Source organism: Solanum lycopersicum, chromosome 10, assembly GCF_036512215.1.
Source record: "Solanum lycopersicum chromosome 10, SLM_r2.1".
NCBI lineage: Eukaryota > Viridiplantae > Streptophyta > Magnoliopsida > Solanales > Solanaceae > Solanum > Solanum lycopersicum.
The window spans coordinates 5,130,033-5,202,121 of record NC_090809.1 but is presented as its reverse complement, the minus strand read 5'-3'; the positions used below and the strand labels follow the sequence as shown (position 1 = coordinate 5,202,121).

The 72,089-nt window shown below is 34.8% G+C and overlaps 1 protein-coding gene, 2 long non-coding RNA genes and 1 other non-coding gene across 5 annotated transcripts; 2 read left to right on the top strand and 2 right to left on the bottom strand.

Annotated features, from left to right (window-relative positions):
- Positions 1 to 35,092: 35,092 nt before the first annotated feature.
- Positions 35,093 to 40,633, top strand: LOC104649448 (uncharacterized). Of its 2 annotated transcripts, XR_743365.4 has the most exons (4): positions 35,093 to 35,493; positions 39,021 to 39,099; positions 39,586 to 39,701; positions 39,885 to 40,633. It is a non-coding gene; the product is annotated as an uncharacterized lncRNA (long non-coding RNA). The 2 variants fall into 2 exon arrangements; XR_003243941.2 differs by having other exon boundaries at positions 35,094 to 35,493; positions 39,586 to 40,633.
- An 850-nt stretch (positions 40,634 to 41,483) lies between these two features.
- Positions 41,484 to 41,569, top strand: TRNAY-GUA (transfer RNA tyrosine (anticodon GUA)). The gene is given in 2 exon segments: positions 41,484 to 41,520; positions 41,534 to 41,569. It is a non-coding gene; the product is annotated as a tRNA-Tyr (tRNA).
- Positions 41,570 to 43,466: 1,897 nt separating this feature from the next.
- On the bottom strand, positions 43,467 to 43,974 carry LOC101266677 (uncharacterized). The gene is made up of 3 exons (XR_011212117.1): positions 43,837 to 43,974; positions 43,690 to 43,742; positions 43,467 to 43,590 (listed from the first exon to the last, which is right to left on the bottom strand). It is a non-coding gene; the product is annotated as an uncharacterized lncRNA (long non-coding RNA).
- A 24,208-nt stretch (positions 43,975 to 68,182) lies between these two features.
- LOC138339144 (uncharacterized) lies at positions 68,183 to 70,548 on the bottom strand. Its single transcript, XM_069290466.1, has 3 exons — positions 70,326 to 70,548; positions 69,230 to 69,698; positions 68,183 to 68,423 (listed from the first exon to the last, which is right to left on the bottom strand). The coding sequence occupies exons 1-3, from the start codon at positions 70,546 to 70,548 to the stop codon at positions 68,183 to 68,185; spliced, it is 933 nt and encodes a 310-aa protein (XP_069146567.1).
- Between the last annotated feature and the right edge of the window lie 1,541 nt (positions 70,549 to 72,089).

Here is a 72,089-nt window from a genome sequence, read left to right as displayed (position 1 = left end):
CAAAGAGGTACGGTAAGAGGAAACTACTCTCAAAGAAGAGGAAACAATAACTTCAATTCAAGAGAAAGATGCTTCAAGTCTGCTGGACAAGGAACATGTCCTTATAACACCAGAAACGGACCAGGTCCTCAAAACAGTCCTTCAGGTGAAAGTCATGAAAGAGACAATAATAATGCATGTCAAATTTGTGGTAGGAATAACCATACTACTCTTAAGTGTTTTTACAGGTGAGACTACTTTTACCAAGCCAACAGATGAGCTACCACAAGCATTGACTACTACAAATCTATAAAACACTACTGATGACACCTTGTATGTGGACTCAGGAGAAAGAAGCCAAATGACACATTACTCAGGTATCCTAACTGATCTTAAACAAAACACTGAATAAAATAAAATAATTATTGGGAATGGATCAAAGTTAAACATTATACATGTTGGAAACATATTTGGAACAGGTCCAAAGTTAAAGGAAGTTCTCCTAGTCCCTAAGATCAACAAAAATTTACTCTCAGTTAGTAAGCTTGCAAAGGATAATTGTTGTACTCTTTAATTTGGTGAAACTAACTTTATTGTAAAGGACAAGTGGACAAGGACATTTTTATTTGTCATTTGCTTTTAACACTGTATAAACCACCTATAAAAGATTTAATACTTAAAAAACTTGAATATATTTTTCCTTAACTATTTCTTTTTGGAATTTGTGGGTTCTAGGACTAAATAAGAATCACTTTGTTTGTTTTAGTTAGATTCCTAACATGATCTATTAAATCTATCAAAGTTGTAGTTTATTAAATGCTCATTCTGACACATTTTTGTTTCTTCAATCTTAATAGCGGTTGTCTAATATCTTAAGTCATAATAGAAAGTTAAAATCTATGTCTATAAAAAACAAAAAATGAACTTTAGAATTAAAGACTCCAGGTGCACCAGTAAACTTAAAAAGAAATAAGGGCTTTAGCTAGATTCAAACCCTAAGTAGGTGATTTCTCTAGCACTATAATAGCTCTATACTCATTAAGAGTACTCATTAACAGTGCGCTGTTAATTAATTTTTTTTGGTCAGATATAGATATACAAGTATATGCACCCATACATATGAATGTGAGTTTGCCTCTCATAACAAGATAAAGTTAGTTCAAGAGTGAAAAATCATTAGTTCAAGTTTCAGGCTCTGATACAACATGTAAAATCATAAACATTTATGCTAATATAGAAATTAGTGTATATACATACCAGGATTTTGAACGAGCGTATTTGAGGCAGAAGACAAAATCAATGTCCCTTTGCCTTATCTTACGCTACTGTAACTTTCGTGATTGATTCGAGTGGAGGTAGTAACCCTAATGAACACAAAAGGACCAATTTATAGGATTCTACGGAAAATGTTATTGTTTTTGTTGCGCAACATGTAATCTAATGAAAGGTGAATCTATTTAATTATTAAAATAAAATAAAACATATACGGTACAACTAGTTTATGATATGTAGTTATCATATTAGTAATGTTAGTAGTGAATGCTAAAAATAATTACTATTTATAGCTAATCTTTTAATTTCATAGAAAAATGGTAAATACACATGGCTATCTACAATTTGGTTGTAACATTAGATATTTCTAGGCTAATATTCATTTGTTTTATTAAATCGCGACTCATCCAAAAGAGGATAACTATTTGGTAGTTTTATAATTAGTTTTTCTTGTATAAGTGCATTCGTTTCATTGATTATTCTTCTATTTTAATCTTAGGCATTGTTAGGGACGGTACTTGAGCAAATTGGATCAATTTTAGGTCAATCATAATGGGTCAAGACAACAAACGGGTCAACATCTAATCCAAACTGAATTTGATTGGATCGATATTAATTGAGCCAAAACGTGATAGATAATGAGTCAAGACCCAACTCAACTCAATTTTCGCTAAGTTTACTTATTTTATTAGTTCGTTAAAATATTTTAGTACACAATAACGTTATTGATAAAAAATATATTATGAATATGTATAAAAATTTCATACCTCTACAAAACCTTTAAATTTTTCACGGTCTTCTAAAAAATGGTAATTAAATAAGTGAAATTTAAACACCTTATAATGTACAAAACCATTTATGTTGAGTAATTTAAAATTGGAAATACTACCGAAAATGTCAAACTAAATATCAATAATAAAATAATATGGCTGCACTATGATTTATTTATATTTTATAGGTATATTTAATTAATAAATAGCAAAATGTAATTCACACAAATAAAATTTACTTCTTCACACTTTTCACACTTTCTCTTCCCTATTTTCACTTTTGTCAGCATTCTTTCATTATCCCTAATTTAAATTCTTTATCCCCAAATAAATTCTATTACTCCTAAATCAACTCCATCTCCTAGTAGGATCCATAAAATTACGGACTCTTCGCTCATCAAATCCTCACAATCAACAAGTTTTCTTGTTCTTCAATGTTTAATTGTGTAACGACCTGTTTAGTCGTTTTGAGCAGCAGATTTTATTTCTGGAAAAACAGGATGAGGCGACAGACTCCACGACGGACCGTCATGGGCACAACGGACCATCGCAGGGTCTCGTTTCAAAACACTTGGAAAATCTGAAATTGGGTACTGAAAATCGACTCTTTGAACTTCATGACGGAATGGAAGGACGGACTGTCACAGGCGTGACGGACCGTCATAGATTGTTCAGTGGAAATTGACTCTCTGACCCTCGCGACTACCTGCAGGACGGACCGTCGTAGGCACGACGGCCCGTCACAGGTTGCGCAAATCCCAGGCAGAATCGGAATTCCTTACATGTTTTAAGGGACGTTTTTGACTATTCTTGCCTTAATTATAAAGTTCGTGGGTTTATATTAATAAGTCTAATTACTTAGGGGTTAAAAGAAGTAACCTTAAGTTAATTAGTGGGGTATTATTGCCATCTTTTATTCTTAATTATATACTAATTAGGGTAAAAGAAAGAGGGTTTGAATAAGAAAAATAGAAAGAACAAAGAGAGACAGAAAAAGAAAGAGAACGAGTAGAGAGAGAGAGAAACGAAGAGGATAGCAAGGATTTTGAGAAGATAGCTTGTTGATCGCAATTCTTCGGTGGAGGTAGGTTATGGTTTTCATGCTTTCATAGTAAACTCTTAATAGAGAATGATATGTATTGGTAGTATTGTAAACCCTACTATATGCTTAATTTTATGTTTGCATGAATATGATTATGTGATTGTGATAAGATAAGCATGATGAAAATATTGAATCCCGAATCTTGAAAAGAAACTTTAATATACATTATTAATGATGATGCCTTGGTATAGAGGAAGGCTTGATGAATTAAAGTAATGGGATTGGTGATGCCTTGGTATAGAAGAAGGCTTGATGAATTAAAGTAATGGGATTGATGATGCCTTGGAATAGAGAAGGCTTGATGATTTACAGAATGATATTAGTGGATCAGAGTGTCACGTTCCGACACATAGTATTAGTGGATCGGAGTGTCACGTTCCGACACATAGTATTAGTGGATCGGAGTGTCACGTTCCGACACATAGTATTAGTGGATCGGAGTGTCACGTTCCGACACATAGTAGTAGGGGATCGGAGTGTCGCGTACCGACACATGTAGGGGATCGGAGTGTCACGTTCCGACACATGTAGGGGATCGGAGTGTCACGTACCGACACATGTAGGGGATCGGAGTGTCACGTTCCGACACATGTAGGGGATCGGAGTGTCACGTACCGACACATGTAGGGGATCGTAGTGTCACGTTTCGGCACATGTAGGGGATCGGAGTGTCACGTTTTGACACACAGAATTAGGGGATCGGAGTGTCACGTTTTGACACACAGTAGTAGGGGATCGGAGTGTCACGTACAGACACAAGAGGAGGAAAGATAATGAATCTTGAAAGATGATAATATACTCAACTTCATAAACTTAATTCCCAAATGAGTATGGTGTTGAGGCTTGAGCCCTCATGGATGAACTTGATGGTACTTATTGTTGATTATAGTACTTGTTGTTGCTACATGTTGAGTTTTATAGTTGATTTACGATAATATTTGATATATACTGTTCCCTATTTTGAGTTGGCCTATGATATCTACTCAGTACCCGTGGTTTGTACTGACCCCTACTTTTATGTTTTTCTTCTTGTTATTTGTGGAGTGCAGCAAACGTGCCGTCATCTTCGACTCAACAGTAACTCAAGCCAGTCTTCGTCACACCGGATCTTCAGGGTGAGCTAACGCATCTAGCTTGGACTGGATCTTCTCCTTCATGTCTTGAATCCTTGAACCTCCGGCATGGACTAGCTTCTTATGTATTTTTAGCTTTTAGAAACTCTTAGAATTAGTAGTTTAAAGTAGATGTTCTTGTGATGATGACTTCCAGGTTTTGGGAATAATAGATGTTGAATATTGATAGTTATTGAATTTGTTTTTATTAATGAGTTTAAGTCTTCCGCATTACTTTCTGTTGCTATTACATTGAAATGTTAAGGTTTAGATTTGTTGGTTCGCTCACATAGGAAGGTAAGTGTGGGTGCCAGTCGCGGCCCGGATTTGGGTCGTGACAAACTTGGTCTCATCACACAAGAACAGGTCCAGTAGAGTCTAAGGAACGGTAGGGGGACGCCTTTACTTTTCTTTGAGAAGATATAAGACTTTAGGAAAATTTCACTCTTTCATTCTTTCTTTCGTGCTACTACTTGAGTCCAATTGGTATCTAGGCGATACGAATTGGTATCTGACCATCTTCACTCTCTTTCGCACATGGTTAGAACTAGAGCAACAACTACGCCAACACCAACACCGGCCAGACAAGAAACAACTGAGCCAGCCACTGGGGCTGTGGCTCGAGGAAGAACAGCGGCAAGGGGCCGTGGTAGAGGTCGTGGGAGGACCTCCTCTAGGGGAAGAGGATGAGCACCTAGCCCATCTGATACTAGGGCAGTGACTCCTCCACCGACTGAGGAGGTAATAAGAGAAGGGGAGGATGGGGAAACTGAACAAGTGCAAAATGTGGAAATGCCACCCCAACCTACCCCAGAGATGATCAATCAGGTTATGGCTTATCTTAGCGGGTTGTCTTATCAGGGCCAGACACCCCCAGTGTTTTCTGCACCAGCACCTCATGCTCCGGAGGTACAACATGTGGCTACTATGGCTCCCCGCATGGATGTTCCATTGGAAATAAGCACATTTCCTCGTCTGACTACAGGGCCTATAATGACAAGTGATCAGCATGAACTTTTCAGTAAGTTCTTGAAATTGAAACCTCCGTTCTTCAAGGGTGCTGAATCTGAGGATGCTTACGATATTCTGGTTGACTGTCATGAGCTACTACACAAGATGGGTATAGTAGAACGGTTTGGTGTTGAGTTTGTGAGTTATCAGTTTCAAGGGAACGCCAAAATGTGGTGGCGGTCAAATATCGAGTGTCAACCAATAGAGGCCCCACCTATGACTTGGGCCTCCTTCTCTACCTTGTTTATGGAGAAGTATATCCCCCGAACTTTGAGGGATAGGAAAAGGGATGAGTTCTTGAGCCTAGAGCAAGGTAGGATGTCGGTAAATGCTTACGAGGCTAGGTTTCGTGCACTATCCAAATATTCCACCCAACTGTGTTTCAGTCCACAAGAGTGAATTTGCCGGTTTGTGAAGGGGTTGAGGTCAGAATTGCGGATTTCGGCCTTACAGATAGCGGCAACGGCAAAATCCTTCCAAGAGGTGGTAGACTTTGTGATAGAAGTGGAAGGAGTGAAGCCCGATGACTTCACCCCGACATCGACATCAAAAAGGTTTCAAAAGGGAGGTGAGTTTAATGGTTCTTACACTAGAGGACAGGGTTCGGGAAGTTACTCAGTCCGACCAATTCAGTCTTCACTACAGACTGTAGTTGGGGGACCACCTCAAACCGGTCAACACTTCTCCGAGAGGCCTATGCTTGACTCCAGAGAGTGTTATGGATGTGGGGAGATTGGACATATTAGGAAAAATTGTCCCAGACAAAGTTATAGACCCCCAATAGCTAGAGGTAGAGGTGGTCATGGTAGAGGCCGTTATTCTGGAGGACGTGGTGGTCGAGGTAATGGTGGTCACCAAAACGGCCGAGGTGATGGGCAAACTGGGGCCACTACATCACACCATGGTAGGGGCAACAGACAGACGAACGATAGGGCCCATTGTTACGCTTTCCCTGGGCGGTCTGAAGCGGAGGCATCTGATGCTGTCATCACAGGTTATCTTCTGGTTTGTGATTGCATGGCTTCTTTATTGTTTGATCCTGGATCCACGTTTTCTTATGTATCTTCCTCATTTGCTAATGGTCTAAATTTACATTGTGAATTTCTTGATATGCCTATTCGTGTTTCTACTCCGGTGGGTGAGTCTGTGGTGGTTGAAAAGGTATATAGGTCTTGTTTGGTAAACTTTGTGGGGAGCAACACTTATGTAGATTTGGTTATCTTAGAAATGGATGATTTTGATGTGATTCTGGGTATGACTTGGCTTTCTCCGCAATTTGCGATCTTGGATTGTAATGCTAAAACGGTGACGTTAGCCAAGCCTGGGACAGACCCGTTAGTGTGGGAAGGTGACTACACTTCCAATCCGGTCCGCATCGTCTCCTTTCTTCGTGCTAAGAAAACGATTAGTAAAGGGTGTTTAGCTTTCTTGGCATATCTCAAGGATGACACTACCCAAGTACCTTCGATTGAGTCGGTTTTAGTAGTTCGTGAGTTTCTGGATGTGTTCCCTGCAGATCTTCCCGGTATTCCACCAGATAGGGATATTGATTTCTGTATTGACCTTGAACCGGGTACTCGCCCCATTTCTATACCCCCTTATAGAATGGCTCCCGCGGAGTTAAGAGAGTTAAAGGCACAACTTACAGAGTTATTGAACAAAGGCTTTATTAGACCAAGTGCATCTCCTTGGGGTGCTCCGGTTTTATTTGTAAAGAAGAAGGATGAGAGTTTTCGAATGTGTATAGACTACAGACAACTAAACAAGGTAACCATAAAGAACAAGTATCCTCTTCCCCGCATTGATGACTTGTTCGATAAGTTACAAGGTGCTTGTGTCTTCTTTAAGATTGATTTGAGATCCGGTTATCATCAATTGAAAATACGGGCAACGGATGTGCCAAAGACTGCTTTTCGAACGAGGTATGGGCATTACAAATTTGTAGTGATGTCTTTTGGTCTAACGAATGCCCCTGCTGCGTTCATGAGCTTGATGAACGGGATTTTTAAGCCATATTTGGACCTCTTCGTGATCGTATTTATTGATGATATATTAGTATACTCAAAGAGCAAGAAGGAACATGAAGAGCATTTGAGAATGGTATTGGAAATGTTGAGGGAGAAAAAGCTTTATGCCAAGTTCTCTAAGTGTGAGTTTTGGCTAGATGCAGTGTCCTTCTTGGGGCACGTGGTTTCTAAGGATGGAGTGATGGTAGATCCTTCTAAGATTGAGACAGTGAAGAATTGGGTAAGACCTACTAATGTATCGGAAATAAGGAGCCTTGTTGGGTTAGCAAGCTACTACCGCCGATTTGTCAAGGGATTCTCTTCTATTGCTTCCCAATTGACGAACTTGACTAAGCAGAATGTTCCATTTGTATGGTCGAATGAGTGTGAGGAAAGCTTTCAGAAGCTTAAGACTTTGTTGACTACCGCATCTATCCTTACCTTGCCAGTAGAGGGTAAGAACTTTATTGTTTATTGTGATGCATCTTATTCTGGTTTAGGTGTAGTGCTAATGTAAGAGAAGTGTGTGATTGCTTATGCTTCAAGGCAACTAAAGGTGCATGAACGTAATTATCCGACCCACGATTTGGAATTGGCTGCGGTGGTGTTTGCATTAAAGCAATGGAGACACTATTTATATGGGGTTAAGTGTGAGGTCTACACGGACCATCGTAGCCTTCAGTATGTCTTTACTCAGAAAGATTTGAACTTGAGACAGAGAAGATGGATGGAACTACTGAAGGACTACGACATCACCATTTTGTATCATCTGGGGAAGGCGAATGTTGTGGCGGATGTTTTAAGTAGAAAAGCGGGAAGCATGGGAAGTCTAGCTCACTTGCAAGCCTCTAGACGCCCATTAGCTAGAGAGGTTCAGACTCTAGCTAACGACTTGATGAGATTAGAAGTAAATGAGAAGGGAGGATTGTTGGCTTGTGTGGAGTCAAGATCTTCTTTTCTTGACAAAATTAAGGGAAAACAGTTTGATGATGAGAAACTAAGAAGAATTCAAGATAAAGTATTGCGAGGGGAGGTTAAGGAAGCACAAATCGATGAGGAAGGTGTTTTGAGAATCAAGGGAAGGGTATGTGTACCCCGCGTCGATGATTTGATCAACACTATCCTGACAGAGGCTCATAGTTCAAGGTATTCTATACATCCGGGTGCAACCAAGATGTATCGTGACCTAAAACAACACTTTTGGTGGAGTAGAATGAAGCGTGACATTGTGGATTTTATTGCCAAATGTCCAAACTGTGAACAAGTAAAGTATGAACACCAAAGGCCTGGAAGAACACTTCAGAGAATGCCCATTACGGAATGGAAGTGGGAAAGAATCGCAATGGACTTTGTGGTTGGTCTTTCAAAGACAATGGGTAAGTATGACTCCATTTGGGTGATTGTTGATAGGTTAACTAAATCTGCTCATTTCATTCCGGTCAAGGTGACTTACAATGCAGAAAAGTTAGCTAAACTTTACATCTCAGAAGTGGTGCGATTGCATGGGGTTCCACTATCCATCATATAAGATAGAGGCACGCAGTTTACTTCTAAGTTTTGGAAAACATTACATGCGGAATTGGGTACTAGGTTGGACCTTAGTACTGCGTTCCATCCTCAGACCGATGGTGAGTCTGAAAGGACGATTCATGTGTTGGAGGATATGCTTCGTGCGTGTGTGATAGAGTTTGGTGGTCATTGGGATAGCTTCCTACCCTTAGCGGAGTTTTCATACAATAATAGTTATCACTCAAGTATTGATATGGCTCCATTCGAAGCATTGTATGGTAGGAGATGTAGGTCTCCCATTGGTTGGTTTGATGCATTTGAGGTTAGGCCTTGGGGTACTGACCTTTTGAGGGATTCGATGGAAAAAGTGAAGTCTGTTCAAGAAAAGCTTCTAGCGGCGCAAAGTAGACAAAAAGAATATGCAGATCGAAAGGTTAGAGACTTACAGTTCATGGAAGGTGAACAAGTCTTGTTGAAAGTTTCGCCCATGAAAGGGGTGATGCGGTTTGGAAAAAGGGGTCAACTAAGTCCAAGGTACATTGGACCATTTGAAGTACTCAAGCGAGTAGGGGAGGTGGCTTATGAGTTAGGAGCCTGTTGCTATTTTAGTTGGGATTCAGTTTTGCTTGATGAGAACATGTCTTATGAGGAGGATCCTGTTGCTATTTTAGATAGAGAAGTTCACAAGTTGAGGTCAAGAGAGATTGCATCCATCAAGGTGCAATGGAAGAATCGACCGGTTGAAGAAGCCACTTTGGAGAAGGAGGCGGATATGCGAGAAAAATACCCACATCTGTTTACAGATTCAGGTACTCTTTTTCGCCCTTGTTTTCCTGCTTGTGATCATTCCGGGACGATCGATGGGTAAATTGTTATCTAATGTAACGACCTATTTAGTCGTTTTGAGCAGCACATTTTATTTCTGGAAAAACAGGCTGAGGTGACGGACTCCACGATGGACCGTCATGGGCACGACGGACCGTCGCAGGGTATCATTTCAAAACACATGGAAAATCTGAAATTGGGTACTGAAAATCGACTCTCTGAACTTCGTGACGGAATGGCAGGACGGACCGTCAGAGGCGTGACGGACCGTCATAGATTGTTCAGTGGAAATTGACTCTCTGACCCTCGCGACGACCTGCCGGACGGACCGTCGCAGGCACGACGGCCCGTCACAGGTTGCGCAAATCCCAGGCAGAATCGGAATTCCTTACATGTTTTAAGGGACGTTTTTGACCATTCTTGCCTTAATTATAAAGTTCGTGGGTTTATATTAATAAGTCTAATTACTTGGGGGTTAAAAGAAGTAACCTTAAGTTAATTAGTGGGGTATTATTGCCATCTTTTGTTCTTAATTATATACTAATTAGGGTAAAAGAAAGAGGGTTTGAATAAGAAAAATAGAAAGAACAAAGAGAGACAGAAAAAGAAAGAGAACGAGTAGAGAGAGAGAGAAACGAAGAGGATAGCAAGGATTTTGAGAAGATAGCTTGTTGATCGCAATTCTTCGGTGGAGGTAGGTTATGGTTTTCATGCTTTCATAGTAAACTCTTAATAGAGAATGATATGTATTGGTAGTATTGTAAACCCTACTATATGCTTAATTGTATGTTTGCATGAATATGATTATGTGATTGTGATAAGATAAGCATGATGAAAATATTGAATCCCAAATCTTGAAAAGAAACATTAATATACATTATTAATGATGATGCCTTGGTATAGAAGAAGGCTTGATGAATTAAAGTAATGGGATTGATGATGCCTTGGTATAGAAGAAGGCTTGATGAATTAAAGTAATGGGATTGATGATGCCTTGGAATAGAGAAGGCTTGATGATTTACAGAATGATATTAGTGGATCGGAGTGTCACGTTCCGACACATAGTATTAGTGGATCGGAGTGTCACGTTCCGACACATAGTATTAGTGGATCGGAGTGTCACGTTCCGACATATAGTATTAGTGGATCGGAGTGTCCCGTTCCGACACATAGTAGTAGGGGATCGGAGTGTCATGTACCGACACATGTAGGGGATCGGAGTGTCACGTTCCGACACATGTAGGGGATCGGAGTGTCACGTACCGACACATGTAGGGGATCGGAGTGTCACGTTCTGACACATGTAGGGGATCGGAGTGTCACGTACCGACACATGTAGGGGATCGGAGTGTCACGTTCTGACACATGTAGGGGATCGGAGTGTCACGTTTCGACACACAGAATTAGGGGATCGGAGTGTCACGTACCGACAGATAGTAGTAGGGGATCGGAGTGTCACGTACCGACACAAGAGGAGGAAAGATAATGAATCTTGAAAGATGATAATATACTCAACTTAATAAACTTAATTCCCAAATGAGTATGGTGTTGAGGCTTGAGCCCTCATGGATGAACTTGATGGTACTTATTGATGATTATAGTACTTGTTGTTGCTACATGTTGAGTTTTATAGTTGATTAACGATAATATTTGATATATACTGTTCCCTATTTTGAGTTGGCCGATGATATCTACTCAGTACCCGTGGTTTGTACTGACCCCTACTTTTACGTTTTTCTTCTTGTTATTTGTGGAGTGCAGCAAACGTGCCGTCATCTTCGACTCAACAGTAACTCAAGCCAGTCTTCGTCACACCAGATCTTTAGGGTGAGCTAACGCTTCTAGCTTGGACTGGATCTTCTCCTTCATGTCTTGATGCCTTGAACCTCCGGCATGGACTAGCTTCTTATGTATTTTTAGCTTTTAGAAACTCTTAGAATTAGTAGTTTAAAGTAGATGTTCTTGTGATGATGATTTCCAGGTTTTGGGAATAATAGATGTTGAATATTGATAGTTATTGAATTGGTTTTTATTAATGAGTTTAAGTCTTCCGCATTACTTTCTGTTGCTATTACATTGAAATGTTAAGGTTTAGATTTGTTGTTTCGCTCACATAGGAGGGTAAGTGTGGGTGCAAGTCGCGGCCCGGATTTGGGTCGTGACAAATTGTGACTGAGTTTCGACGATATCTTCTAATTCCCATTTTCCCTCTTTTTTCCTTTGAATGTTTTATATAATTTTAATGTCACGATCGAAATCTAGACCTTAGACGAGATCGGCATCGTTGACCTCTCAGAGGTCACAGACAAGCCTACATACATCATTCTTACTTGAAAATTGATGGCTCTGCTATTCAAGCATCTTAAGAAGGCAAGGCGTTTTTAGTGTAACACGGTTTCAATTTGGAGAGCATTGACATTCATTAGCAGCAGATAGCTTTGAGATATTGGTATTATTTAGAGATTAGATTAATGTTGAGAGAATAAATTTTGGTCGTGAACCACTACCGACCAAATTTCAAAATGATGCTGATGAAATAAAGAAAGATTATAGTGACGACGACATTGAAGCAATGGATGATTTATCTATTCAACCAATTCTCGATCATGTTCTAGAGAAATATTAAATGATTTAATAAATATAGTAGCACGAACTAGTAAATTTAAATGTGTAATTGTCTATTAGTATGAGTTAGATATTTTGATGTCTAATTCAAACAGAACCCTTCCTGGAAGGTCACTGGTAGATTAGATCTTTTAATACTCTACTAATATTTTTGTAGATCAAATTGTATTATCAAATTAATATTAATAAAAGTCTAGGCTATTTGCCTTAATTTTAATTTATTATTTTCTAAAATTTAATTTTCTTTATTGTGAAATTTAAACTTTTATAGTTTTTAAGTTTTAAAATTTAAATTTTATAACCTCAAAGTTTGAATTTAAAATTTTCAAACTTTTAAAATTAAAAATTTAAACTAGAAATATAAAATTTTGAATTAAAATTTAAACTAATATTTAAATTATATGTTTATAATTTGAAAGTTTGGATTTTACAAACTTTCAAACTTTTAAACTTTAAAGTCTGAAAGTTACTTTAAAATTTAAAAGTGTGAAAAATATAAATAGTTAACTTAAAAAGTTTGAAAGTATAAATTTTTAACATTAAAATAATAAAAGTTTTAATAATTGATTGATTTTAATATATTTTTTAAAAATAATGCAATAGTTCCGAAATCCGATCTGGTTCCTTACCGGTTCGCTAGCGGACGGGACAGGTAGTACCATACCTTTCAGAAACTACTAGTACCGGTCAGTCCCTATTCCAATACGGTTCTGTGTGGTGGTTCCCGGTTCTGTGTCGATTCCGGTTCTGTGTCGATTCCAGTTAATCCCGGTCCGATAGTCCTATTACTGGTTCCGCTGCCACCGTAAGGCAATGGTGATAATGAGGCAATAAAGTTTATCAATTTCAAAATGGGAGAATTTTGGGTTTATTCTTGGAGAGCTTTTATTTATGAATTTGTTCTTTAAATAAATGAATAATAAAAAAATTCCACATTTGTTGGATGAATAGGGACCAAAAGTGTATTATTAGAATATTGAGAGTATGTCTCTTATATTTTTAAAGAATGACTAACGTAGTTATTATTTGTCTAAAGGCTAAAATTTATCAAATTTGTGTCTAAATTTTCCAATAAGTTTTGAGACTTACTAGTTTTCCCACTCTCCCAAGAAATTAAATACCTAAATCAATCAATGGCGATGAAATTGAAGATGACCCTCTTATGTATTTTTGGTTAAAATACTTAAGCACTTACTTGTAATAAGCTTCAATATTATCTTCCTGCTGTTAATTTTCTTTTTTAAAAAAAAGATTGAACCTAATGGCATGTTGTCATATGTTAGATTTTATTCGAACATATTTTATTAAAAGCAATCCCAAAGGAGATATTAATATAACATTCTTCCTCCTCCCGCTTTCTAATCTTATCAAAAATTCATAAGGACATTTAGTGAGTGCTAGAATTAAAATATTATTGCAACTCTTACGAAAAATACATTATAACAAACATTTCAAAGAAGTGTTCAAAGCTTGAGCATGTCAATCTTTACAAAATATTGAACTTAATAATCTCCTTAGCTAAAGTTTTCCTAATTACACATCATAGCTATAGTTTCAATTTGTTTGAGTATTTACCGATTTTATAATTCGCTTGGCAATATAGAAATAGGGTAAGTATATAGAAACTGTGTATTTATGTATTAGAAATTTTTCCCAACTTATACGAATCAAATGTATCAACAGGATAATTATATACAAGCTATAATAGACATACATAAATATTGGAATCATACAGTTAGAAATAATTTATTTTTACAATCTGGAACCAAACTATACAAATTAAAAATTTATACCGTTTGGAGTCGAATTGTATAACTTTTTTATGCGGTCCACATGATTATCATTGTAAGTTAGTTGTGAATGGTAATTTAATTTAACTATCACTATGTTAACAAATTAACTAATATATATTTTCTTATTCACATAATTTTTCCAAAAATATTTCACCTAGGATAGATTTATCCTCCGAATTCAACAAAGACTTCTAGTATATAACTAAGAATTACAAACTGACAAAGATTCTTTTAAACTCAAACTCAACACAATAAAATGTATGGTAGTAGATTTCTCTAAGATATATATTCTTCTACTTCTCATGTTGCAAAATAAGACTAGATTTACAACGGATAAAACCTACAAGGCAATAAGAAAATCATTGACTATAATTAATGTAATTAATTGAATGGTCAAATCATTTGTCACTCTAAATGATGAGAAACAGAAAAAGGTCATTAATAGACATTCAATGGTTGAACATTTTCCTTCAACGTCTAGTTAAAAAAGTTTGTATTATTTATTTATTTTACTAAATGTTTTCAAAACATAAGTTGTCTATTTTATGGCGAATTGAATATATTATATTATTCAGTTTTTTTTTTGAGTTAAAGTTTTGTATTTCAGTTTCATGAATTTTATTCTATTTTAAGATTTTGCATGTTCAAGTTAGTTTTCCGCTTGTAGTCAGCCAGGATGAGGGTTAGCTTGGGCACCAGCAATATTTTTTGAGTGTAGACCACGTCGAGGGTGTTGACTTGGTTCGTGACATAAACAAAAGTTTTAGGCCAAATAGATTAATAAAGAAAAAGTTCAAGTTTAAAGGTTCATTGTGGAGGAATCCTACAAGTGATCTCTTTTCTCAGCTGACTTTGAACGAGCATATCTCCTAATATATAAGGAGTTAGAGGACCTAAAATATATAACATTAAAGTTATTTGAGTATAGTTTGTAGCCAAACAAAACACTCGTGAAACAATATTGGATTAAAAAGTTATGTTCATTCTACCACAAATGCTCTACCCAATCACTAACGGACATGTGGCATTTTAGAGTAAGTCGGCAAACTTGTTGGTTTTTTATATTACTCCTTCCATTTAAAAATATATGGCCTATTTTGACTTGAAATGGAGTTTAAGAAAAGAAAGAAAACTTTTTTAATTTTGTGGTTCCAAATTAAAGTTGTGACAAATGTACCAAAATGTCCTTTAAGCTTGTGGTATTAAACATGCCACGTGGAAAGTTAAAGTTAAAGTGTTGCAAAAAAAAAAGGGGTCATTCTTTTTTAAAAAAACTTAAAAGGACATAGGGACATTCTTTTTTAAACAGAGGGAGTAGAAGTTTGTGATATCCTTTCTAATATACTCAAAAACGTGTAAGGAATGTTCAAGTTATTTTTTGAAGTTTTTCTCATTTCCAATCATCCAAAGCTTAAACATAAGTTGGTTTCTTCAAGAATCAAGTGTCTTTCCATCCATATACCTATATATATACTAAGTTAAATGGTTTATTGAAGGAAAAAGTATGGTTATTGAAGAATAGAAAGGGAAGGGGCTTCGTTTCTTAGATATATAGGCATGACTCCTATTTTATATCCATAAATAGTATTCCAAGAATTTTTTAATTATAATTTGAGGGTATGACTCATAGGACAGTGATAGGATGTCGTGAGTCGATTTTTTACCCATGGTATTTGATGTTTTAGTGAGGAGGAATTTTGTAGGAGACTGTTTTTGTTGTTGTTTGACCAAATAAGGGATGAATACTATTTTATTGGGGCACTTATAGTTCTTGAAACATTGTCCCTCACCAAGTGTTGATGAAATGCCTAAATTGCTAAGAATATGTTGTACTTGGGTATATTAGATCCTATTATTTTAGTTTATGGAATTAGTTCTTTACCATCTTAAGGTATGAGATTTTATAGGAATTTGATGTCGTTAACAAGGAACACGCGGGATGGTGTTCAGAGGCCTTGAGTCTACTTGTTATGTTAATTGTGGGTGATTAAGGGGGTTGGTTCTTTTTGGTTGAAGGATTGGGGAGTAATACTGAACACGTAAATAAGTCATAAGCCTACTTGGAAAGTAGAGAAAGAGAAGGGTATGACTATTTGCCATTTATCTATATGAAGTGTTGAGACCGTCGCTTGTGAACTATTATTCTATTTTCGGCATTGTTGTGATCCTTGATAAGTTTCTGTAGTATTCTTTTATGGTGTTATGTTACCGATAAAGTTGTCATCAAAGAAGTTGGACGACGTAAGATAGTAAATCCCAAAGCAAGGTATGCAAAGCTAAAACCTCTTTCACCCTTAAGGCACGACTGAAAGTTTAATATTCTTCTGATAAATGTCACTAGAGATTCTATGATACTTGAAAGAAAGTTATCCTATTTTGTAAAGCCTCTCATGTTTGAGTACTAAACCAATAGAGTTATAGTACTCTTCAAGGAAGCAATATTTTTCAATAACTATATGTGTCTACAGTTGGAACTCTTAGAAGCTAGTGGGTGTTGCATAAATTTAAAGGAAGCAATTAGATATGGACTGGTCGTAAGTGTAAAGGTCACAAGATATATGATTCTAAGGATAAAGAAGTAATCACAAATCGTATCACTATCTATATGATTTATGAATGAAGTATTTTAAGTATTTACATGCAGATGAGATTATAGACTACTCTATAGCATGGGGTTGATATAATAAGGGCTAGTACGTGTGACGTTACTCTGTACACATAATTCAGATGGAGTCAACTAGAATTTCCCATTGTGGAAATACGGGCCTGCGAGTAGACCATAAAGGAGCCCTGGGGGTGTGACTTCATAGATATCGTTACCCACACTATGAGATTTTACTCATAGTCGTGACATTGGGCTACATATGCCATACAGGGTTCACTAATCATTGTCGGTACGCCATCACGTGATTCCTTAGCAGTTACTATTAAAAAAAGTAAAGAAGATATATAATGAAGTAAAGATCTCACTTAGGCAAAGTAGAGGTATTTTATATATATAAATGAAAAAGCAAAGAAATGTTGCGTAAAGACCCTTGAGCTTGGTCATAATTCAGGTTATGGACTATTTCTCCTGCATATATATGGTCAGATTTGCCTATCTTGATATTCGACTCATTTTAGCGCTCTTAGATGTCTACTTATTATTCAGTATACTCTACATACCAATACATGTTTTATATGTACTGACGTCTATTATATGGCGCGTCATTTCTATCTCTACCATCTCAGGTACTCAGGACAACAAACATTTACAATAGACTAGAGACTTCCAATTAGAAGTTGGTAAGCTCTATCTCTACTTGGAGCTATCAGATATTTAAGGCCTATATTTTGCTATGAACGTACATAATGGGTATGTCGGGGCCCTGTCCCGACTAGTTATTAGATTCTTAGATGCATACTCTTTAGAGGCTTCTTAGACTTTGTATTGTTTCTGTTGTAAAGTAACCCCGCGGGCCCTTTTGTTATATCTATCTTTTGGTATGTGTCTTCATATAAGTTAAGTTGCATATGAGTCTACAGTTTTGGCATAAGATTAGTACAGATAATTTACAGGTGCTTTAGTATATCCTTGATGTCCACCCCTTTTCTAGATAGAGGCGTGACAATATATTTGAAATTTATACAATTAGGAGTTGAATTATGTAAATTTTGTTTGTGGGACACATAATTATAATTGTAACTTAGTTGCGAATAGAAATTTAATCATATTGTCTCTGTGTTAACAAATTAACTAGTATATGTTTTTATCTCCACGTAATTTTTCCAAAGATATTTTATAGATATAGATTTTACCCCGAATTCAACAAGCGCTTATAGTATATAACTAAGAATTATAAAGTAACAAGGATTCTTTGAAACTCAACACAGCACAAAAAGATATAGGATGACAGATTTCTCAAAGAGATATATATTTTTCTACTTATCAAGTTATAGAAGAAAGCTAGATTTATAGGGAAAAAACCACACAATGATAATAAGAAAACCAACAAGGATTGTTGTAATTATCTCAATGGTCAAACCATTTGTCACTCTAAATGATTGTAAACAAACAAAGCCATTAATAGACATTCAACGGTTTGAAATATTTTCTTACAACGTCTATAAATTATTAGGAATGAAGAGGTCAAAAAATAAATAAACACATGATAAATGCCTTTGACTAAAGCCTCCAATGGTAATAAGAAAATATGTGACAAAGATTAATGTAACTTATTCAATGGTCAAACCATTTGTCACTCTAAATGATGGAAAATAGACAAAGATAGTAATATACATTCAATGGTTGAAACATTTCCCTCCAACTCCTATAAATTACATAAAGAATGAATGGTCAAAGAATAATTTAAAAAAATGATGAATGTTTTTTAATTTTAACAAATATATTAAAAGCCTATAATGAGATATCAGTGAATGAATCTAGACAGTAATATGGTTAATACTTCTTATTGAGATACTAAAATATTTTTTTAATAAATACAGACATTAAATCCTACACCTAATAGAAACTTTAAATAAATCCTATAAGACACCTAGAGTGAGAACCCAACATTTTATTATTATTTTTCTAGAAAAGATAACAAATGTTAACTACAGAAAGAGGAAAAACTATTCCTTTCCCAAAACAACACCACTGACAAAACACCATAACCATTATTGGAATTACCTTGAACCCCCTTCTTCACTCAAAGCCCCTTAGCTCTAACGAAAACACACGATGTTATCTCTCTAATATGAACAGTTAGCGCATGGCATAAAATCTCCTACAGTTGTATGTGCAAATAGTTCACCTTCATAGATCAAAAAGCAGACACTCGACAACAGGAAAAAGGGATTAGGTAAAACAAACTAAAGAAAGAAAAACCGAATATTAGGGAGATCTGGAATTGCTTGACAAAAAGATCCAATATTTGGGTTTTGTTTTCTTTAGTTTGTTTTTCCAAATGCCTTTATCCTGACAATGAGGTGTTTCCATTTTGGTATGTGAAGGTGAATTGTTTGCATATACAATTGAGGAGATTTTATCCCACATGTGGTTGATGTTGATTATTTAAGAGTTTTAATTTTTGTCTCTTTTTATATAGGAATTATTGCTGAGGTAGCAATTATATTGTTTATTTTGACATCTTAAACCAATATGTTAGGATTTAAAACCATCCTATGAGGCAATGGTGTTTATTTTAGTTTCTATAAGGTAATGAGGTAATGGTGTTTATCAGCTTCATAATAGGAGCATTTTTGGGTTTCTTCTTGCAATGTTTTTCTCTATTGAGTCGCTTTTCTAAAATAAATGAATAATATAAAAATTCATCATTTGTTGGATGAATGGGTACCAAAAATTTATTATTAAAAATTAAGAGTAGGTCTTGTATGGTTTAGAAGAATAATTGACGTTGTTAATATTAAATGTCAAAATTTTCAAGCTTTGTGTCTAAATATTCAAATAAATTTGAGAGTGACTATTTCTCAAACTCTCCCAAGAAACTAAATACCTAAATCAATCCATGGCGATGAAAATGAAAATGACACACTTTTGTATTTTCGTTACAAAAATCCTAAGAACTTACATTTAATTGTCTTCAATATTAACTTATTATATTGTTGTTTTTGTTTTTTCGTTACAAAAACCCTAAGAACTTACATATAATTGTCTTCAATATTATCTTATTATATTGTTGTTTAATTTTAAAAGGTAATAAATGATTGAACCTAATGGCTTGTTGCAATATGTTAAATTTTATTTGGATCTTTTATTAAAAGCAATCCCAAGAGAGAGAACAATATAACATTCTTCCTCCTCAAGCTTTCTGATATTATCCATAATTCATAATAGCATTTACGGAATGCTAGAATTAAAATATTATTGGAAATCTTACGAGAAATACTTGATAACAAACATTGAAAGAAAGTCCTCAAAGCTTGAGCATGTCACGGACACTATACTATAAAAGATATTGTGAAATTCCATAAATATCAAAAAGATTAAACTTAATAAGCTCCTTAGCTAAAGTTTTCTTATCATGCTACATAACTATAGTTTCGTTAGGTATGAGTATTTAAGTTTGTATAATTCGCTTATCAATATACAAATAGGGTAAGTATAAATTGTGTATGTATAGATTTAGTTTTTTTATAGAATTAATACGAATCAAATGTATCAACAAGATAATTATATACAAATTTCTCTAAGAGATATATATTCTTTGACTCTTCAAGTTGTAGAAGAAGACTAGATTTGTAGGGGGGAACCTACAGAGGTCATAAGAAAATCAGTGTCAAGGATTAATATAATTAATTCAATGGTCAAACCATTTCTCACCCTAAATGATGGGAAGAGACAAAACCATTAATAAATATTCAATGGTTGAAACATTTTCCTCCGATGTCTATAAATTATTCTGAATGAAGAGGTTAAAGAATAATTAAATACATGATAACTGCCTTTGGAATAATAATAATAATAATAAAATAAAAGTCGTTAATAAGATATGAATGAACGAATATAGATAATAATATGATCAATAGCTAAATTTTTTTGAGATAGTAGAATAATTTTTCTAATAAATATCGACATCAAAGACCTACCCAAATAAAAACTATAAATAGAATCTTATAAGACATCTAAAGTGAGCAGATGTCGCGCCCCGAACTTACACCCTAGATGTAGCCAACACTCGAGAACAATTACCGGTCCCCAAGTGAACCCTTCGCCTAGCTCAAAACTCAGCAGAATATTTACTCACTAACATAGGAACTTAATTTAAATAATTAAGTCATTAAATCTGATTAATAAAGTAGTTTAACTCAAAACAATCTGAAATACTCAAATAAACATAGGTATTCAACTACAATCTTTAAACCTCAAGAATGGAATACATGAATATATTCCTCAACTATTATTGTCTATGGAGCTTCTAAATAATACGATGGATGTCAAGACAAGACCCTGGCAACCTAAAAAGAACAAAATCATAATGTGTAGCCCTCCGAAAAGCAAGGAGGCTCACCAAAGCTATCTGAAATGCAATGGGATCAAGGAAGCATCTATTGATGATCCTGAAAAGCTATATCTGCCTATGAAAAGATGCAGGTCGAATGGTGTAAGTACATTGAATGTACGAGCATGTATGGAAAATTGGAAGTAGTAGATAACTGAACAAATACTTTAGGGAGACATACTCACGTAATCTCAAATCAAATGAAAGCAACAATAAATGATGCATTGTATGCAGTTGCTTAAAACAGTAAGTATCAACTCAATATGTATAAAAATACAATAATAAACTCTTTAATCTTATTTGGGAGATTCTCTAACTGATAACCATCACTATGACATACGTGATGATAAATCTTCTTGCCACGTTGCCACAATTTTCCTATGCCTGGTCGGGGTGTAGAATACAATCAACTATGTGGATCCATTAAGTTATGTTTAAAATCAATAAGGTTTCGTCTAAAAAGTATGACCCTCTACCCATGTTAGCATACATGGTTTATGAGGATTTTTCTTGTCTAAACTCATAACCATATCAGTGTTGAATATACTCCCAATAATATATATAAGTCAAGCTCAAATGTTTTAAAACATAACTCTTCCTCAATTTGAGGTAATTACTTAAAAGAGGTAATACTCTAAAACTCCTCTTAACTTGTAAACTCATTTAGTAATCAATGTTTTTCTCTATTAAATTTAAAAGTTTATATGATTGATTTGAAAGTGAACAATCTCAACACTATGAAATATCACATATCTCAAAATAACTAAGTTCTTGACCATCCACAAATCTTGAATGAATGCTTGAAACCTTCTTCTTTTTCTCCTTTGAAACTCTTCTCTCAACCCTAAGTGTTTAATAATGAATGAAACTAACCTCAAGAATGAATGAAGCTGACCTTAATTAGTTAACAACCCTTGTTGGTCAGAAAAATGTTTAGTCCTAGTAGGGTAAGAAAAAGACAAAAATACCCCTCCTTAAAATGGATAAAATGGCTTAATTAGAAAAGTTGCACTCGAACAGGCATATTCATTTATCCGAACTTACGATTTTCCAAACCCTATGGAGTAGGAAAGAGGACTCAAAGAAATTCATTTTGATACCTTATAGGCCACCTAAATTTTCCTGTGCTGAAAGTTATAGTCGTTTAAAGTTAACCAAAAACTAAAAATTGAAGTTTAATTTGTATGAATTCTAGTTAACTTTACAAAGTATGAGTTATTACAGTATCCCCACTTGAGAACATGTTGGGTTTTAAAAAGGTGTGAATGAAAAATGAAGAGTTGCGACTTTTATAAAGAGTTGTGACTTTTATGAAATGTTGCGACTTTTATAAAAAGTTGTGACTTTTATGAAAAATTTTGACTTTTATGAAAAGTTATGAGATTTATGGAGAGTTGTGACTTTTATGAAAGGTGACGACCTTTTTGAAAGATTGTAACTTTTCCAAAGGTTTGTGACATTTCCGGTAAGACACAATAAAAACCTTTTCGCACTAACCTTTGTTTTCTATAAATTGAGGGATTTCCTCTCATTTTAAAAAATAATTCTCGGACTTCTTCTTCAACTACTAAATCTAGTATTCTAAGTGTACTTTACTGTCGTTGAGTGGTTCGCTGACAGCGGAGTTTTTGGTATCTATAATCTGGTGATTGAGATCATTTTACCCTGGGAGGTCATATTCCAAATCAAACCTCGGATACTAGAGGGGAATAATTTTTTTAAGGGGACACTGTGAGTTCAGTGGACTTGATATTTTTCCTATTAAAAATTTTCCAAATTGTAGTACGTGTTTTACAAATTTTAGATTTGTGAATTAATTTCAGTTCTTCTATTCTTTTGTTTTTCACTGGTTCATTAAACTTGGTAACTTCGTGTTTCTGCAAAGTTTGTTGGAATCATTAAGATTCTCTTGACACATATTAACAAAAATTCTTCTTTAAGAAAAATATTTCGTATATTTTTTAAAAAAATCTGTTTCTGATTCTAGTTTCGCTACTAGTTTTAATTTTCTAGTTGTGAAAACGTTCTTAAACTTTGTTGTCTTACAAAGATGTTCAAAGTTTTGTTCTAAGTATGTTTGGAATACAAGGTAACCAACAATCTTAACAAGATTAATATACTCTTAGTAATTTTTGTATTCTACCGATTGAGAGAATCTGATCATGGAAGTACAAGATGAACAATAGAACTTTCATTGTCAAATGAGATCACACAAAGCCAAGAGGGAAAAGGGAATCATCTAAATCCCCCAACTCAAGTTCACAACATGAAATTCCCATAAGCCAGCATATAAACTTAAAGAGTACTTTATAAAGTATTAGTACCTTTATTTGGAGTTTCTACGCAAGGAAAGAGATGTAGGTATCTCTTCTTCATATCCTCACCAGCCTCCCAAGTTGCTTCCTCTATAAGACCTTGACTAATGCAAATACCTTGATTGTCATCTTGCAAAATGGATGATCAAGAATCTGAACAGGCACCTCCTCACAAGATATTTTGTCTTGAATACCTATAGTAAAGAATCGTCCATACATTTCTTCAACATAGAAATATGAAATGCTGGATTAAATGTTTCTAACTGTGACAACAACTCTGATTCATAACCAACCTTGCCAAATCTCTGGGATATTCAGTAAGGACCAATATTCCAGGGACGAAGTTTTTCTTTCTTACAAAATCTAGTAACACTCTTCATGGGTGAAACATTGAAGTAAGCCCAATCATCCACCTCAATATCTAAGTCTCTTATCCTAACATCTATATAATATATTTGACAACTTTGCATTGTCTTTAACCTTTCCAAAATAATTTTCCCCTTCTTCATGGCTTGATGAACCGGATCTAGTTCTATCATCTCAGCTTCACCAATCTCATATCAACCAATAGGAGATCTATGTATTTTCCCATAAAGATCCTTATAAGAAGACATCTGAATATTAGAGTAATAGTTATTGTTGTAGGAAAACTCTATGAGAGGTAAGTCATCATCCCAATTACCTTTGAAATCAACCGTACATGCCCTCAACATATCATTTAATTCCCAATGGTTGTTATGGTTCTTTCTCTTCTTCTTCAATATGAAAATGGAATATGTTGAAGTGAACTATAACTCCTCCAATTCCAAGTTGCTTCTTCATAAAAAAATAACATCTCGGCTAATAACAATTTTCTTTGTAATAAGATTGAGTTACTGATAAGCTTTTGATTTGTTTCTAAGACCAAAGAAAAGGCATCTCTGAACTTTATCGTACAACTTCTTCCTCATAGCATCTGCAATATGTGCATATGTTATACACCCGAAATTTCAGAAATACTCAATATTTGGTTTTACACCTACTCCATGCTTCATGAGGTGTCATATTTTTAATAGAGTTGGTTGGACATCTATTCAATATATGAATGCTCCAACAAACAGCTTCTTCCCAAAAGTCCGTTGGTAAATCACTTCTCTTCAAAATACTATGCACTATATCAAGAATTGTGCAATTTTTCCTTTCACACACACCATTCTGTTGAGGTATGTAGGCTGCTGTAATTTGCCTCCTAATTCCATGCTTCTCAAAAAATTCTACAATTCTTGTGAGGTCTATTTGCCAGCCCGACCATTGCGCAAGAACTTAATTAGACAACTCAGAACATTTTCAGTAAGGACATCAAACTTCGTATTAGATTTTTCTTTTAGGAAATAATAACCTATGTATTTCTGCTCTAGTAAATAATGATGCTAATGAACTAGTGTTTATCTCCATTAGATGTAGGATATTGGACCACATATATCCGAGTGCACCAACTCTAGCACCATTTTTGCTCCCCACGACTTGCTTGGTGGAAATGATTTACGGTGTTGCTTGATAACAACACAATCTTCAAAGACTTCATTTGTAGATTCAATCTTAGAAAGAAATTCAATCTTTGAAAGACCCAATACCAATTATTTTTTCTTTAAAAAATTCAAGCTCTCAAAATTGAAATGTCCATAATCTTCTTTCACTTTTGCAGAAAGACAAGATTTTATGGAGTTGTGAAGATATAAAGGAAACAATTGATTTAAAGACATGCTAATCTGAGAGATTAACCCCTAAGAAGGATCTCGTATCTTACAAACTCCACGTTTGATATTAAGTTCACATCCTTTTTCTTGAAGTTGCCCAGTGTAACATATTGTATTCTAGATAACTAATGTTAAGCTAAGAAAAACAAGAAGAATCAAATTTGGAAATAAGGAAATCTGGAAAATTTCCATATTTCAAAAATGAGTTTTGGTAATATTCAAATGATCATAATTCCCAGATCAGGAAGACTTTGGGTGAGTTCTTTATAGGGATGGAAAGTTCGTCAGAATATGTTTCCAACGATAACATGTTTACGAATTTCCGAGGTCGTATGAGGGAGATATGACTTTCGGAAGTTGGATTGTTGAGCAGGGAAAGTTCCAAATATGCATTTGTAAAGAGTGTTTTGGTCTTTTCCTAAATCAATTATTAATTTCGTTTTAAAGGTAAGAAGTTGGGGTCTAAGATGATCCCAATCAGTTTTCACAATTAGAAAATAAGTTAGCTCTTTGAAAGAAAGGAGAAAAAAGGAAAAGGGAGAAGAAGATGCAAGAACGCCAAAAATTCGTTGTGTGGATTTCGTCGGGGGTGATCCCTTTGAGGTATGTAGGATATTTTGTGTTGGTTTACTTTACCAACACATCAATTTTTTTCAGTTCAGCGAAATTGAGAATTGGCCTCAGTCAACAAAGGCCTGGAGCAGCGTGCCACCAATGCGCCGGAATCAGGCCTCAGTCAACTTAGGCTGGCGCAGCGCACCACCAGTACACCCTACTCGGCGTTTTTCATCCAGTTTTCATAGTTTAGCCTTTTAAAGTCTTTCCAAGGTACACTAACATCCTCCAATGAATTCTAATCACTTCAAATGATCTCGAAATACCTAGAAATAATGCAAGAGCTTAAATTGAAACCTTGAATCCATAATTCATTCAAGGAAAGTGAAGATCAATGTAAAGGAAGTTGAGAGTCAAGTCTAAAGTTAAGAAGTAAGTTAAAGTTAAGTTATTAAAGGTTTTCAAGAGTCTTATTTAAACATTTTAACTTTATATTAAGATTAAAGTTTCAAGTCAAGAAAGAGTAAAGAGTTTAGTTAACTTCTCAAAATCTACAAGGGAACTAAGTATTACCTAAGAGTGAAGTTTCAAGTAAGCAAAGAGTATCAAGTTGAGTTCACTTCTCAAGAGTTATAAGGGAACTACGTAGTCCCTAAGGATTTAAACAAAATGTTTTCAAACTTTTGAGAAGGAAGGGGAAGCTACACTTCCACAGGGCCTATGGATAACTTTAATAGAAGAAAGAGGAAACTATAATTTCCAAAAGAGCTTTTTAAAAAACTAAATTTTGAGCAGTAATCTCAGCCCACAGAATCAATATGTTTTTAAACATAAGAGCCAATATATTTTTGGGAGTAGTACTGAGCACCAATATGGGGGAGAGTTCAGAAAACTCACAGGCCCCATAAACCATGTTGACAAACATGGGCAGAAAAGAATCATAATTTTTAGATGATTCCTTGTGGACATTTTGTTGATATGATTTTAGAAATATAGTGTTGTTCAATTGTCCAACATATATTTCGTTTGTTGAAAGATGTATCATATGTGGCCACATTTTAGTGATATGTTGGTGCATAGTCCAACATTCATCATATGTTGTAACATCTCACTTATGCGTTAGAGCAACAAAATGGTCATCTGTAGCAACATAAGATTCATTGGTGACAACTTCCAATTTATCTGTGACAATATAAAAATAATATGTGGCAAATTAGGTTCATTTGTGGCAACATAAGATTCATATGTGGCAACGTAGGATTCATTTGTGGCAACATAAAATTCATCTATGGAAATATAATGTTCATATGTGTCATCATATGAATCATATGTGGCAACACAAATTTCATTTGTGGCAACAGTAGATACATATGTGGCAATATAATGTTAATTTACGACAAGAGACTATCCATCTGTGGAAACATAATATTAATATTATTTATAATGAATTGAAAAGTCTCAATCTTTTTAATTTTCCTTGTAGATGAAATGATACAAGAAGCTTCATCCATGACAACAATTCAATCTTTTATTGGTCTTGCAGCCTCTTCTAACATCATATGCTTTTTTTGTCTATGCGAAGAATGTAAGCAACAATATTATTATTTTATTAGTCGTGTTAAAAAAATCACTGATATTTTAAAGGAAATGTTTAATATTGATGTCCAAAGATCCAAGAAGAATTCACAGCCTCAGAAGTGTAGGAGGTTGAAAAAATCTATTTCCCAAACACTTTGTACTATTAGTAAGAAGAAGGAGAAGGAGAAGAAGAAAAAGGAGGAGAAAGAGAAGAAGGAAAAGGAGGAGAAAGAGAACTGAAGCAGAAGAAGGAGGATAAGAAGAAGGATAAGGAGAACAAGAAGGAGAAGGATAAGAAGAAAAAGAAGAAACAAGAGAATCAAGAGAAGGAAAAGAAGAAAGAAAAATATAAGCGAAAAACAAAGAGATGTAAGTCGAAGTCTCCATTAGTGATGTGAAATGACAATATCCATTTTAAGGTTTTAACCTCGACGGCGAGGATCCAACCATAATAATGTCATCCTTGTCGCAATTGATAAACAAGGGTCTTTATAAGCATCATTTAAAAAAGTAAGGTCGTTCAACTATTATAAGTATTTATTCTTGTTGTCCACTAAATAATTATTTATAATGATTACACAATCGCAGAAGAGACAAGAACGATCGCTACTTAGCCAATTTCCCAAAACTTCATTTTGACCAACTTGATTTTGTAGTGGCATTTCCAAAGAATAAGGACAAGTTCTATGTAATGTCTCAAACCAATAAGTGTTGGACTAATGAGGTAAATTCATGCCCACTTTTATGTTTGATTAATACATGAATATATGCAAATAAATTTATACCGAGATACACTTGTTTGATGCATTTGTGCAATATGTGGATGTCATTTTTTACTATTTGAGTAAGAAGTCGAAGCAACAACATAGTCATTCTGAATATCGATATACCAACACTAGTTGTTTTTTTCAAAACATACATTGACAATGCTAGTGAATATGAGGATAAAATCGTTTGCATAATGAAAGGGTTTGCTATAACTTGTGGACATTCTTGACACTTGACAGATGATGTTTATGTCCCTATAAATAGTAATGAGGAATTCCATTGGGTCTTGGTAGTTGTTCCATTGAAGGAACGGTGCATAAAAGTGTATGATTCCATGTCCTCATCTAGGTCTAATAGAAAATTGTCCTCGGATTTTGAAAAGTTGGCTATAATGTTTCCAAAGTACCTTCAGTTAAGTGGATTTTTTGAGTAAAAAGAGTGAGCCAATTGGTCAGTTCTTGAATTTGATCAAGTAAAGAACAAATCTCACCCATTCGAGTTAGACATGTTACTGGTATTGCCCAATAAGAAAGCAGTAGTCTGTAGGTATCACATTATTTTTTATCTTACGAATATCAAAAATGTGTTTTTATTATATTTTCTTATTAATGATATACAATAAAGAGATTATGGACTTTTGTTGCTGCATACGTTGAGTTTTTGAGTGATGGATTAGAAGTATCATCTTGTGGAATTAGTGTTGACACCCTTCACATGAGATATGTTTCACTCCTATGGAATTATTTAACTTAAAGGCTTGGAATGGCTATTTTAATGACAATGAAGAACCGTAGAGGCCTAGACCTAAAAAGGCAAAGATCGACAAAAATGTTACGGTTACCACATTTGAGTAGATAGGTGGTTATTTATATCATTGTGAATTACCTTTTCGTTGATAAGTTGTATAAAACATTTTAGGCATCTGTCGCTATATATATTCCTCAAATGGTAAAACATTGGCCTCAAATGGTCAAACATTGGCCTTAAATGGTCATCTATAGCAACATTTTATGGTCATCTATAGCAACATTTGAGGCTTCTGTTGCTACAAATGATTCGTCTTTGGCGATATGTGACACAAATGCTGCTACATATGCCCATATGTGTCAACCTATCACACATCTGCAGCAACATATGACACATATGTGGCAACATATGACTCAAATTGTCTTACATTGGCCTCAAATAAATATACATTTGAACAGGAATGCAAAACTACGTTTATTTATTTCCACAACTATGATAATTTTAATGGTTGTACACAACTATATAAGATTTTTCTATCCTCTACAATATTCTTCTTAGTAATGCTTAATAATACAAGAGAAAAAACAACATCAAGATTGGCTTCCACATGCTACAACATTTGCTCTGCTTCTTCTCCTTCATCATCCCCCATTCGGTACTTCTTTTAATATCACTTTCATCAACAGTTTCCAGCTCCTAAATTTTGTTCGTCAATCTGAGTATAGCGAACTTTGACCGTATATCAACATCTTCATGATCCTTCCATCTAAAGAAATTGCATGAATTCTCCTGAAATATGAAATACACACCATAAGAAAGAAATTTCAATTAAAAAATTAAAGAGATCTGAGATATGAAGTCTCCAAGACTGTAGAATTGAACATACACAATAGCGTGGACAAGACCAAAATCATCGACGTGGATTGTCCTTTGACCATGAAGGTTGCATTGAAAGTAAGTCTCCATGTTTGCAACAGATTTTAACACCAATCATGTTATCATTTTCATCATTACAAATTCGATTTAGTATTGCATTTGACATTATATCAAAAGTAAGAAAAGAAACAAAACTCATTCATTAGATCAAATATTTAAAAGAACCACATTCTTCTCGAGACCCAAAGGCCAATCAAATTAGTTGTTTGTTAAAAAAAGGAATAGAAAAGACTAATGAAAGTGAAAAAAGTATCATTACATTGGAGATGAATGCAAAGTGAGAGAGGTCATCGTATCAGAAAAAGAGAAGAGGAGGGAGGAGAGGAGGGAGAGAGAAAAAAAAGTGGCATGGATGAAAAAATCGAAAGCTCTATTATATATATATATATATATATATATATATATATACGTCGATTGGGACAATTTTAGTTTTAGTTTAAAAAATAGGCTTTGCCTATCAATGGGTCAGTTTTAAAGAGTACTTACACGTTTAAGTAGGATGTTTCCACAAATGTAGTATATGTTGAAATTTTGCCAACATAATATGCATATGTTGTCACAGATGAAACATCTAGGAGGGACTAATCCACGAATTGATCGACTTTGGAATGGAAAAAATAAAAATTTGGACAAAAATTTTAGTGATTAATACCATAACTAAGCAATAAAAATAAGGTATAACATTTGAAAAAATGGTTTATTGGGGTGTTATATAACTAATGAACGAAACATCAAGTTGGACAAAATTATATTTATTTAGGAAATATCCCATAAAACTAACTAATTCATCTAATTCATAATCACAACGACATAAGTCACAACCATATCGGCCGTATAAGAATTGATGAGTAGTGCAACAAATTGGTCTTTATCCAATTTTTTGAGGTTCCTGTGGGAACATTCCAAGTTAGCTATGTCGCAAATAGTCTTGACATCGTCTGAGCGATGGTATACTCATGTTGCCAATGAAACTTGTGTCTTCTCTCATTGATTCACCACCTTTGAAGATTAAAATTATGGCATGCACATATCCTGCACAAAGGTGACCATCGTCTGCTGCTCGCTTAAGCATTCCCAATCAATTTGAATCGCAACACTTGAAAATATCATGCTAATGAAGAAATAACACAATTAAAATGTAAAATACATTGGTAAATACGTGAATACATGCGAAAAACATTAAAATTACCAGGACTATTCTGTATAAGGCTTCTAAATTCCCCAATTCGCAACACTTTTCCATTAAAGAAGTACATCTCCGATAACATGAAGACATCCATATAAACACTGGAATGATGCACAAATTTACCTTCTGATATATAGAAGGTTCATTAACGACCTTATTTAGAAGCCTGGACTAAAAAAATCAAATCGAATGGTCAAAAAATAGAATTAAAGTACGAAAATTCTTGAATACACAGATACACACCTTTATTGAACCCTCAGTAAATTTTTGAGGGAGTAGAAAGCAACCCTTTCAACTATAACAATTACTAGTTCATTCGGAAGGGATTCAATATAGTTTTTTTCCTCAATGTCATTTTTGAAGATTTCATATTCTTTCTTCCCATCTTGGAGATAATTATATGAAAAGACCTAAGTTTTGTTCTTCTTCTTCTTATATATATAAATATATATATATATATATATATATATATATATATATATATATATATATATACATACTAGTATCTGGGAATGTGCATCGCACGTTTATGCCAAAATACATAAAACAATTCTTCTATGACAAATGATTAATTTTAAAGGACACACACACACACACACACACACACACACGATAAGAATTACTAGTTCAATCGGGAGGGATTCAATGACTTTTTTACTACTTGAAACCATTGTTGAGATAACTTATGACTTATCCCTCCCTTGTGTTGTGTTCTTATAAAATGCCAAGAAATTTGAAAATATGCAACGAAATTCGAAAAGTTGCAAGAGATGACTTTTCAACAAAGGGTAAAAGTAGAAGATTTGTAATTAATATACCTGTCACTGTTTCTAGATGACAGTATGACAGTAATTAGGATAGATTCGTAATCATTATTTAAAAGTATATTGGGACAGATTCGTAATTAGATTTTAAATGTGTAATTGACATATGTTGCCACATATGAAATATGTTGTAGTATAAAGAGTCGCGTCATCATAGTTGCAATGACAGTAATGATATCATCATATTACACGAAAATATTTTTTTAGAATATGTTGGTACAGATTCGTCTTTGTGGTACTTAATAGACATAAATGACATATGTTGGCACAGATGCAACTTTATGTTGTATGATCTAACACATAAGCGACATATGTTGCGACACATGAAATATTCTAATATATAATTGGAATAGGTTGTTACAGATGCAATATTTTGTGTTAAGTTGCAAGACATAATTTTCTTGTGTTGCAACATATGAAATATTTTGTTGCACGTAGCAACACATAATTAAATAAATCACACATTATGTACAAATAACATCACATAAGTTGATTATAAATAAGATAAGAAGATAGGGATCATTCTTATGGGGCATTTAAAGTTGGCGATGTAGCTTTTTTGTGTCCGAAGTCCCTACAAACGGAACACTTATTTTTTCTTGTTGGAAATGATTCACCAACTCCATGCAGTCTCTTCTATATCCTTCTTTCGGGTTTACTTGGATCAACATATGGAGGAGGTATTTTTCTCTGTATGATATCCAAAGGGACAATCCAAGAATCTTCAAGTGGCACCGGGTGAATTTTCTGACAATATGTCATTGTGTATTTTTCCACGGAATAATATGGAGATTAGTACATGTAAATCTGATTTCCAAAATCTGCACCATGTTGGGATCGAAGCACTGCCATGTCATGTGGACAAGGTATTTTGTCCAAGTCAAAAATTCTTTAAGTACAAGTTCTTTTTTGTAGATTCGCAGTAGAACCATCTCCATGACTAGTGACACTGAACTTCTAGTTAGCGATTTGATGGGCCAACAACTTGTTGCCCGCATTGACATACCATAATATGTCTTTTTCAATTGAGGGAACAAATCACTTTGCAGAGTGCACCAGTTCCATACGCCTCTGATAAAATAACAATGCAATATCCTGTTTATTTCATAAAATAGTACGACAATGGGAATTCTCTTTTAACATCCAACATTGCATTCATAGACTCCATGATGTTTGACGTCATAATTTTATATCTACACAACAAAAGATAAAAATCAAACAACGCACATAAAGTAAAAATAAACTCAAAATGAGATGGTACTTATTTTCCGGGAAAAATGCCCTAGTCCATGTGAAATCCAATACGTTCAAGAGCTTCATCCGCCTTGGTACCAAATCTCTTATTTGATTGAAATGGTCATTGAACTCAAATATATCGTACGCCTTTTCTGTTTTTTAAAAATGGGACACTATCTTCGAAATTTTAAAGTTAGTTTTAATATTATCCCCAAGGTGTCTCATGCAACAACCATAATGAGCTGCAAGGTAGATTCTCATAACCATCTTTTGAATGCTTGGACACCTATCAAAGATAATGCACAACTCATCAGTATCATCTACAAAGCTTCTCATATTTTAAAAAAAATTCATATGAGGCATCATATTACTTGTCCACGACACAGAAAGCCACTGAAAATATATGATTCTCAGCATCTTGTGCCACGCTGATAGCAAAACTCCTCCATACTTGCTCCTCAGGAATGTGCCATCAACGGCTATTACTTTTCAAATTTCTTGAAAACCAATTATCTAAGCAACATATGATACAAAGAACATTGAAACCTCCCATTTTCATCGAGCGACAATGTCGTTTTGCTTCATGGATTCACAACTTCAAGCATATAACCATATACATTAAGCACTGCATACCCGTGCTCTTGTGTTCCCCTAATATTAAGCTTAGCATGCTTCATGCCCTTATAAATCATCCAATAGCTTTCTTTACAACCTAATTCTGTGCGGAGTTGATTTGACATGTTTCTTGTGGATGGGCCTTTATGATTAGGAAACCTATTTTCAAAGTAGTTACTTATGACTTGTGTCGTGGCGTTGGGATTATGGCTTGTAAGATACTCTGAACCACACTTATGGTACTTTTCATAGATTCTAATGGCAAAACTGTCGCTACTTGTAAAATTCACAGCCCTTAGCCACCAATTGTGATCCAATATGAACATTTAGAGAAATGATAATCTTTTTCAGTCTAAAATATTTTTTCAAGCAAGCAATTTTCAATGAATTTATCAGTTCTTGCTTGTTCTTGAATGTCATTCCCTTATAAAAACCTATCTCATTATCTCGAACATTATTAACACGTGAAAATTGTGAAGAACATGCATTGTTGCTGCCAACTATAGGTGTAGGAGGAAAGTTGCTCTCAAGGTTCGACCCTTCAGCTTGAACTTCACCTTCACCTATTCAAATTTCATCGTCGAGATTATTCATGTCCGATCCACAAGATCAAATTCATCATTAAACATATCTTTTTGGACTTGGTCTGCATTATGATCCTCTTCGACCGGATTTTCTTCCACGTAGACTCTTAATATTGGTGGTTTCTCTGTTCCTCCCAAATAAACACTCAAACTAGATTGATCAGTTAATCTAAAAGGTAAAACCTTCTCATTATGAAAAAATGGGGAATGTAACTTATGACAAGATCTTGCGGTTTACAATTGTATCCATACTTTTGCATGACTAAATTGAAGAATTCATCATACAAAATGTTTCTTTCGACATACATCCCTACTGAACCGACTCCTCGTTTTTTACTATCCTCCCAACGCCATATGTATCGATTTTTCTTCTCGATCCATCACTACGACAATCAATCCCTACAAATAATGACATTGTACCAAAGAAATTAATTTAAAAAGTAATTAGTAATTATGGAAAAAAGTACATGCTTCAACATATAATTATTCTGTGGTGAGAAGTCATATATTGCTACATATGACTGTTCTGTTGTAAATCACATGTAGCAACATTTATATGTAAGTACCATCCAACTTGGAAAAGTAGAATCTCAATCAAAAGAAAAAGAAATAGAAAACTTGGCTAAATGTTACTGCCAATTGTTTATCACTTCTGAGTTATTAATTCAATACTCCCTCATATTAAAAAAGAATGACCTTTCATTTTTAATCTATTAAAAAAATGACATTTTTTCTTTTTTTTGGGTTAACATTTTAATTTCAAATTAGTGCATGACTTGTTTAAATCTACAAGTTCAAAGGACAATTTTTTACATTTATCAAAAATTTTATTTAAAATTATAAGATTCAAAAGTATCCTTTATTTTCTAAAACTCCGTGTCACATTAAATTAGCTCACTCTTTTTTAAACGGAAAATGTAATATTTCCTGAAAATTTTTCCAAACCACTTATTGATTTGGAAAGTGACTGCCATTCATTAGAAAAAGAAGAAAAAAACACCCAATTTTATTGTGTTTCCTTTAGTGGCCATAAACAAGTAGCAAAAGAAAGACTTGTGCCAAAACCTTGAGAAGACTTTGGTGAAGGATTAAAAAGACAAAGCAAATTCAACAATGGCTGACCCTGTAACTGGTGCTACAATTCAAGTTTTGCTTGAAAAACTTCTTTCTCTCACTATTGAGAAAGTAAGGCCGGATTGCAACAAGCATCTCAGAAGGATGACACAAAACGTATCTATTATTCAAGATTTCATTCATGATGCTCAAAGACGACAAGTTGATGACGAAGATCAAGCAGTGGGAAATGGCTCATGATGCTTGAGAGATTTTGTGAAGATGCTGAGAATGTGCTTGATAATTCCTATATGAATCTCTACAAGAACAAGCTCAAAACAGTCCAATGAGGAAGGTCAGTGGTTTCATTTCTCAATCTTATTTTATAAGCAAAATATCTCAAAAAATTAAGAATATAAATGAAGGGTTGAGGGATATCAATCAGTTATCCAAAGACCTAGGTCTCCAATCACTCATAGTTCCTTCTCAGCAAATAGTACCGATGATTCGAGAAACAGATTTCTTAGTAGTTTCTTTGGATGTTGTTGGTAGAGATAATAATGTTGTTGAAATTAAGGAGAAGATGTTGAACATGAGAGAGGAAGTTGTACTGTGTGCTATTCCCATAGTGGGTGTGGGGGGTTTAGGGAAAACTACTATTGCTAAGTGAATTTTCAATGATGAAGAGATCGAAAAACACTTTGAAAAGAGAGTTTGGTTGTGTCTACATGAAATGTCAGACACTAAGAGCTTTCTTGAGCAGATCCTCGAATCATTGACACAGCGGAAACTTGAGGTCCATACCAGGGATATAATAGTGAAGAAATTCCGAGATGAACTAGGAGGAAAAATATATCTGCTTGTCTTAGATGATTTGTGGAGTTTTGACCTTCCAGTGTGGGATGAGTTCATCGACAGCTTGAGAGGAGTAAACACATCAAGAGGAAACTGCATTCTTGTGATGACTCGTATGAAGCTGGTGGCATCCACAGTAGCGACAGTAGGCCTTCATATGTTCAAAAAATTAGCGAATGATCATTGTTGGTCTATTTTCAAACAGTGAGCATTTTATGATGGGTAAGATCCGGAAGAAATAGTGAGCGTGAAGAATCGGATTGTTGAAAAGGTCTACCGTTTGGAGCAAGTGTGTTGGGAGGCCTGTTGCGCAACAAGGAGAAACATGAATGGTGGACTATTCTTGATGGAAACCCAATTGTTGCAGGTGAACATGATAATGGAGAGAATAGCTTAAAGGAAATCCTAAAACTCAGCTATGTTTATCTACCATCACCATATCTTTAAAAATGTTTTGCTTACTTTGCAATGTTTCCAAAAGATTGTGTTTGAAAAGGACCAAATTATCCGAATCTGGATGGCAGAAGGGTTTCTCCATCCATATCAAGAGACCACCGTGATAGAAGATGTTGGGCACAATTTTTTACAAATCCTATTGCAAAATTCCTTGCTGCAATATGTTGAGCTAGAGGAGCACAACAATATAAAGTACTATAAGATGCACGATTTGGATGGAGATATCTTAAAATCTAAACTATTTGATTCGAAGGGCAATGATGGAGAAAAACTTTCTCAAGTTGGATACATTGAATGGGTCTCACCAAGTGATAAAATGGACATGATAAATGAGTCAGGACGTTTGTGCACATTATTCTAGAAAAGTAATATATCTTATGATATGCTATTGAGCTTTCAGTTCTTGAGAGTCTTAAATTTGTCCGGATCAGGCATCGTGGAGTTATCAGGAAAAATTAGCAAGCTAATATTCTTCAGATATCTTGATCTCTCCAACCCTAACATCACAACCTTGCCCAACTCCATTTGCAAGCTCTGCAATTTGCAAACACTTAAGAGTCAAAAATTGTTTTTCACTCGGAAAAGTTATAGAAGAAATGGAAAATATAATAAGTTTGAGACACATATATTGAAACAGTAATCATTACTGATTATATATTCAGATGTCATTTAATATGGGTCAATTGACTAGTCTTTAGACGCTACCATTGTTCTTTGTAAGTTTAAAGAAAGATCGTCGAATAGAAGAATCAGGTCGTTTGAAAAACCTTCGAGGTAAATTGACTATCAGACGTCTCCAATTAGTCAGAAATAAAGAAAAGGCGCGAACAACATATATATATATATAGGAGAAACCAAATATCTCCAGCGTGGCATATTTATGGTCCCACAATGAAACAGAAGGCTATGAGATCAATGATGACCATGTGTTGGATGGCCTTCAACCACATCCCAACTTAAAAACCTTAGAAGTGGAGAACTATTTCGGGGATATATTTCCTTCATGGTTCAGTGAAGGATTGCTACCAAATTTGATCAAGTTGAGATTAAGTGTTTGCAAAAAGTGCAAAGAAATTCCATCGCTTGGCCAACTGAAGTTCCTTCGGCATATTGAGATGATAGGATTCCTTTAATTGGAATGGATCGTACCTAAATTTTATGGTGTTGAGATTAATTATAATGGATCAAGCAGCAATAACGGCAATATCCATGTGTTCCTATCATTAAAATAACTAGTATTGGTGAATATGTGCAGCCTTATTGAGTGGAAAGGAGATGAAGTTGGAGTAAGAATTTTCCTAGACTTGAGAAATTGAGAATTACAGACTGTCCACTGTTACAAAGTACTCCAACTCAATTTGAAATCCTACGTGAATTAATAATCGAAAGAGTTGACAGTGAAATGACATTGTTGAACTTATGCAATAATTTAACATCTCTTGTGGATCATACTGTTGATCACGTGAAAGAGCTCACCTGTGTACCAAATGAGATGCTACGCAACAAAATTTCTCTTCAATTCTTATCCGTCTCAGAATGTGGAGAGTTTCGTGATTTGCCACAAAGTTTGTACAATCTTAAGACATTTCGAATATTCGACTGTCCCAATTTATCTTCTCTTCATGTTCCCAATAGAGAGAATTGTTTATATTCTCCAGAGGCTATGTATATGTTAGTCTATAAGAACTTTGTTTCCTTGCCTTTACATGTGGGAGAAATGCCTTCACTTTCCTCTTTGTGTATATCAGATTGTTCCAAATTGATTAGTTTACCCTCAGGGGGCCTTTACCGTCTCATTAGGTTAATGGATCTGGGAATCGGTCCTTTCTCAGAGACGGTGGATTTTGAGGCATTCCAATTGATTTTTAATGGTATTCAGCAGTTGTTGTCCCTTCGTAGACTGAACTTAGGGGACACTTTTACAGGGATTCTCTGCCTTATCAGCTTATTCAACCCTGGTCCCTAACACACTTTGGTATAGATAATTTTAGAATCGAGGCTCTTCCTCAGAGATTTGGCAACCTTACTTCTCCTAAATCATTGAATCTTATGAGTTTCAAAAGTCTACGACATGTGGACTTCTCAAATGTCATGCCCAAATTACGCTATCTGTCCATGTATGATTGTCCATTGTTAGAAGCTCTATTAGGTGGGCTCGTCAACCTTGCTTCTTTGGAATATATATCTTTAGAGAACCGCAAAAAACTAGAGCGTCTGCCATCTAGAGATGTCATGAAATGCCTCACAAATTTAAGGACACTCTACATTTATAGCTGCCCACAGTTAGAAAAAAGTTGTACCAATAGGAGTGGTCGAAACTCCAGTGGTCAAACATTTCCCATATTCATAAAATTCAAGTAGACGGTTATATAATTCAGGATAGGCGTAAGTCTATGTTTCTCTTGCACTTTTTGAGTCAAATTTTCAAATATTATTTTCCACGAGTTCCAGAAGAAAATATTTGCGTTTATTTTTACATTATAAATGCAAAACTATCAATCAATCGCATTTGTGCTATATTTTAGCATGATGTTTGTCCACTTAAACCGATTATGCTTTATTTCCTTATAGGTTACTAGTTCCAAGGTCATGCTAGAATGTTGATGTGGTAAATCAAGCCAAATCCCATGAGCGGCAGGCATTACAGTAGGTAAGATTTTATTTAGAATTTATAGGCACTTTGTAATCAACTAATTTTACTGTTTAACAAGGTCTGTTACGTTTCACAGAGGAACCATCACTTTTTATTTTGTATGACGAACATAATCTTCTGCGGTAGACTCATTACTGAAGTTTATATATATAAAACATCAAATTACTCGAAGTGTATAAGAATCTACACGTGTTTATCCTCTGTCTTTCCATATCAAAGTTTGCATTTTTATTCTCCATGTATGTTTATGCAATTTTATTTGACGAATAAAGTCTGATATCTACTCTCATAAGACTTTGTATTTAACTTATATGAAATTGTGGGACTGTTAGAATGTAAGTTGTTAGTTTGGTGTTTCACTCAATATGATTCTGTTTGATGATAGGTATGTTTATCACATTCTCAGAGTAATAATCTGACTCCTCCCCTCTTCCGACATGTACGAAAATAAGCAGAATCTCAGTATGTGTCATATCTACTCAGGTTCTATGAAGAAGATAATGAATGATGGGGCACCATTGAAATTTGTTTATGAGGTATCAGATTGACACATTTTGCTTCAGTGGTGCTTGTGGTTGCAGGAACATTGAAAGTTCAAGGTAAGTTCCTTGTCTCATGGTTTCAATGACTTTGCTTTCTAAGCTTTTAAATGTTCCATTCTATCATGCATTACATGTGTTAAGCCTACTATGATATTGCGTCTACGTTTATGCATATTTTCTCATACTTAGTACATTCGATGTACTAATGCATACATGTGCCTATATTGTTTCATAATATAGGGTCTAACGTTCCTCCTCCTGCTCGTGTCTAGATTCGGATTGCTATTCGCTATAGTATTGGTGAGTCCTCATACTTTGAGGAAAAATCCTTGAAGATCATTTATTGCTTTTATTGTTTACTCTTGAGAATTTGTACGTAGTGTATGGTTTACATTCCTACCTCTCTTATGATGTTTAATAATGGTTTGTCAAGACATAGTTATAATTCGGCATATGAGACGTCTTACTTAAACTCTCTTATTGTATGTATGTCAAGTGGCTTATGTAGGACCCTCTTAGGGTCCTATACGTCATGGTCTTATCCTCAATTGAGTCGACACACTTATTCCTATGGCCTGACGCCCCGAGAGATTCATTTTTGCTTCGAGGTACGGGCTTTGTACGCTTTAGATGGGTTGTTCTTGTTGGTTACTTGAAGGTCATTCACGGTTAGAGGTCTGGTCTACGCCTTCTCTGGATCTGGACTTGCCGTATCTCATTTTAGTAAATTTAATTTATCTGTGTACCTAATGGGCTTATAAAGTTCTATTTGGGTTTTACTTAAACTTACCGATGAGTGTATCTTCTGGGCTTATGGTGTAACATTTAGGATTTCAAAAAGGAAATAGATTGCAGGAGTTTTGGCTACTGATTCAGGTCTGCGAGACCAATCTACGGTTCGTAAAACTTCTTATGGGTTGTAGACTAGTCTCATAGAAAGGGGAAAATAAACAAAAATATTTTATTATTTTCATTAATGATTTTTCATATTATGGGTGTATATATATCTCTTTGTTTCATGAAAAAACCTTAAGCAATAAATTAAATGTCTTAGATGTATTTATGAGGTTGAATGATACTAGACAAAAATAGAGAAAATAATTAGATAAGATTGAGGTGGTGAGTATAATGAAAGATATAATAAAATTGGACAACCACTTAGTTACATTTGCTAAATTCCTCAAAATGTGTTGTATATGTACTCAACATACAACGTTTGGCACACAACAACACAATGATTTATACATTAGTAAATACGCTTAAAAGTATGTTGACTGATTCATCTTTGTCTTTTTAATAAATAAACATAAATTAATTATTTTGATTAATTAAATTGACTAATGAATATGAATTAAATATTTAGTTTGTTGATGTTGGTCAAATTCATATTCTCAAGGCTTATCTCTAATGGGTAATATATGAAGAATAATGTTATTTATGTATTGATTTTGTAAAATGATGAGTATTATTTTAGTAAAGAAGAGAAGGGTTGACTATATATTGTGATTTGCGAATACATGTCCATATAATGCAATAGCTTTGAAGCAGACTACCTTGATCATCTTTCAAAATTCTAAATAATAAACTGATCAAAAATTATAAGGACGGACTGTTCTACATTCTAACAAACCATTATCAGTCATCACTATCCAATTACATTCATCATTTGTAATTTAGTTTTGTTACTTCAGAACATGTTTTGCTTAATAACATATATAGTTATTTAAAATTTATGCCAAATGAAATTGAATATACATGCGGTCTAATGTCAGTAGAACACACCATTTTAGTTATTATAATATAATATTTACAATATTTTGTGACTCAATTATATAATCACCGACCTTAGCTCAGTTGGTAGAGCGGAAGACTGTAGTGGCACTGCTGAAATCTTTTGGTCGCTGGTTTGAATCCGGCAGGTCGGATGTTTTTTTTAAAAAAAAAAAACGCGATAGATGGTTTTATGTGATTGACTAATTTACGGTACATTGTTTTATGTGATTAACTAATTTCTGAAGTAGACTCTAGTGAACATAGGTGGAAACTATTTCAACATATGAGTCATAAGTATCTTTTTTCGTAGTACATCGAGACATTTTTATGTAATTCATTCACGTAATAGACTTTTTATAATGATTAACTTATCTATGTGATAGACACTTATAAACCCGTACAGAAACTTTTTGGTGGAATACTACAATTTAGTGAGTTGCTTTATGTGTAACTAAGTAATTTTTGTCCTAAAAACATCAAATTGTAATTATTATTATTTTAAATATCAAATAATTACTTAAAATTTTTTTTATAGAAAAACATCCATTTGTTTGTTACAACTTGTATGTCAGATGTTAGATAATCTGCTCTTACTCTCCTGCCATGCCAAAATACTCTGTTGCAGTACCAAACATCCATGTTTTAGCATGAAATGCTAAAAAATATCGAGCTTTAATGAAGAAACTTAATAATCGAAGAAGATAAATGCGCGAAACACACACATATAAAAGAACATGAAGAGGGAAACTTCTTTTCAGATCCCATTCACAATCAATAGTTTGTTTTTTGTTTTTTTAACTATGCAGTTCGACGAGTGCATATTGGATTCTCCAAAAGTAGTGCACTTTTGGAGGATCAGACACTGATGCAACAACAATTTTGAAGATTTTAAGCAGACATAAATTAACAGTAATATGTCCAAGCAACATCTGTGTTGAATCTCTAAAAATGCACTACATTTGGTGGACCCTATACGGTGGACGACATTTTGACGAGTCTGAACAACAGAGTTTTTCTGCCCTTTCCAAATTTCTAAGCAAAATACCCACATGAAAGAATTTTCTGAAAAAAGAGTTGCTTTATGTAAGATAAGTATGTTAATGCTGTGGTCGAAGTATCTAACATGGTAGTCCCATATAAAATAGAGTAAGAAATCTAACATACTCTCTGCATTTCACCTTAAAACTAGGCCAGATAATGGAAGCATTAATAGGTAGGTTGACTTAAGCGAACAACATCTAGAAGTTCCCATTTTTTTAGCTTCCTCTAGTAATAAACCAAACACATCAGATTAGGACTGATACAAAGTAGATTGAGGATGCTAAGACTCCGCAAGCTAGTTTGGAATGCTAGGAATACGTTAACTATGAATTTTCTTCACTATCAAAACAATCCATACCTAAGTCGCCATAAAGTTGGTTTGCTAGAAAGTTTCTACATTATTTAGACCATACTTCTCGATCAAATGGACATCTTTATCGAAGCAGACTCATAAATTATACACTACAGATGACCAACAGAATGAAAATACTGATCTACCTACAACTGTGTCGGAATTAAAAGGTCTGTCCTTCTTGAGACAGCAAGTGTTAAGTGGGGACAATAACTGATAGTTAGGCCCATATGTTGTTGTCTATTCACCCGAACATAGTCTAACCATGAATAGTTTAAGAGAAGCTAACTTAAGAAAATTAGATCTACAATAGAATTCTAACATAATCAACGCACAAATATCAAGAAAACAAAGGATAACCAATTCCCTAGGAACCAATCAAAATTCTAAGCTACAAAAACAACATACCTAGTATAGTCCCGCGAGTGGTATCTGGGGAAGGTAGAGTGAATGCAGACCTTGCCCCTACCTTGACAGGTAGAGAGGTTGTCTCCAGTGGACCCTAAACCAAACTAAAGCTATGAGATTTTAATTCTATTGAGTCTACCTGACTCAAAGATTCAAGGACTTCTAATAGTTCGTTCTTCTCGCCCACTTAAAGTAAGCACAAATTTTTTTAACAAATAAGCAGCTGATATGGATCATTATACCTTTGGACTCTTTGTTCATATGAAGTTCGGTCTCGCATCATCAGGGCAGCTGCCTCCCCATTCAATGGGTCCGACGGGTTAGGATACAAGAGAAGTTGTGGGAGAAACACTTCAAACACATTTGTCAAATCTGTGGAAATTGTTTCAAAACCAGCTAAGTTACTAAAAAGGAAGTGGGCGGAAAAACCATAGAAATTTCAAAATCTTATCATTGCTCATATCCAATTACCAAACATGGGACTCCAGGTGTGGTTGATAACATCTAAACAAACTGATCCTGAGCTGAAAAATGATAAGCGTTGAAATTTCAGACTTCGGCTAAAACAACACTTAGAAGGATGAAATTATCTACAGAATTAAGCTGTTGAAAACTCACATCTCATTAACATTTGGATGGTACATTTTATTAATAAAACCAATTGACGTAGATTTATGCAGGTATGCATCTGGAATTTCCACCTTTATTTTCCAAACTCCACCGTGATAAGGACCTGCAAAAACAAGAGTTACTAAAAGCAGAAACTGAAAAAAGCAACATTGCATCTCAAAAGGCCAGATGCAATGTATAATCTAAGAGTTCAGCTGAAATTCTTTCTACAAAATATATCAAAATCATATTGTAATATGAATTGATGACTCGGGAAGTCATAGTCAAACATTGATGGCATATGTAGATACCATACTTCTTAAACATTGATGACATACTTGATTGTCATACTAATCATGTTTTAGAAACTCTTTCTCAAAACTCATTTTTTAATTCCTCAAAAACTCAAATTAATGTTGGTTTTAAAAAGCTTATCAGTATTTATAAATCAACTCATAGGGTGCATGTAATATTATGAACATGAACGATTCAACTCAGCGATCTTAATAGCAATATGAAAACTCAGAACTCAACAACCCGACTCACCTCAAGAATACTCAATTCATAGGGTTCATGTAAAATATATACATGAAGAAATCAATTCAAGAATCTTATTTTATAAAATATTATAACTATTCAATAATTAAAAATTGAATTTCAAAAAGAAACATGAACTCAAGAACTCAAAATCAACTTATCTCCGGAATACTCAAATCTAGGGATACAATCCTAGATTACTCTTTTACTGATTTAGAAAGTGTGAGGAATAACTAGGAAACACTATAATATCCTTATATGAAGAATCTTGAATAAGAACTTGATTAAAAGCCTTTGAACCTTAGTTTGAAGGTAAATAATTAAGAAAATCTTTCTTGAGATTCTTGAATTAGTTTCTTGAAATCTCTATGACCAGTTATTCTGATTTTCATTTGTGATTCATAATTGTATGGAGGAATTTGAGTAGGAAAGAATGAAATACTTGGAGAAAGATTTACCTTGAAGAAGAAGCTTGAAAAAGATTAAAGAAATCTTGAATGAATTCTATTTTTATTTATCCTTAGGGTTTGAGAGAGAAGAGAATTGGGGATTATTATTTTGAGCCTTTGATTAGTCAAGAAAGTCCAGGTGAATTTTCAAATAGTACACCGTCGTAGATAAAAAAGAAGACACTCGACAAATGGAGACACTCGATAACAGGAAAAAGGCATTAGGTGAAAAAAACTAAAGCAAAAAAAACTAAATATTGGAGAGATACGAAATGAACAAACAAAATGATGCAATGCTTGGTTTTGTTTGCTTTAATTTGTTTTTCCTAATGCCCTTTTTCTTGACGTTGAGGTGTTTGCTTTATGGTCAATGAAGGTGAATTGTTTACCCATCCAATTGAGGAGATATTTTTCACATGTGCTTAATGTTTATTAGTTAAGAGTTTTATTTTTTTGTTTCTTTTAAAATATGAATTATAGTTGAGAGATCAATTATTTTGTTTACTGTGACTTCTCAAACTTTTAGGCTAAGGCTTAAAACCACCCTATATGTATAGATAGATCGAAATTGATGAAATTTAATTATTTATGTGTTAAGATCAATTTTGAGTGTGTGAGAGCATTAGATACGCACTAAAGTCATGTGGAACCCTTAGAAACGAAGTTGAGTTCAAAGTGACTTTAGCGATTGAGTTTCAATATAAATTTTTACTAGGGTCAACATCAAAGAAAACCTCTCCTATTAAAGAGTTATTTATTCACAAAACTATCAAATAAAAGGTCTTCGAGTTTTCTTTCCAATACCACTGGTTATTCATTAATTTGAGTCTAAAGAAGAAAGTTATAAGCGTTTAGTAAAAAGTGTCAATGTTGAGAACTTATTTTAGTTAGGTTGTGGAGCCTGATTAATATATATAATTGTTTATGCTGTACTATTTATTCTCCATTTATTATCTATAACAAAAAATACTCTAATTTATTAATATATATACCCCACCGCCCTGGAAGTTTACTCACGGGGTGTTACCACGAAATATTGGTTTCTGTTTTTCTCTCTCTAGATCTCTCATCTAATTCTCTCTAATGTTCTTGTGTTCTCTATTCATCAAGTGTGTGTGTGAATTCGATCCTAACAATTTCATCATAGCAATGAGTGGTTTGCCTTAGAGCAATTGCTATAGAAAATAACGAAGCAGGGTCGCTATGGCAAAGTGTTACCAGTGTTTTAAGTAAGTTTCGATGGGTCTTATGTCATAAACTGCAAAACCTCATTCAAATCTCTAGAGGAGCGATTATACTAAGGCTGTAATGAAAACTTTTCACTGAAGTAAGTTTCTCCATCAACTTCTTCATCTATTAATCCCTTGAAATTAATTAATATGAGACCTTAAGCGTAGAAATTACTTAATTAAGAGGGGGTAGTTGGAGTAGAAACTCCATTAATTTAGATAATGTGAGTATTAAAGAATTAATTGTAATCATTAAATGACCCTAGGGTAATGTGATAGACCGTTAATAAGGATAAAATAGTGGATTTTAATTCTCAAAGCATTTATTTAAGAATAAATTATTATTATCATAAGGCTTAAGTCATCAGTGGCCCCTTAAATTTGTCCGCATAATTCAGTTAGACACTTCAACAAACACTAGTTACAATTGAACACTTTGACCTATGTAATAATCATTTCTATTAGACATTTTTTGATAATCAACAAAAAATGTGAAGAGTGTGTGATACACTTGCGGTGATGTGGAAACTAGACTAATTAAAAAATAACATTTGGCATTGGGCCCAAAAATTATAAAAACACACACATCTAATATCTAATTTTTTAAAAAATAAAAATAAAAAATAAAAATGTCAACCTATTCTACCCCACCTTACCCAACCCCACTGCAACCCCCTTTCATCTTTATCTTCTTCCCCAAAACACATTCTTTCTCAAATTACAAAATCTTATTATTTTCAAATAACTTCAAGATTAATTTTTTTTTCATACTAAGAGTGAAGAAGAAAGAAACTTTTGTTGGCGGTTATTCAACTCTACATCGATGACAAAATGAAATTGATAGCTCCAAAATATTTTTTTTTAAATTTTCTTATATCATTTTTGATAAATTTAATGACCGCATATGAATTTGAGTAAATTGTGATAAATAAATATTGGTTAACTATTGTAATACATAAAAATCATTTATCTTTTTCCATCTTCTTCATTTTTGTTCCTTGTTTTTATGAGATTTGAAATAAATCATACGAAGACTTTCTTTCAAATCTGAATCTTCATAGTTGATTTTCATTTATCTTCATATATGGAAGATACATATTTTTTATATATAAAAAAATAAAAAAAACAGTGTTAGAGCTAAAATGAAGAAAGTTTTGTAAACTAAATTATGAAGAAGATGATATATAGGGAGTGGGGTGTTTTCTTTTTCGAAAAAAGTGTAAATAATGGAGAAAATATTTTTTAAGTTAATTATAATGCCAAGTGTAAATTAAAGAAGAAAATATGTAAAAAATAAATAAAAAAGACACTATTTTATGTCTTTTCACGCGCTTCAGGGAAGTGCAGTATACTTTTTTTGCCATATCAGCATTTTGTGCCTAATAGGTATAGGTTTTGAACAATTTAAGTGTTCAATAGGTACAAGTCTCAATTGAGGTGTCTAAGTGAACTACGCGGACAACTTTGAGGGGCGGTATATGACTTAAGCCTTATCATAACGATTGTGATATATGATTATTTATATACACATACATACAAACACACATGCATAAATATATAACATATCATAATTACCCTGATTGTATGTGAATCATCTAAGAATGTATGTTTCTATTATTGTAAATGAATGAGATTTTGTGTCTAATAAAAAATATCATTGTACTGAGTTATTTTAGACCAGGTGAATGTCATGGTACGAAGTGATACATGTTATTATGATTAGAATGTTGGGTATGTAGCAAAAATTGATGGGAAATAGAGAGAAAGAAAGGAACTTGAAAAATTCAGAACTTGAAAAGTCCTCTCATGTTTTAATGAATATACATTTGTCCCTCAGCGGTGGTAGAAAGAAAAATAGGAGAGTTTAAATATAGAGACACTCCTATTAATTGTTAAAAGGGTTGGAATGAGGAACCCCCTCGCGTTGTCATCATCTCTCGGCTCGGCTTCGGCTTTGAAAAATGATCGAGAGATTATTTTTTGGACAAGTTTTGTTTTAATTATTTAATTATTTATTTATTTAATTAATTAATTAAATTAAATGGCTAAAACATTTTCAGTTATTCTATTGAAAACTTTTTAGTTGATTAACATTAGCCGACTTCGATCCGTGCGCGACCCGTTTGACTTAAAAAACTTTTCCGTTTTATTTAAATTTCTCGCCAATTTGGAAATGACTATTCTGAAAGTTTGCAACTTTCAGGAACAGTGAGTACCATTTGAAAGATTGCAAACTTTCATTAATGGTCGCATAGATTTTGAAAGGGTTGCAACCTTTTGGAACCTGTCCCTCTTGCCTATAAGTACCATTCACTCTTCAGAATTTTTCCTCACAATTTTTTTGATTTTCTTCTTCTTCTTCTGCACAATTTTTTTCTTTGTATACTTTACTATTGTTGAGTGGTTCGCTGACACCATAGTTTTCGGTATCTAAACGGTGGTGATTGGGGTCATTTTACCCTGGGAGGACACGTTTCAAACCAAAACTCGATTATCGAAGGGGAATAATTTCCTTAAAGGAACACTGTGAGTTCAATGGACTTGATCTTTTTCTTGTTAAAACTTTTTTAGATTCTAGTACATTTTACATATTTTAGTTTTTGTGAATTAAATTTATATTCATCCTTCATACTGGTTCATTAAATTTTGATTACTTTGTGTTTCTGCAAAATTTATTAGAATTTTTAATTCTGAATTTTTCTAACAGAGATTGGCAACAATCTTAAGAAAATTAATTATTATTAATTTGTGTGGTGGAGACAAAAATCTTTATGATTTTATACTCCTTGCAGTCTGCAATTATAAGGTATTGCTTAATAAGGTTGTATCGACTTTTATTTATCAGAAATGATAAACACTGGTTTTACAATGACTGTTGTTATACCGGCCCGAACTGTTGTACCATGAGCTGAGAAACCAAGTAAATTCACTAGTGTGAATTTCAAAGAATGACATCAATGGGTATTTTTCTGGCTTACCACTCTTGGTCTGCTGAAATTACCAGCGTGTTGTTGATATGCAAGATAAAGAAAAATTCATGATTATTGAAGCATGAAAACAAGCAAACTTCCTATGTAAAGGCTGCATTTTGAGTTCTTTAGACAATGACTTATATAGTGTCTAAAGTGCAATACAACTTCATAAGAGTTGTGCGATGCACTTGAGAAAAAATATAAGACAGAAGATGCATGCTTAAAAAAGTTTGTGGTCGCAAACTTTTTATACTATAAATGGTAGATAGTAAAGCTGTTGGATCAAAAGTGCAGGAACTTCAACTTATTCTGCCTGAACGTTGAAGATATGGTAGTAAATGAAACTTTTCAAGTGCCTGCATCAAGAAGTTGCCTCCTTCGTGAAACGACTTCAATAATTATCTAAAGCATAAGTATAAAGAAATGAAGCTTGAATATCTTGTGGTTCCGCTCAAGATTGAGGAAGATAACAAAAACACCAAAAAGAAGTCTTGTAAGAGTTCAATAATCATTGGAGTTAATATTGTTGAAGAAGATCTTACCAAAGACAAAAAGAGAATGAAGTCCAATGGGCAGAAGTCAGAACAGGCCATGAAGAAATTCAAACGCAACTGTTACAACTGAGGTAAGGCTGGTCATAGGTCTTCTGATTCTTGTGCTCCAACAAAGGACAAATACAAAGGCAAAGGCAAAAGTCAAGCAAACATCGTGGAAGAGATGAAAGATGCAGATGACTTATCTGCAATGATCTCAAAGTGTAACTTAGTTAACATTCCAAGAAGTGGTTTCTCGACTCAGGTGCCACTCGACATATTTTCTTTGCAAAGAAGCTTTGCAATGTACACTCCTGCTGAGTATGATGAAGATTTGTTCATGGGAAACACAGCAACCGCAAAGATTGCAGGAACTGGGAAAGTAATGTTGAAAATGACATCCAACAAGGTATTTACTTTGAACAGTGTTCTGCATGTCCCTACAGTTAGGAAGAATTTATTTTTTGTTGCACTATTTATTAGAACGGGTTTAAGTGTGTCCTAGTTAGTGATAAATGTGTAATAAGTAAGAATGAGATGTTCATAGGAAAAGGCTATCTCAATGAGGATCTTTTTAAAATGAATGTAATGGTTGTTGAAAGTATTTATAAGAATTCTGCTTCTGTTTACCTATAGGAGTCGAATGATTTATGTCATGCTAGTTTAGGACATGTAAATTACAAAACCTTGCAAAAGTTGGTCATTCTAGAAGTATTGCCTGATTTTAAATGCGATAAATCGAAATGTTAAATTTGTATGGAAATTAAGTTTGTTAAACATCCTTATAAGTCATTTGAAAGAAATTCTAAAACTTTAGACATAATTCACAGAGATATATGTGATATGAATTCGACACCATCTCATGGTGAAAAAAATTATTTATAACTTTTATTGACGACTGCACTCAATTTTGTTATGTATATTTGCTTAATAGTAAGGATGAAACAGTTGATGCTTTGAAGCAATAGAAAAATAAAGTAGAGAAATAATTGAATCTAAAGATAAAAATGATTCATAATTATAAGAGTGGAGAATATTAATCTCCTTTGGCAGATATATGTTTGGAATATGGTATTATCATCAAACTACTGCACCTTATACACCACACTCAAATGGTTTAGTGGAACGAAAGAACAAAACATAAAAGGAAAGGATGAATTCCTTGATGATCAATTCTGGTTTACCGCGAAATATTTGGGAGGAAGTCATCCTTACGACTAATATGATACTCAATATGGTACCTCATAAAAAAAATCAATTCCATATGAGTTGTGGAAAGGAAGGAAACCCAACTTGAAATATTTCAAAGTGTGGGGGTGTTTAGCCAAGGTAGAGGTTCCTCTACCAAAGAGGGTTAAAATTGTACAAAAAATAGTAGACTATGTATTTATTGCATATGTTGTGAATAATAAGACCTGTCGGTTTTTGGTTCACAAATCTTATAATCATGAGATTCATGTTAATACGATAATTGACTTGAAGAAAGCAAAGTCTTTTTTGAAAACATTCATTCGTATAAAACTGAATGTGAGTCAAAGGGTACAGACAAAAGAAAGGTCTGGACTACTTTGACACATACTCTCCAGTATGAGTGTTCATGATTATGTATTGAATTTCACCCAACTGTCTCGCTATGGTCCGGAGATTGTGAAAGGCATGAGGAGCATAATGAGTTTGTTTGTCACTGGTTTGGCTCATGCTTCAAGTAAAGAAGGTAGGGCTGGAATGTTGGTTGGCGACATGGACATATCCAGGATAATGGTCTATGTGCATCAAGTTGAGAGAAAAGAATGAGGTATATAGAAAATTATTGAAACAAGAAAGCAAAGACTGGAAATGACTCTGGTTAAAAGAAGGGTGGTTTAAGTCGACCACAATTTAAGAAATCAAAGGGGCATGCACTATCGTCTTCTAGTGCACGTGCTTCTAGAGACAGAATTAGCATCATTGTCAGAACTCCAAAGATAGGACTATATATTCAAAGGGTAGTGTGGCACAAGGGGGTAGTAAGACTCCTTCTTGTGCCAAGTCTTGTAGGAATCACTTCAGCGTCTGTCGGGAAGTCTTCGCAGGTTGTTTCAAGTGCGGTCAGACCAGACATTTCATGAAAGAATGTCCAAAAAGTAGGCAAGCCAGTTTAATTGGGAGAAGTAAGGCTCAGTCTTCATCAGTTGCTCCACCAGATAGGGCTGCACCTAGGGGAGCTACTTCTGGTACAGGCGAACAAACCACTTGTATGCTCTCAATAATCGCCAAGAACAATAGAATTTTCCAAATGTTGTCACTGGTCTGGTTCGAGTCATTGACTTTACTGTTTATGCATTGTTAGAACCAGAAGTGAGTTTATCTTTTTTAATTCCCTATGTTGCTATGAACTTTGAGATTTCTCTTGACCAATTTTGCGAACCATTCATTGTTTCCAAACCTGTTGGTGAATACATTCTAGTAGAAAGAGTCTATCATGATTGTCTATTTCTGATAGTCATAATAGTACCATAACTGATTTAAAAGAGTTATACATGGTAGATTTTGATGTCGTTCTAGGTGTGGACTGGTTTCATGCCTTTTATGCATCAATTGGTTGCAGAACACAAGTTGTCAAGTTTTAAATTCCTAATGAGCCAGTTATAGAATGGAGTATTAGTTCAGCAGTGCCTAAGGGTCATTACATCTCGTACCTAAAGGCAAGGAAGTTAGTTTCCAAGGGGTGTATCTATCACTTAGTCCAAGTTAATGACTCAAGTGATGAGGTATCTGACCTTCCTATAGTCAGTGAGTTTATATGTTTTTCCTTATGATCTACCTGGAGTGCCTCCTGAGAGAGATATAGACTTCGTCATAGACATCATCCCAAATACTCGTCCTATCTCTATTCTGTCATACATAATGGCACCAGCAGAGTTAAGACAACTAAAGTAACAATTGAAAGATTTGTTAGATAAATGCTTTATTTGACCTAGTGTCTCACCTTGGGGCGCTCCATTCTCGTTTGTTAGGAAGAAGGATGGTTCACTTAGGATATGTATAGAATACCGTCAGTTGAATAAGGTGACCATTAAGAAAAAATATCATCTTCCAAGGAGAAATGATATTTTGATCAACTTCAGGGTGCTTCTTACTTTTCCATGATTGACCTCAGATTACGCTATCATTAGTTGAAGGTCAGGGATTAATATATTTCAAACACAACTTTTAGAACAAGGTATAGACATTATAAATTTTTAATTATGTCCTTTGGTTTGACAAATGCACCTTCAACATCCATGGATCTTATGAACATATTCTTCAAACCTTATTTAAATTTGTTAGTCATCGTCTTCATTGATGACATACTGATTTATTCAAGGAGTGAAGATCATGCTAGTCACCTTAGGATTGTTCTTCAGACTTTGAGACATAAAAACTGTATGTCAAGTTCTCCAAGTGTCAGTTTTGGCTTAAGTGTGTGGTATTCTTATGCCACATTGTTTTTTGTGAAGGGATAAGAGTTGACACTGAGAGGATTGAAAAGTATAAAATTGACCTAGACCCACATATCCAATAAATATAAGGAGTTTCTTGGGATTGGACATCTATTATAGTAGATTTGTTGAAGGATTTTCATCTATCTCTTCTCCTTTGACCAATATAACTCAGAAGACGGTCAAGTTTCAATGGTCTAAAGTTTGTGAGAAAAGCTTTAAGATTGACTATCGCTCAAGTTTTGACCTTACTAGAGGGTACTCATGATTTTCTTGTGTATTGTGATGCATCAAGAGGTTGCTTGGGCTGTGTGTTGATGCAGAATGGCAAGGTTATAGCTTATTCGTCTAAACAGTTGAAGGTTCATGAGAGGAATTATCCAACTCATGACTTAGCTCTAGGTACTCCATTCATCCGGGTTCCACCAAGATGTACCATAATTCGAGAGAAGTATATTGGTGGGACGGCATGAATAAAGATATTATTGGGTTTGTTACCAAGTTCCCAAATTGCCAGCAACTGAAAGTAGAGCACCAATGCCCTGGAGATTTTACTTAGAATATAGAGCTTCAAAAAATGGAAGTGGGAGATGATTAATATGGACTTCATCAAAGGCTTTCCAAAATCTCGAAGGAAGCATGACTCTATACGGGTGATTGTTGACAGAATGACAAAGTCAACCCATTTCTTGTCGGTAAAAACTACCTATTCGACTGAGCATTATGCTAAGTTCTACCTTCAAGAATTGGTTCGACTTCATGGAGTTTCGGTCTCCATTTTCAGATAGAGGGGAATAATTTACTGCACAATTCTAGAAATATTTCCAGAAAGGTTTGGGTTCAAAGGTAAATTTGAATACGGTTTGTCATCCTCAGATAAATGGACAAGTTGAGCGTTGTATTCAGAGTTTAAAAGATATGTTGAGAGATTGTGTTATTTATTTTAAGGGAAATTGGGATGATCATATACCTCTCATTGAGTTTGCTTACAACAACAGTTACCATTCCAGCATCCAAATGGCTCCATATGAAGCTCTTTATGGGAGTAGATGCAGATATCTTATTGGGTGGTTCAAAGTTTGTGGAACGGGGTTGATAGGACAAGATATAGTTCACCAAGCTATGTAGAAGGTGAAAGTGATTAAAGAAAGACTGAAGACGACACAAAGTTTCCAAAAGTCCTACACCGATGTTAGAAGAAGGTCATTAGAGTTTGAGGTAGATGATTGGGTTTATCTTAAGGTTTCACCGATGAAAAGAGTTATGTTGTTTTGTAAGAAGGGGAAACTTAGTCCCCAACATATCAGACCTTATAGAATCTCCAAGAGAGTGGGAAATGTGTCTTATGAGTTACAACTACCCCTAGAGTTAGCAACAGTTCATCTGGTATTCCACATTTCTACGTTGAAGAAGTGCTTGGGTGATCCTTCATTGATAGTACCAAAAGATAATTTTGGGATTAAGGATAACCTATTCTATGAAGAAATTCTGGTTCATATTTTTTATCATCAAGTTCACAAGTTGCGGACAAATGAAGTTACTTCAGTCAAGGTCCTTTGGAGGAACCAATTCGTTGAATATATGGCTTGGGAATCTGAGAAGGATATGAAGAATAGATATTCAAATCTGTTTGAGTTTGGAGAAAATGCATATCAAGGTACTAAATTCTCTCCTTAGCACTTTATAAGACTATGTGTAAGCATACTATTACTTGTTTTGTTTGGTGAGTGCTGAAATGATGTTACTACCCTTAGCTTACAGAAACAGTACTCATTCGAGGACGAATGTTTCCAAGGGGTAGAGATTATAACATCGCATGACTCAAACTAACTAAGAATAAGCTAAGAAATGAAGAATAATTAATTTTCAGAATAAGTAGGAAAATCTGGAAAATTTCCATCTTTCAAAATTTTGGTCATTTTAAAATGGCCATAACATCCAGATCAGAATTATTTTTCATGATTTATTTATATGGTTGGAAATCCCATGTAAGATCTTTCTTACACAACCAACTTTGCAAAAATCTGATATCATATGAGGGAGATATGCCTTTCGGAGTTGGGCTGTTGAGCTGAGGAAAATCCAATCCGAATTTTAATAAGGGTAAAGTAGTCTTTTCACCCTAGTATTTCCTAATTAGCTTAATGGTTATACTAGGGATAAAACCAAGTCCCAAATCATTTTTAGAAAAACAAAGAACGCTTAGGGCTTCAGAGAAAAAAGAAAAGAAGAGGAAGATCAAGAACTTTTCAAGAACGCTAAGATCGTTGTGTGGATTTCATTATGGGTGATCCCTATGGAGGTTTGTGAGATCATTAGGTGTTGGGTCCTTTCACCCACACCATATTTTTTAAAATTCAGCAAGTTAGTGTGTATGGAATGGTGAATATGGGGGTTTTCGACGAAAAGTTGTGAAATTCTTGTTGGTTGAATTGTAGTTCATATCTTCTAGTTTTTATTAATGTTTATGGACTTTTTTGGGTCTAATATATTGGGTATTGAGTATATTAATGTTTCTATGGATTTGGGGGATGATACATGGAAGTTTAGGAGGTTTATAATAGAAAATTAGAGAAGAAAAAACCCGTCTGATAGGCATTGGGGCACCGCGCCTACCAGAGCACCTCAGGACAGACTCTGTACGTCAGGCTCTGTCACTTCACTAGCCAGAGGGTCTGAGGACAATGTTTGTCCGCCAGGCTCTGGCACTCCGCTCCTTCCACAGCCTCACAACCCCTTGAAGTCCCTGTTATTTCCATATCTCTTCGTACTAGTTCCTATGTGATTCACATATCATTCCTAGTTGATTCCAACACTCTAAAGTACATCTAAAATAGAATGAAATCATCCATAAACATGAGATCATCATATTTGAATCCATAATCCAATTGAAGGAAAGATAAGATCGAAGTCAAGGAAGTTAAGAGTCAAGTCTAAAAGTTAAGAACCAAGTCAAAGTAAATTCCTTAAGCATTAAATAGTTTTAAACAAACATTTTAACTTTGTTTTAAGGTTCAAGTAAAGAGTTGAGTTAAATTATCAAATGCTATAAGGAAACTATTCCGTAAGAGTTAAGTTTTTAGTAAGTAAAGACCATAAAGTGAGTTCATTTCTTAAGAGTTATAAGATAACTAAGTAGTCCCTTAGAGCTTAAACTAATTTTTTTTCAAACTTATGAGAAATAAAGGAAGCTAGACTTGGTTGCCATTTTGGCCAGTTTAAATGTTTAAACTTTTTTAAAAAATCTATATAATATTATTGTTCTGTTCAGTTAAGTTCTTTATTTCTTATAAGTATGAACGTTGTCTTCCGTTGAGTTAAGTAAACTAGGCCAAGGGTTTGCTCGAGGCTAGCAACGGTCAGCGAGTTCTAGTCCTGCCCAGGGTGTATGCTAAGGGTGTGACATAATGGTCCATCAAAGTGGTTGTGAAGTGGTCAAGTAAGTACGGTTCATTCCCTAACTACTGTTCAAGAGCCACATGCATCACAACGGACCATCAAACCCCTTACAGATCCTGAAGTCGTCCATGAAGGTTTTTTCTTAGTCTTAGAGTTTACGGTCAACTTAAAACAATCATACCTTTTATTTCAAAATTAAATGAATTAGGTGTCCCACGACCTATAAAATTAAGGTCTCAGAGTAAAAATTATATATGAAATAGCAAAGCATTGTCATGCAGAAATTCTTCACGACCCATTTGACAGGTTGTGGTGATGATGATGGCCCATTATGGCCTCTATTATGCCAATTCGGCAGTTTCCAATTAGGGACCTTTTTGCACTTTTCCCAAATTTTTTTAACTCAATACTATGTCGTTTTTCCTTCTACCTAAATCCTTATATAATGATTATAAACTCCTAAACACCCAAACTAAATTATTCCTCTTATATTTCCAAAAATTGATAAATCTCTTCTTCTCCAAATATTTCTCTCTCTAGAAATTGTAGATTCAAGCTTTTTCATTTATTTATTCTTTCCATTCATGGAATTCCAAAATCTAATATTTCAAAGTTTAAACCCCCCACTAAGTTAGGGTTTTCTTTCAATTGCCATGAGTTCTCTTCAATGTTTATTAAAATGATATGAATTATGATCTCTTATGCATGAATTGATGAAATTCTATGATTCTTATGATGAACCCATGTAATACTATATTTCCCAATTATGATAAAATAATGTGGGTTTGGAATATGAAAAAGAGTTTTATGAAATCAAACATGAATTTATGATAAAACCTATGTTTAAACCATGATTTCTAGATGTTGATGATTGAATGTTGGTTTTGAACCTTGAAAGGTGAATTATGAAATTATGCATGTTCTTATGAAGTTCATGAAAATTTTTTAAGGGTGCTTTGAGAGAGAAGTATCAAGGATGTTGTTGTTGTTGAAAAAAAGTTTTTCATACACACACATATGCGTGATTGTGAAAGATGAGGCAAGAGACGATTAACCACGTTCCTTTATGATCTATCATGAAAAGATCATGGACGGTGGAAGGTTTTATCGTGTATGGTTTAAGGAGATATCCTATGATAAGACAAGGGGCGATATCATGATCCAGACCATCGTGATTGACACCCAGACTAACACTCAAGGAGGAGAAACACTACTACCATCCAACTAAATCAAAAAATCTAAAACCAAGACATTTATCAAAGGAAAATAGAATAAGTACCAACCCGAAGTTCTCATAAAATTCAAACAATTGATCTAACAACTAACAATGCAGAAGATTAACCTAGAATCTGAAATTTAATGTATTAAAACATCTAACGAGATCCAAGTCTAATAAGAAATACTTATGAACTAATTCACTAATGTAAAGCAAAGGTGTAAGTCCAAAAATGGTGGACATAGAAGAAAGAGAATCCTATGGCATCCCAAAAGATTTATCTCACCCTTTAATTCGATGTGACAATCTTTAATATCCTAAATGAAGTTTGTCAATAGCCGCTTGAAGATGTCTTGAACTAAAAAACAAGCAACTGCACAATCAGTACACAGTGTATTGGTAGGATCACGTGGCTATCCCACTAGTGTAACATAAGTAAGTCAAACAATATTATAACTACATGTATAATATATAAAAATTTACAATATTATCAACATGATTATCAACATACAATTATCACACAGCATTGGTCCTCTCAAAGAACCCAAACCCAAATAATTGACTTGTCGGAATGTGGCAATCCAATCTCATAGTTGTGTCGGGACGTGGTAACCGGATCCAATAGTTGTCTTGGAATGTGGAAACGTGATCCAAATTAACTTGCTAGAACATGGAAATCAGACTCCAAGTACACACCACAATCACAATCACAAGTACATCATAAAGATCATACATTTATAACATGATTTCATGGAAACCATCATTCAAGTATTTCATTTAAAACAAGTGTGATCGACATTGCAACAATTATACACATACAAGTATTATAATAAAGTAAAGAAAAACAAACATCACACAATCATAGAATCACAACCATCACCTACCTCTAAACAAACTCGAAACGCTAAGAAACTTGATTCTTCCCTTTCCGAATTTTTCCTTTTATTCTTGGTCAACAAATAATTACTTCCTCCAATCCATAAAAACTTAATGTTTGAGGTGTTTATCACCATTTAAAAAAATTATGTTAGGACATGAACATAAATTTTCATTTTACCCTTATTTATTATTGAAAAATAACAAAACATTAATTATAATAACTAATTCCAATACTATCTTAAAGGGTAAAATTGGAAGAATATGTTGAAAATAGTTTTGAAGACTGAAACCTAAATTAATTTGAAAAATGAGCTAAAAAATTAAGTTATTATGGAATGGAAGGAGTAATAACATACAAAAATAAATAAACAATATCTATTTACCCTGATTACAAACAATGCTCACAACCCTTGATCATACCCATGATCTCTAGTATCTAGATTGGTTGTTTCCACCATAACATCTATCAATAAACCATTCCACGTTAATGCTGACCCATTCTGTTACATACTATGGATCAAAATATGGATTCAGGGAGTTAAAAGCTTACCTTTAGCCTCAAGAATGGTGGAAAATGAGTAAGAGTCGCCCTGGGGTCATTGCTGTAAGACCCAAAAATGAGATAGGGTTTCTAGAGAGTAACATGATTTTATTAAGTTTATAAGGTACTTAAATTACTTATAATATGGTTTAGAGGCAGTGTGTACAGTTTGAAGTGGTTTGAAAGTCAAACGTCAAGGGACGACCAAAGCGTTCGGCGACTAGTCACCTATGTTCCTCATGTGTCTATGCATTCATAAATTTGTGCTTCATGAGATTTTGAAGTCTCTAAATGATTATAATGATGTTTAATGATGGTATATGATGTTTGGAGAATTTTCAAGGTCAAATGAATAAGAACGTCCAAGGCGTTCGAAAGATAGCCCTTCAGACGTTCAACGTGTGTCTTGATGGGGTTTGGCCTGTTTGGACGTATTGCATGTTTTTGTTTTGGATAAAATTTATGTTTGAGATATACAACCGGTTAAGGTCTGTAATCATGTTGTAATTGTCCGGGTACAACTTCTAAAATGGCCCCACAAGAGGCCCAAAAGAAGGACCCAAGACTGGTCGAGATACTGCCTTGGCCATGTCCATTGACGGAGAGCTGGTCAACCAAGGGAATGTTGGTCAGGTCTTATCGACTAGCACTTGCCTTGGGTAGGTCTCAAGCCAAGAATTTGTCTAAAAACCAGTCGATGGAATCTAGGCACTGTCCGTTGACAGACCAATGCTCCATCAGTGCCTTCGCCGATGGTGGCGTGGAACTGGCAGCAACGTCTGTTTTAATTAAAGGGGTGGATGGGAATTTCACCCAACTTCCTAACCTGAAGGTTTATTTAGCTATTTTTGGGTGAATATAAGTCATCAAAAACGTGATCACCCCATTCTACAATCCTCTCAAACAATTGAAGCCTTTCCGTCCACAAATATTTTCCTTCAAACCTCCATTGTTGGGGAAGCTCAACTTCTTGGAGAAGGGTTTTCTATGTATGAATCATCAATTTTTAGAGGTATTCAACTAGGTAAAGGTATTGTCATTCTTCATCTCTAGTTATCCTTCCATCTAGAGAGTTAATATCAAAGTCTTCAAAGAGAAAAATATGATGAGAAGCTTTCTTGTTAAAGCTACCATGGATTTTTTCTTAAAATAATTTCAAAGGAATAATATAAATGTATTGATGATTATCTACCAATTTGGGAGTGGTTTTCAATCCAATTGCATGATGAACCCAAGCTCCATCACCAAAACGATTTAGCCTTGCATGGGCTTTGTGATCTTGACTTGCTATCAATTGAGTTAGGATTCTATTACATTGAATTGGTTGTATATACTATTATTTACATGAATTTATCATTATTTTATGATGAAGGACGCATGTGGATCCATGTATGAAGAATTGAACATGCCTAGCTTAGTATTCTAGGAATTCACTGTAATATGGCCCTTGTGATGATTAAATATTGAACTCGATTATGTTGTGGTTATTGTAACTACTATTTTAAGTCAATATCATGGTTGAATTGTGGATATAAATCTTGTACGATCAAAATGAAGAAGGCTTGGCTTGAATTAATCTAGGTTCTTCTAGTCTATTCAGTCGTAACTTGTGATCATGACGTTAGGTTAGTTGTTATATAAATTGATCATGGTTAATGTCTATAGATTCTGCCTATAACAAAATATGACGATGAACTATATTTAATGAACATAATATGGGTTAATTTATGATAGTTTGAATAGGATTAATCTATGTAAACTTACCTTCCATTAACTCATTATATGAAGCATGTTTGTGTCGACCTTAGTGGCAATTGTAGTAGTGTCTCATTTAGACTATGATTTCATTAGCTACTGCCTGATATGTACATTATTTCTAAAATGTTAATGATGATAAAAACCTTGCATAATCAATAGTATTGGTTTATTCCCCTCTATACCCTAACGAATTGACAAGTCTAATGCCTATGTTGTAGCTTGATTTTGAAATGCTTTAAGCATGATTTCTTTATGATTAAGTGTATTATTAGCTACTTCCATAGACTTTTACCATTAATGAAATATAATTGATGATCAATTCAAGTGAATTTGATTAAAGATCTATGTTCTTCTACTTCCTAGTACATGTGAGATGCCTTGTATGATGTTATAGTATGATCTTGTAGCGACTTGTACATGGTTCCTTCTATGATTAAATTACATGTAGATACTTCCCTATATATTATTTGTTGATGAACAAGGTGTATTGATCAATGATTATCAAAGGGTGAGAAATTTGTAAGAATGCTTATTTCTTATACTTTTCGTATAGTATTGTAATTGATAAAGCCTTGTATGGAATTTTGTGGTATGGTCCACTTATGGTGGCAGTGTTTACTTTATTGTCAAATCTATATAGGTTTTGACCATGGCCATGAAGGAAAATTGATTAATATAAGAGCATGTGCTTATGATGATACTATATGAAGCTTATACCTACTTTCCTATTCTAGTTGTGATTTAGGTTGTATGGCAATTGTTTAAGGAAGTGTATATCCATGTTAGGGTGCTTCCATTGATTAGTTAAAATGGTAAACAATTCCTTTCCTATGTACCCCAATGTGAATGCATGAATAGCACAAGTCAGGAGTTTTAAGTGTAATATGAAGTTGGTGTGTCTCGTATACTATTATATGTTGTCTACTTTATGCTTGAAGGTATATTATGGTCTAAGAGGTTGTCTGCCTCAATATGTTGTTGATATCCATTAAGTGATCATGTTGACCAATGTACACACACACTCACATGCATGTAACAAGTAGTATAGGTCATGGTGTCTAAATGAAAGGTTGTTCTCATTTTCACTAATGTCTACTACTATGCATGTAAACTATATGTATGTGAAGTATGTTATGTATTCCTTACTAGGATGATTTGATAGGTGTACTAGTATGGGCAAGGGTATGGGACTTTACCTATGCATTGCACATGTGTACCTTGATAGGATAGTTTTAGTTATGGTTTCTATATGTATGAATATATATGTATTAACTTGTGTGACTTAATGTGTTGTGTGAAACGTTTGCTGACATATATGTATATACTCACACATTTATGAAGATCTACTCAAGAGAGGGGCCTTGAATGGTGTATTCATGTGTACCCTAAACTTGATGATGCTTCAGATATGCTATGTTCATGTGAATGAATTCTTTACATGATTTAGGTTGATGAACTTCCATCTATGACCTATCAGTTAAGCATATGAAGGGATTACTCTCCTAAATCTATAATTTATAAAGTAAGAGTAAAATAAAGGTTTTCAAGGAAGGGAACTTAGCTTAAGACCGAGTGAACTTGAATGTGAGTGTGTGTCCCTTTCTATGGTAGGAAGGTAGGTCATATAAATCTCATGAGGTGGATAACTGCAATATCTCAATTAGCATAAATAGGGTTTCCATATGTGAATAACTACACTGTCTAAACTTGGCATAAAGAGAGTTTTCACATGTAGCTCCAAGTTCCATAACTATGTTGCCATCATAAGATACTAGCTAGTGGATCCACCAAGAAAGCTATGTCACATTCGGTTCTACTATGGTTGGTAGACCACCTCTTTTCGGTGTGGGGTTCTATGACACCGGGATCCATGTTTAGCATCACATGGTCTATGTCGATTAAGGCTATAGTTTCCCTAAAGTAAAATGAACAATGGAAGGTAATTGACAAGGACCCTAAATAGAATGACTTAAATGGATTACTTAGGATAGGTGGAAGTAATGAAACAATCTAAACATTGCACAACTAGCTCCATAGGAAGTTCTAGGAAGTTGTTCTAATGCATATCTTTATGTACGTGTTCCCTATGCATGACATTGTAGAATTTGTCTACTTGTTATGAATATGTGCATGATGTGAGTCTTTATGCGTGATGTTGATCTTGCTGACTATATGATGAAGGTCCTAACTTAACTATGTCTATGTGGTATTATACTTCTATAATGGTATGTGTTGTCTTGCGTAGATGATATGTATGATCTTCGTTGTGGTCCTAAGGTAATACATTTCACAAAGTAACCCTAAAGGATTACTTGGGAGACTAATGAATTAAAAGAAATAGTTCACCGTACAGAGAAATGAGCTCATTGTAAAGTGACCTCAAATTGGACTTAAATTCTATATGTGCTTTTCTATGATATTTGGCCTTTGGTTGTGATTCTATGAAGTATGAGAATGATATAAATGATATTGTTTAAAGGTTTCATAAGGATTTACTCAAAAAGGCATGAAATATGATTTTCAAGAAAAAGGTCCCTTTTAAATGCATGTTTTTGCAGGGTTGCCATACTTAGTGCATTCTTGTACTAATCCCATTCTTCACTACTTTTTACACAAAGTGTAGATTATGGATGTTTAACCGATGTCTTGAATGGTAAAGAGCTTGATAGGTGATTCCCAAGCTCAAGGAAAGGAATCCTTAGGTCCAAGTATATCCTAATGTGTATTTAGTGTAAAGTCTTTAAATATTGTATAGTTATGTAAAGTGTCTTATGTTTCATGTCCCTAATGTATTCTAATGTTTTTGAGTCTAAGATGGAAAACAGACTTAGATTCCATATGTGTATTACGACTTATATTTTTTATGTATATGAAGTAAAGTTTCTAGAATATGAGGTGCTATGAAATTTTTTAAATTTTCCACTAAATTTACTATGTCGATGTGATGAATGATAACTATGGGCTTGTATAAGACCTCCAAGAGGTCAAGTACACCATATTACTTCTAGGGGGTGCTCCCTGGTTGTGACAAACGTGGTATCGAGAACGAGGTTTTTAAAAGTGGTTTAGGGTCTAAGAAGTCTCATATTGCCAAGTCTAGTAGAGTCTTGTATTATTGGTGGTGAGTCACAACACAATAAATGGTACAAGAGACTATCAAACGATAGAGTTTACCTTCTCCATCATTCTCATATCGTGCCATAGAACTTAACTCAATAAGATCTCTCTGTTATATTTTCTTGTTCAGTGGTCTTTTAGATGTGATTGCTTGGATGAGATTATGTCTATGCTAGAGGGAGAAAAGGTGACTTTAAATGCTTATCTTGGTTTTATGGTTTGAATGAGTATGTGTGAAGGTGTATTTTTGTATGTTTTGATGATGTGATACCAATTATGACTATATATGAAAACTATGTGAAATAGCATGTTATGTGTCATGATATAGTTAAAGTATGTTAGAAGTTATTAAGGATAAAAATGAGTTCTTTTGGAATGATGTGTTCCTAAATAGTTTTGCATGATGGTAGCCTTATTCTATGAGTTGAACTTGAAATGCTTGGTGACTACCAATGGAAGCATGATACCCTAAGAATATGTGCTTAAAAATGTCCAATGTTTCCCTTCGTATCTATATGCCTATGAGAAGTTGCCTAGTGTGGATTGGAGTCCTTTGTATAGACTTTATCCTACATAAGATGATAGTATGTTTTTCTTGGTAAAGTTTTGTATCCCATATTTATTTTCATGCTTTTCCCATCAATTGCCTAAATGTTGCATTTTTGGAATTTGAAATTATGCTCCTAAAAAATATAAATAGCTTACTGTAAGATTTTTGAAGAATCAACTAAGTTGATCTTTTATTAGATGTTGTTGTATATAGGATTGATGTATATGAACATAATAATGAATGTAAAAAGGAGTTTGTCTATTTGAAATAATGAATGAGAGTCTTATGGCACAGTGAGTTGTAGAATTTTTCTAACTTCTTATTGTGTTGTGAGTCCCTTGATGTTGTGGAATTGATGTTTCCCTAGAATTGGGGGTAGTACTCTTATCCTTGTAGGGTGATGATGTGGGTTTGTTTGACCTAGAAGATACCTTACATTAATGTTAAAAGAAAAGAAAGAGTCCTTATGGATAAGTCTCCTTGTTGTTCCCCCTAATGATGTATGACCTCCGTGTCTATTGTATTATATAAAAACCTTATGTGGTTGAATGAGATGACCTAACTTGATAATTGGGGATAAATTGCCTAGGATATGAAGTTTAGGATGCCTTGTTCGACTTATTGTAAACTTCTTCTAAATGGTAATAACTTTTAAGTGATGCCAAATGAAGATTGTTTAGTAAAGATCCTCTTGAGTTGGGGTTAAGTTGCTCTTATTTTGGTTTACCCTAAGTGTGGTATGGTGATTGAGTAGTAGGGTTGTAGATATTTTCTACCATTGACCTTCTATTCTTACTTGAGCTTGGATATAATAAAATTTTAGTAAGCTTGTCCATGAATAGAGTTTTGCATAAAGTATGAATTGCATGACCTATCACACCCCGAGCTACCCCTGAGACGCAGACACAAAACCTAGGTTCACAATTGATCCCAAGCGAACCCTGTTGGCATGATCATGAGCATACTAAAGATAATAAACTATTGCGGAAGCTAAGTCATACTTAAAATGAAAAGATGGGGAATACCCATATTCTATAACTAAGATATTTGAAAACAATGAGTTTTATACAAAAAAAATATTAACTCAATACTAAGCTGAATCTAACTATGAATGAAAATAGCCTTAAACTGGACTAGAAATACTGGGACAAGCCTCCAACTATATCTAGCAAAAAATGAAACTAAATGACTAAACAGTGAAATGACACTCGTGATTGTTGTCCTCGGAGAATGAGGACTCACCACTGAATCTGCTGAACTGGAGATTGGGAAATGGATATATATGTGATCTCGATGCTAAGAACCTGAACCTACATCACGAGAAGATGTAGCGCACGTATGCGTCAGTAATTGAAAGGTATTGAGCATGTAGGGTAGAGTAAAGTTGAAATAAAACATAATTGAACAAGCAAAAAAACAAGTATAATAATCTGAATGTGATGTGCTGATTTCAAAGCTAGCTGGATGCAACGAACAATTTATAACATGCTGAAACTGAATACTGAATATACTGATAAATGGTCAATACAGAGAGTCTGAATGAACTATGGGAGCTACTAATAGCCGATAATAAAACCACATGAGCTAAATGTGGAGTCCGATGTACGTCCAATCAAGAGGACCTAATAAACCTTGCCAAAGGGATAGAGGCATGCTGGCGTGATCACTAAGCTGTTTACCCACAGAGGGGACTTACATCCTACTCGGCTAGTAGTTTTGGGACTATTGGGTACGCTAAAGCCTAGTCCAACTCGGTATTATTCTACTCCCAATTAATTCTGTAAATTAACTGATTATATATGAATTTATGTAAATACTGAATAGCTCAAAACTGAACATGCAAACTGAGAATGCAATAATTAATCTGGTTATTATGCATTTATAACTGAGGCATGTATATCTGACACGTCTGATATAAATGACCTAGCATGTGTAATTCAAGAACTAAAGAAATACAAAGCTAGGGTTCTGAAAGTCATGCGGTAATCTGAGTAATAACATGATAATCTGATTTGGAACATATATTTAATAAATTCATGAAGTTATTTCAAAGTTCTAGAAACCCTAGGTTTAATCATGATAATAGAATCAAGAATCTCACTGAAACTAAGGACCCAATGGGTGAAAGGAACCCACTAGTGAAATCCCACATACGTGGTGATGAAATCTGCGGAAAAATACTTAAGTTTCGGGGCTGGAACTGCTGGAGCTTGTGGCATTCTTGAACTAGGGTTCTTGAGCTTTTTCTCCTCTCTTACTTCTAATTTTCTAAATTTTAATTTAAATCCGATCTCTACGCATTTCACCGCTCCAGTGGAAATTCCCTCTGCCCCTACCGTACTCCAGCTTGGTAGTTTATTGACTTGGATGTGTTTTAATTATGTCTATTGGCTTAAACAGACTAAAATATGATGATGTAGGTTCAAAACGACGTAACTTAGGGTTTAAACAGAGTAGGAAAGGTCAAAAAGACCACTGGAAAGGTTGCTTTCGGACCTCACAACGGCCAGGACTGGCGGTCCGTCGTTTGCCGGACACCCCATCATTGTGCCCGTTGTGAGGGACTGTTCGACAAGCCTTTACTAAAATGGCTATAACTTTTTACTCAGAGGTCTGATTTTAGCAAAGTTGGTGGCTATGGAAAAATAATTCAATAATCTATCTCTACGTAGGTAATGAAAGACCTAATTCTTTTTGTTCTAAGAGTTATGATCATTTTCATTTGACCCAACTGCATTTCCCCTAACTGGCTGCAAATTTTCCACCTACGGATCATAGGTCCACCTACGAACCATGATGGTCATCCTAGGTCTTGTTAGAGAGTGGTTGAAGGGAGTCTTGATCGACAGTCATGGACTACAGACCGTGGTTTGACCTACGGACCATAAGTCTATCCGTCGTCCAAGACTTAACCAATTTTTCTAGGCTGAAATTTTTGGGAGTTTCTGATCCCATCGACGGTTGTGTAGGTCAGACCGTGGTTTAGGCTACGGTCCGTCGATGCCACCGTGGGTAGTACCTACCAATTTTTCTAAAAAACTAATTTTTGATCTGTTTTCGGCACGGGGTGTTACATTATCTCCCCTTTTGGAACATTCGTCCTCTAATGAAGACTAAACTAGCTGAAATAGAGGGAGAGAAATGCATACTCCACTACTTAACACTGAGAACTGGTTCTGACTAAATTGAGTTCTGAGTGTATGCAATTACGGTAAAAATGAAAGTACAAACTGAGGGAACATAATTCTAAAACTGAATTTACGCATGAATGACTGTAAAAATGAAGAAGAACTATTACCTCAAGTGGAGTGGAATCGGAAGGAAAAAGGTAAGGATACTTGGCTTTCATGGCTGCTTCTGCTTCCCAATTAGCTTCCTCTACAGACGGGCTCCTCCACAAAACCTTGACTTAAGCTACTTCTTTGTTTCTCAACCTTCTAACCTGAAGGTCAAGAATCTCAACTGGTACATCCTCATAAGAAAGACTATCTTTCACCACCACACTCTCTAATGGTACTATAGAGGCTGGGTCACCCACGCACTTCTTCAATAGTGAGATGTGGAAGACCGGATGCACTGCTGCTAATTTTGCTGGAAACTCTAACTCATATGCCACCTTGAAAATCCTTTTCAAGATATTGTAAGGGCCTACATATCTAGGACTGAGCTTCCCTTTCTTTCCAAATATCATCACCCTTTTCATAGGTGAGATTTTCAGAAAAACCCAATTATCAACTTTGAACTCTGGTTCCCTTCTCCCACATCTGCATAAGATTTCTGACGACTTTGGGCTGTCTTAACTCTATCTCTAATGAGTTTCACTTTATCCATAGCATAAAGGACTGAATCTGGTCCTATCAAAGCTGCTTCACCTACTTTAAACCAACCAACTAGAGATCTACATCGACGTCCATATAAAGCCTCATAAGGGGCCATCTGAATGCTGGAATGGTAGCTATTATTGTAAGTAAACTCAATAAGAGGAAGGTTATCATCCTAACTACCTTTGCAATCGATCACACAAACTCTCAACATATCATTTAAGGTCTGAATGGTAAGCTCTGCCTGCCGGATGAAATGTTGTACTAAGGTTAACTTGACTACCAAGACCTTTTTCAATGACTTCCAAAAATGAGAAGTAAACTGAGGACCTTTATCTGAGATGAGAGACAAAGGAACCCCATGCAACCTCACAATTTCAGTAAGGTAAAGCTTGGCATAGTCCTCTGCTATATATGTAGTCTTGACCACCGAAAAGCGAGAAGACTTAGTCATCCTATCAACTATCACCCAATTTGAGTCATGTTGTCTGCGAGTACGAGGTAACCCTGTGATGAAATCCATATTTATCACATACCACTTTCAAGTAGAAATATCGATCTCTTGAATCATACCTCCTGGTTTATGATGTTCTACCTTCACTTGCTGGCAATTGGTACACTTACTCACAAAGTCTGTTATATCCCTCTCATGCCATTCCACCAATAGACTTCCCGCAGAACGCGGTACCATCTTAGTGTCACCTTGATGAATAGAATACCTGGAGTTATGAGCTTCTATAAGAATATGTTGCCTCAACTCTCCCACATTAGGAACACACAATCTACCTTGGTAGCGAAGTACACCATCTCCCTCTTGGGAGAAAACCTCCACTCTCTGATTGTTGACTGCACCCTATAGTTCAAGAAAGATAGGATCACTCTCTTGATTTTCCTTAACCTCAACTATCAAAGACGATTCTTCCCCATTCTAAACTGTTACACGCTGTCTGATATGCTCATAAGCCGAACTCCCAAGCGAGCAAGCCTGTGAGCATGCTTCACTAACTCCTTTCTTTTTTCCTCAACATAGGCTACACTACCCATAGATAATCTACTAAGAGCATCGGCAACTACATTCGCCTTTCGAGGATGATAATGCACACTCATATCATAATCCTTAAGGAACTCAAGCCATCTCCTCTGGAGAAGATTCAAATCTTTCTGGGTGAATTCATACTGAAGGCACTTATGATCGGTGAACACATCTACATGAACACCATACAAGTAGTATCTCCATATCTTGAGTTTAAACACCACTGTTGCAAGCTCAAGGTCATGAGTTTGATAGTTCTTCTCATGCACATTAAGCTTTCTAGAGGCATAATATATAACCTTATCTCTGTGTATCAACACACAACAAAGGCAAACTCTGGATGCATTGCAATAGATCACATAACCATCTGAACAATCTGGTAGAGTCAAGACAGGAGCTGTAGACAATCTATTTTTCAATTCTGCAAAGCTTTTCCCACAATCATCTGACCATTGGAACTTGACCATTTTATGAGTCAACCTAGTCAATGGTGAGGCTATGGATAAAATTCCCTCCACGAACCTTCTGTAATAACCTTCTAGACCTAAAAAACTTCTGATATATGTAGCTGAGGTAGGTATGGTCCATTGTTTCTTTGCTTCTATCTTTTATGAATCTACGTGGATCCCTTCGCTAGATACAATGTGCCCAAGGAAAGCAATGGATTGCAACCAAACCCCAAATTTACTAAACTTGGCGAATAACTCGCGATCTTTGAGAGTCTGCAGAACAACTCTCAAATGACTTGCATATTCTTCCTCACTCCTAGAGTAAATGAGGATATCATCAATGAAGAAGATAACAAACAAGTCTAAGTAATTTTTGAGCACTATGTTCATCAAATCCATGAAAGTTGCAGGAGCATTGGTTAGTCCAAACGACATAACTACAAATTCATAATGACCATACTGAGTTCTGAAGGCTATTTTAAAAATGTCACTATCTCTGACTCTGAGCTGATTATAAACCGAAATGAGGTCTATATTTTAGAAATGACTAGCACCCTGAAGTTGGTCAAACAAGTCATCAATCCAGGGGATGGGATACTTATTCCATATTGTGACCTTGTTCAACATTCTATATTCAATGCACATTCTGAGAGAACCCTCTTTCTTCTTTACGAACAATACTGGTGCACCCCATGGTGAAATTCTAGGTCTGATGAAACCCTTATCTAAAAGGTTTTTCAACTGCTCTTTCAACTCCTTAAGATCTGCTGGAGCCATTCAATAAGAAGGAATAGAAATAGGCTGGGTATCGGAAAGAAGATCAATTCCAAAGTCGATTTCTATGTATGGAGGAACCCCGGGAAGATCTTTTGGAAATACTAATGGAAATTCACAAACTACTGGAACTGACTCAAGAAATAGGGTTTCAAGGCTAGAATTTGTAACCCAAACTAGATGATAGAGATAACCCTTAGATATCATCTTTCTGGCCTTAAGGTAAGAAATAAATCGGCTCATAGGCTCTAGGCTACTACCCTTCAATTCTAAGACTGGTTCATCTGGAAACTGAAAATGAACAATCCTAGTTCTACAATCGAGTGAGGCATAACATGAGTGTAACCAATCGATGCCTATAATGACATCGAAGTCTGCCATTTCTAACTCTACTAGATCTGCTGAGGTGACTTTCTGAGAGAATGTGACAGGGCAATTTCTGTATACCTTTGTAGCTATAAATGGGTCACTGACTGGAGTAAAGACTGAGAAGGGACTGGACTGCTATATAAGGATTTATAAAAGAAAGAGTAGCCCCTGGATCTAACAATGCATAAATATCAAGGTCAAACACTCGTAACGTACCACTGACTACATCAGGAGAACATTCCTGATCCTGGCGAGCCTGAAGAGCATAAAGTCTGTTCTGGTGCTGACCGCCACGTGTACCAGATGAGTTACCCCGCTGAGTTGGGCGATTTGCTGGTGCTGCTGAGTTTGTAGACTGATCTCTACCATTACCACCTCCTTGAACTAGTCTAGAAGGACAGTCCCTCAACCTGTGACCAGACTGACCATATCCAAAACATCCTTCTTTTCCTTAAAGACAAATTTCGGATGGTTCTTACGACACTTTGGGAAAGTGGGGTAAGTGTTGATGCCTGAAACACTTCCCTGAGACATAGATCCTGGTGCTCTGACCTTCTGGTCATACCTATTCTTGGAGGATGGAACACTAGCTGATGAAGGGGCTGGAGCTGAAAACTTTTGCTGACCCTGCGAGCGATTTTAACCACCCGATTTCTTCTTAGAATAATCATAGTTCCCAGTCCTAGCCTTCTTATTTTCCTTAGCCTGTTCCCTAAGTTTATCACCCTCAACCTGGTGAGCATGAGTCATAAGCCTAGAGATGTTCATATCTCCCAACAACTTAGCATTTATGTACTCTGTCTTCAGTAAATCTGATACTCCATACAAGAACTTATTCATCTGAGCCCTTGAGTCAGCAACCATGTGAGGAGCATACCTGGACAGTTGGTTAAACTTTAGCCTACACTTTTGGACTATCATCTTTCCCTACCTCAAGTTCATGAATTATTAGGCCTTTGTTTCTCTCAACTCTATTGGGAAAAATGTGTCGAGAAAAGTCTCACTAAAGAACTACCAAGTAATAGGAGCTGCATTTGCACCCCTCTCCTTCCAGTGAGTGTACCAGATATGAGACACGCCTTTCAACTGGTATGATGCCAACTCAACCCGATAATTCCCAGTACCCCGCATCATCTCAAGGATCTTCTTGATTTTGTCCAAGAAATTCTGAGGAT

What these genes read in the sequence shown, in the direction of transcription:
- LOC138339144 (XM_069290466.1), bottom strand. Translation starts at nt 70,548, where the DNA reads ATGGCTCCAGCAGATCTTAAGGAGTTGAAAGAGCAGTTGAAAAACCTT. An exon ending in CTTGTTTGACCAACTTCAGG is followed by an intron (nt 69,699 to 70,325) that starts GTGCTAGTCATT and finishes TGACTCTACCAG; the next exon opens with ATTGTTCAGATGGTTATGTG. An exon ending in ATGAGCATATCAGACAGCGT is followed by an intron (nt 68,424 to 69,229) that starts GTAACAGTTTAG and finishes TTACAATAATAG; the next exon opens with CTACCATTCCAGCATTCAGA.